Raw genomic sequence first — 72,089 nt, forward strand, 5'->3', positions numbered from 1 at the left:
AATGTACCATTATTCTTTTTTTCCGCACATGTACCCTAAAATATCGAACAGTACCATGTGAGATCATTATGTGTGACTCTGAAGGTACATTATGTGTATTTTGATCTTTTTGTACCCCCGGGAACAATACCGCAGCGTTAATTCTAAGAGTGTATGTTGAAATTTGGTTACCATAATGACATAATCCTTTGGTTGAAATTTCACCCTCAAAACAACAGTTTACTTTGATTACTTTTTTCAAATCCAATGTATTTTCCACATAGATTCCATGTCACAATACATTGACAAATGATGCTGAAACAACATTGATTCAACCAGTTTGTGCCCAGTGGGTCCTTACTTTTGTTTCTGTCTAAAGTAACTAGACCATTAGTAGGTATCATCCCACTAAGCACGGACAGACGCTGGTGTCTTTAGGACGTCTTTGTTTTGGCCCTATCTGGACCGGCTGTCTTATTTTTGTGCGATCCGCACCGGCCTTGATTTCAACATCCACAGAAGGACCAAATCTGAACCAAACACAGACGTCTATGTTTCACAAGTTTGGACAGCTCACACAGCACAGTACAGTAGAGCACAGCAGCGTACAGTACATTACAGTAAAGAACAGCAATGTATAGTACAGTAAAATACTGAACTGTATTGAACTCTACTGTACTGTACTGAACTGTACATCAATGATTCGTTTAGATTTGGTCTGGTCCGTACCAACCAAATTTGTACTTGTTCGAGAGACAAGCTCATTAGAATCATGCCCAGCATGCTTTGCAAGTGTTTGTTTTTACATTTACATTTTGGTCATGCAGCACACTCTTATCCAGAGCGACTTACGGTCAGTGCATTCAACTAAGGTAGATAAACAGCAACACATTACAGTCATAGCAACAAAACTTTTCTGTTACTGTTACTGAGAATTTTATTGGCGCCCCCCCCCTTGGGTTGTGCCATGGCGGAGATCGTTGTGGGCTATACTCGGCCTTGTCTTAGGACGGTAAGTTGGTGGTTGGAGACATCCCTCTAGTGGTGTGGGGGCTGTGCTTTGGCAAAGTGGGTGGGGTTATATCCTGCCTGTTTGGCCCTGTCCGGGGGTATCATCGGATGGGGCCACAGTGTCTTCTGATCCCTCCTGTCTCAGCCTCCAGTATTTATGCTGCAGTAGTTTATGTGTCGGGGGGCTAGGGTCAGTCTGTTACATCTGGAGTATTTCTCTTGTCTTATCCGGTGTCCTGTGTGAATTTAAATATGCTCTCTCTAATTCTCTCTTTCTCTCTTTCTGTCTTTCTCTCGGAGGACCTGAGCCCTAGGACCATGCCTCAGGACTAACTGGTATGATGACTCCTTGCTGTCCCCAGTCCACCTGGCCGTGCTGCTGCTCCAGTTTCAACTGTTCTGCCTGCGGCTATGGAACCCTGACCTGTTTCACCGGACGTGCTTGTTGCACCCTCGACAACTACTATGATTATTATTATTTGACCATGCTGGTCATTTATGAACATTTTAACATTTTAACATCTTGACCATGTTCTGTTATAATATCCACCCTGCACAGCCAGAAGAGAACTGGCCACCCCTCATAGCCTGGTTCCTCTCTAGGTTTCTTCCTAGGTTTTTGGCCTTTCTAGGGAGTTTTTCCTAGGGAGTTTTTCCTAGCCACCGTGCTTCTTTCACATGCTTTGCTTGCTGTTTGGGGTTTTAGGCTGGGTTTCTGTACAGCACTTTGAGATATCAGCTGATGTACCAAGGGCTATATAAAAATAAATTTGATATGATTTGAATTTGATTGTAGTTGAAGTGGTGTGTTGGTCTATTGTATAGGTTGGACTACTTTCAACATCATCGCTGACAGTTTTAAAGCTTTTGAAAAAGCTAACATAAACGCATGTGACAGATGGAACAATAATATATATTCTGCAGTATGGGGCAATCTTCAGTTGGCTCCTCTTTCCTATATTAAGATACAAATATATGATGCTTACTTCATTGAGAATGTATGTGCAGTTCAAATTTGGCCATAGAATCAATGACCAAAAAGACGTAAAACAAACCTTACTTCAACGTCTGGAAAATACGTCTTATAGACATCTTTTTAAATTGATTTTGCTTACTGGGATACGTCATGGAGGTGCTCAGAATACGTATAGTATGTTTCATATGACTCTGAGGGCTGATTCTACTCTCCCATATAATTATAACTATTACAACAACAAACATAACTTCTCTCTTTATTTTCTCCATGAATTGTTTGTTTCAGTGGGTTTAGTGCTATGTCATCACTTTAGTGAGGAAAGAGCTGAGGAGTCCTGATCTCCCAGAATGCTTTGAGACTCAGAGAGATGATAATGGAGCATTTCGCTTCTAGTTGCAATAACATCTGCTAAACAGGTGTATGTGACCAATACAATTTGATTTGGACGCTGAAGGTGAGAAGCAGGAGAGCAGTGCCAGAGAGGGGGCGCTGAAGATCACACTGCACACCCTGAGAAACATAAATCAGAAGGAGCTTACTGACACACTGGAAAAAATTTCCAGTCCAATATTCATGGATGGTTATTAACACTTAGAAATAAGGACACAGTTCTAAACATGGTTGAAAAGAGGGGAAATTCTAGTTTTGGGACTGTCTCCACAGAGAAAAAGTGCTTTTACAAATTCATATGAATACCAATATTTTGTGCAATGTTGGTTATTTAGATGAGCTTGCTGTGGTGTTCCAACGTAAACTCAAATCCAATCTGAAGAAGTTTCAGTGTGTGTTTGAGGGAATACCTGAGCAAGAAAACACTTCTCAATAAGATCCACACGGAGCTATACATCACAGAGGGTGGAAGTAGAGAGATCAATAATGAACATGAGGTGAGACAGATCGAGACAGCATCCAGGAGACAAGAAACTCAAGACAGACCAATCAAATGCAACAACATCTTCAAACCTTTACCTGGACAAGACCAACCTATCCAAATTGTGCTGACAAAGGGAGTTGCTGACATTGGAAAAACAGTCTCTGTGCAGAAGTTAATTCTGGAATGGGCTGAAGAAAAAGCCAATCAGAATATCCAATTCATATTTACTCTCCCTTTTTGGGAGCTGACTTTGATTCAAGGAAAAGAGTACAGCTTGATTGAATTTCTTAATCACAAAGAATCAAGAATCTCCAACTATGACAAGTACAAAGTTCTGTTTGTCTTTGATGGTCTGGATGAGTGCCGACTTCCTCTAGACTTCAAGAACAATGACAGCTGATGTGATGTCACAAAGTCAACCTCAGTGGACATGTCGCTGACAAACAGGGGGAATCTGCTTCCCTCTGCTCTCGTCTGGATAACCTCCTGACCTGCAGCAGCCAATCAGATCCCTTCTGAATGTGTTGACCAGGTGAAAGAGGTACGAGGGTTCAATGGCCCACAGAAAGAAGAGTACTTTGGGAAAATAATCTGATGAGAACCTGGCCAAAATAATCATAACACACATAAAGATGTCAAAGAGTCTCCACAACATGTGCCACATACCAGTGTTCTGTTGGATTTCAGCCACTGTTCTAGAGACACTGTTGAGTGAAGCAGAGTGGAGAGATGTCCAAAACTGACTCAAATGTTCACTCACTTTATGGTATTTCAGAGCCAACAGAGGAATCAGAAGTACCTTAGAACCTCTAAAGTTCTACACAATGATGAAGAGATGATTATGTAAAAATCATCGGAAAACTGGCCTTCAAACAGCTGGATAAAGGCAATCTGATCTTCTATGAGGATGAGAAGCTTCAGTGTACTCAGGAGTGTGTACACAGTCCTTCAGAAAAGAAAGTAGGCTGATCCAGGGCAAGGTGTGCTGCTTTGTTCATCTGAGCATTCAGGAGTTTCTGGCTGCTTTATATGTTTTTCACATTCATCAACAGTGGAAAAAATCCACTCATCAAAAATAAATCCTGGAAATTTTCCTCATCATCCAGCCACAAATAAATTATCGACTTACACAAGAGAGCTGTGGACAACGCCTTAAAGAGCAAGAATGGATACCTGAACCTGTTCCTCCGCTTCCTTCTGGACCTCTCACTGGAGTCCAATCAGACTCTTCTAGGAGGTTTATGGACTCAGAAAGGAAACAGCTCACAGACCAATGAGGAAACAGTTGAGTATATCAAGGAGAAATCAGAGAGAATCCCTCTCCCGAGAGTTGCATCACTCTGTCCCACTGTCTGAAGGAGCTGAATGACCATTCTCTAGTGGAGGAGATCCAAAGCTTCCTGAGCTCAGGAAGTCTCTCAGAATTCAAACTCTCCCCTGCACAGTGGTCAGCTCTGGTCTTTGTTTTACTGACTTCAGAAAAGTTATATTTGACCTGAAGAAATACTCCAGATCAGAGGAAGAATTTCTGAGGCTGCTGCCAGTGGTCAAAGGCTCCAGAAGAGCTCTGTGAGTACTTAGTATTAGAACACAATAACAACAAATGCCCATAATCAATCATATTATGCTTGATTTACACACATATGGATTGGTGACAAGTAAGTAACTTTCAACTGTTTTGCAATCTTATTTTTTGTTTAGGCTGAATCAATGTAAACTCACAAGGAGATGGTTTGGCCTCAGCTCTTAACTCAAACTCCTGACACCTAAGAGAACTGGAGCTGAGTGACAATGACCTGCAGGATTCAGGACTGGGGAGTCCACACTGTAAACTAGAGACACTGAAGGGAGAAATACTATAATGTTGTTATAATGAACTAATAAAGTGTACTACAGATGAAGTCGGAAGTTTACATACACTTAGGTTGGAGTCATTAAAACTTGTTTTTCAACCGCTGTTGGATGTACAGATATTCCCTCTCCTCTATGTTGTGTAAGTCCCACTCTAACCACTAGAGATCAGCATATACCTGTTCAAAAGTAAACACTGATATTCTCCTTATTGGTCTAATTATCACGACCTTTTCCCGCTCTCTGTATCCTGTTAACTTACAATAAAGATGATTGATTATTGTACAGCGTGTGTTGATGTCATTCTTGACATAGTAGTCCTACTCAGCCAGTCCCAACCTGGCTTTTAGAATTGTGTTCAGGAGGAGTATTTTGTATTGTCTTTTAAGGTCTTACTGGTCAAATTAGATAACTGAGGTTGATGTGCGTTGGAGATAGTGGTGCCGTCAGTGGTCAAGTTGTCAATCCTGCCACGCCCTTCCAGCACCCGGATTGGAGCCCACCTTAGGCTCGTTGGCTTCTCAAGGCAGTGATTGGCTGGGCAATATGCCCGGCAGTTCTTTGATTGGCTGCTGCCCCAACACAGGGGGAGAGGAGTGAAGAGAGGACGTATGTCGATGCATTTATTAATGAAGCTGGTGACTGATGTGGTAAACTCCTCAATGCCATCAGATGAATCCCAGAACGTATTCTAGTCTGTACTAGCGAAACAGTCCTGTAGCTTAGCATCAACTTAATCGGACCACTTCCATATTGAGCACGTCACTGGTACTATCTGTTTGAAAGTATGCTTGTAAGCAGGAATCAGGAGGATAGAGTTATAGTCAGATTAGCCAAATGGAGGGCGAGGGAGAGCTTTGTACGCATCTCTGTGTGGAGTAAAGGTGATCTATAGGTTTTTTTCTTCTATTTGCACATGTGACATACTGGTAGAAATGAAGTAGAACGGATTTTAGTCTTCCTGCATTAAAGTCCTCAGCCACTAGGAGTGCCGCCTCTTGATGAGCATTTTCTTGTTCGCTTACGGCCTTATACAGCTCGTTGAGTGCAGTCTTAGTGCCAGTATCAGTTTGTGGTGGTAAATAGACAGCTACAAAGAATATAGATGAAAACTATTTTGGTAAATAGTATGGTCTACAGCTTATCATGAGGTACTCCAACTCAGGTGAGCAAAACCTTGAGACTTTCTTCGTATTAGAGATCGCGCCCCAGATGTTGTTAATAAAGTCACACAGACCCTCCCCCCTGATCTTACCGGAGGCTGCTGTTCGGTCTTCTTGATGCACTGAAAACCCAGCTAACTGTATATTATCCATTTCCTTGTTCAGCCACAACTCGGTGAAACACAGGATATTACAGTACATGCACACACACACACACACACACACACACACACACACACACACACACACACACACACACACACACACACACACACACACACACACACACACACACACACACACACACACACACACACACACACACACACACACTACTGGTCAGCTCTCTTCTAGTGTTACCACTTTGCGATAGGGCAGCACTAGATAGGTAAGGTCGCCCGGGTCTGATTCAGCTCTGGGCGCTTGTCTTCAGAACAACGACACACACACACACACACAACACAGCAGGTCCTGCTACTCTCCTTGGCGTCGCATGTCTGACGTTGTCACAGTGATAAATAGTGAGAGAGCCCCTGGCTGAGTTTGTTGCCGTGGTCCCTGTCAACACACTCACACGCTGGATACGGTGTAGTCTGATCTAAGCAAACAGCGTAATGAGTTATTGAACATAATTAATGTAGTCAGAGTAGCTGTAGATCTGTCTGAGAGGTCACAGCTCTCAGCTGGGTGTGTGTCTGTGCGTGTAGGTTAAGGACCCATGGACATGCAGTCTGTCAAGAAGCCTAATGAGTCTTATCTTGGTTAGTTACTGTAACTAACCAAGGTTAGTGTTGCCCCTGGTTACAGTGTGTCTGTAGTAGCAGATAGTGACAGATCAACAGGGTTAACTAAGTACTCTGGTTACTGTGTTAACCCTGTCTGTAGTATCAGATAGTGACAGATCAACAGGGTTAACTAAGTACTCTGGTTACTGTGTTAACCCTGTCTGTAGTAACAGATAGTGAGACATGTCTGTGAATAGGGTTAGCTATAAGTGAGATTTCAGAGGACCCTTTTTAAGCAGCACTTTGATTTAATGCTCAATTAGCATGCACGCACGCACACACACTTGGCATGCGAGATCAATATCTTGTACTCCCACAGACAATAGTCCCCTTAGCAGAGAGCATGTCTCCTCTAATTCAATATCAGAATGGATTCCTGACAGCTATGTGTGTGTGTGTGTGTGTGTGTGTGTGTGTGTGTGTGTGTGTGTGTGTGTGTGTGTGTGTGTGTGTGTGTGTGTGTGTGTGTGTGTGTCTGGAACTGGTTATGAAATCTACAACACCATCTAACATTTCCATAGTTTTATGTGTGTTTTATAGAAGCCTAAAGAAACATATTGTCACTCCATAGATAATTGTTTTCCATATATACAAGCATGAATATACAGCAGGGTTAGCCAACCCACCTCCTTGAGACCTTCTTGGTGTTCAGTCTCCAGGATCTTGATTAGTTTAATTATGTGTGTTAGAGCAGGGCTGGAGCAAAAGCCTGCAAACCCAGTAGCTCTCCAGGAGGATGGTTGGTCACCACTGATATTCAGTTTGCATAGTTGGTTGCATATGTAATATTTTAAAGCATTCCATATTCTGCGCTACATCAGATAGCTATAGCATTTTTCCTTCAAACACAGTATACCTGCATTCACATAGCCAGAGAGAGAGAGAGAGAGACAGAGAGAGAGATTACAAATTGATTGCATGCTTCTTTTGTTCTCATTAGTTTGAAGCGGCTGGCCTCCCGGTCTGTGAGGTCAGAGGTCATGTGACTGTCTGTTAGGACTATCAGAACTAGTAACAACTTGTCCAAGAAGAGCATTCATTTCAGTTTTCCTTTGGGAAACAACTTCTTCCATCTGTGCTGAAGTTCTCCACACACAACTGTGTAATAGTGCTGCTCAGCTCTGTTGGATGATATCACTCCATTGTCAGCGGAACGAGGTGTGTCCGTTGTCAGGGCAACAAGGTGTGTCCATTGTCAGGGCAACAAGGTGTGTCTGTTGTCAGGGCAACAAGCTGTGTCTGTTGTCAGGGCAACAATGTGTGTCTGTTGTCAAAGAGAGGTGGTGTTGCTGTTGTAGGAGATCTGGGGAATCCCGTTGCTGGAGTTGTCCAGGATCTCCTGTTAGAAACACACTCATGCATGCATGCACGCATGAAAGCACACACACACACACACACACAAATTAGGAGAAATCAGTAGCAGTGTGTGAGCACGCATGCATGTGAGTGTGTGTTTGTTTCTTACAAAAGATCCGTGTGTGTATGGTTCCTTCTCAGCCATCTCGTGTGAGTGGTGCAGTGAGTGTTCTCTCTCTAGAAACATCCTCTGTTGTTCTGAACTGGCCAGACGACAGGTCAACCAGGTAGAGAGGGTACAGGAAGAGATACCTACAGGAGAGAGGGAGAAGGGGGAGAGAGACCTATTGAATTGAATGGTGACAGAACTTAGTTGAATGTTACTGTACCACAGTTCATATTTTATAGCAGGTATTCAATAATAACCCTTTCATATACAGACAAAGATAGGTTTCATGCAGATTAGAGGTGTTGGGTCAGCATCGCCCTACTTCAACTACCTGGAGTAGGAATGAGTTGATTTGCCTGTAGTGTAACGTAATATAATGTTTAACTGTGTTTTGTAGCCTTTCGTAGCGTTGCATACCCAGGCAGGCAATGGTCATGGCCGCCAGGTGTAGTGAGCGGAGAGAGTCTGGTCGTCGTGACAACGCCCGAACGAACTGGAAGTTGAGAATCCCTCCAATCAGACCACAGATACAGCAGGCTGAGAACAGAATCATCTAGAGAGAGAGAGAGAGAGAGAGAGAGAGAGAGAGAGAGAGAGAGAGAAGAGAGAGATACACAAAGGTTTAAATTACTGCACCTCCTCATACAGTAGCTACCTTGTCAGCAGTAAACAATACATGCTGAGATGGGAGGGAACGAGATGGAACACACCGTTTATAGTTTCCTACTGTATCACTGTAAATATTGTGCTGTTGTTGAATATTTCTTACAGCGCAAAATGTATTATTTACTGCATAGTTATCCTCTCTCACTCTCTCTCACACACACACATTTCTGAGTTTTCCTGGTAGCTCAGTTACAGTGAACTGACCACTAAGAATCCCCACACACTTTATTACTGTGTGTGTGTGTGTGTGTGTGTGTGTGTGTGTGTGTGTGTGTGTGTGTGTGTGTGTGTGTGTGTGTGTGTGTGTGTGTGTGTGTGTGTGTGTGTGTGTGTGTGTGTGTGTGTGTGTGTGTGTGTGTGTGTGTGTGTGTGTGTGTGTGTGTGTGTGTGTGTGTGTGTGTGTGTGTGTGTGCGTGCGTGTGGTGTGTGTGTGGATACACACACGTCGGGATCCTAATGTTACAAATCAGAGCTCCTTTTTCAGTCATTAGCCATCGTTTGGAAACACATCAGACTCCAGAGATACACTAACCTACCATAACCTAATCATCACACAGAGAGAAGAGAAGAGGAGAGGAGAAAGGGGGAGGAGAGGAGAGGATGGCTTTTACTAAAGTGAGATCGAATGACAGTGAGATAGAGAGCATGTGAAAGGATGAGAAAGAAGGTGTGATGGAGGGAGACAGAGGGTGATGCATAAGCCAGAAGATGGAAAGTGTAAAGGGAGAGGAAAGAGTGAATAACACAGAGTGAGGAAGGAGCAATTACTTTGGTATGGATCAGTCATTTACACCTCTGTGACTTCTGAGAGGAGGATAGGAGAGAGACCATTGGGATGCATGAGGAGCTACTGCTGGACCTTTTGGAAGGGCTTCGTTCCCTGACGGAACGCCACGACCAAGGGTTCAAGGCTATTATGGAGCAAATCAGGGAGTTGGCTCAAAGGCAGCCCGCCACCTCTGAGACCCCCACCAATCACTCAGTAACCTTTTCACTATTAGTGGTGGGTTTGTACAGCCTACCCCGGCTCCCCGAGAACCACGCTTACCACCTGCGGAGCAATATTTTGGGGATCCTGGAACCTGCTGGGGTTTTCTTTCTCAGTGCTCCCTAATTTTTGAGCTGCAGCCATCTTTATTCCCTTTGGATCAGTCAAAGATAGCGTATATTATTACGCTAATGTCGGGAAGGGCGCTCTCCTAGGCTATGGCAGTTTGGGAGCAACAATCCACTATTTGTCGTGATCTGGAAGACTTCATGGCAGAGGTGAGGAAGGTTTTCGATTCTCTGGTATCTGGGAGAGGTGGCCCGAAAACTACTTGAATTACATCAAGACTCCCGTAGTGTGGCAGACTACGCTGTAGACTTTCGCACGGTGGCCTCCGAGAGTGCCTGGAATCCGGAGTCCCTATTCGATACCTTCCTTCACGGATTATCAGAGGTGATAAAAGATGAGCTAGCTGCTCGGGAGTTACCGGTGGACCTCGATTCCCTCACCATTAGGATTTATGGACGTCTATGAGAACGCAGGAGTGAGAGGAGGTCTGGCCTAGGTCACACTCGTCCATCCGCTGTGGCTCGCTCACCTCCGAAGGAATCCGGAAGTCCCCGAAGGCTGTTTTTCAGAGAGGATCCGAGGCCACCCGACCTCCCTCGAGAATCATCGATGACGGGTGAGTTGGATACACCGGAACTTATGCAACTGGGAAGAGCTAGATTATTGCCTAGGGAACGTTTGGGGAAGCTCCAATAGTTGTCTGTTTTGTGGTGCTGTAGGGCATTACATAGCCACCTGCCCAGTGAAGAGACCTGAATCCTTAGTAGGTACAAGTACACTGGTGAGCCTGACTGGGAACCCTCTAATTCCCATTACCCAAACTCCTTTTTATGTGATCTTGCTGTGGGGAGACCAGTCTAAGTCTCTCCGGGTGCTCATTGACTCTGGGGCAGATGAGACTTTCATGGACACTACCCTGGTATCGGAACTAAGTATCCCTACTCAACTCCTCTCCGTTCCCATGGATGCCAGGGCACTGGATGTCTGCTCCATTGGAAGAGTCATGCACAGCACAGTTCCTATTAATATGTGGGTATCTGGAAACCAAAGTGAGTCAATACAGCTTCTCCTCATTGAGTCTCCCCACATACCTATTGTTTTGGGATTTTTTGGGCTCCAGAAGCACAACCCCGATATTGACTGGACCACGGGTTCAATCCTGGGTTGGAGCCCGTTCTGCCATTCACATTGCCTGAAGGCGGCGCAGGCTTCCCCAGAACGTCTGCCTTCAGGATTGAATACGGCCTTGGATCTCTCTGCCATTCCCGCAGAGTACCATGTACCCTCCCTCCACATTGTTCTTACGATTGTGCTATTGACCTCCTCCCAGGCACCACACCGCCTCGAGGCTGGCTATATTCCCTGTCTGGTCCTGAGACCATGACCATGTACATCGAGGACTCTCTGGCTGTTGGGAGCGTTCGCCCTTCTGCCTCTCCTGCTGGCACAGGATTCTTCTTTGTGGGGAAGAAGGACAAGACCCTGCATCCATGCATTGATTACTGGGGCCTCAATGACATTACGATCACAAATCGGTACCCTCTACCACTCCTCTCCTCAGCTTTCGAACCTCTCCAGGGGGCTACCATCTTTTCCAAACTGGACCTTCGGAATGGCCACCATCTTGTGTGTATACACGTGGAAGACGGCTTTCAACACTGCCAGTGGACACTATGAGTACCTGGTCATGCCGTTTGGGCACACCAACGCGCCCGCTGTCTTCCAGGCCCTGGTCAACGATGTGCTCTGGGACATGTTAAATCATTTTGTTTTTGTCTACTTCGACGACATCCTAGTTTTCTCTCGTTCTGCCCAGGAATACATTCTCCATGTTTGACATGTCCTTCAGCGCCTCCTGGAAAATCAGTTGTTTGTAAAAGCTGAGAAGTGCGAGTTCCACCGCTCCAATATCTCCTTTCTGGGATACATCATCGCTGAAGGGAATGTTCAGATGGATCCGGAAAAGGTGAGAGCGGTGGTGGATTGGCCCCAGCCCACGTCCAGGGTGCAGCTACAATGTTTCTGGGGTTTGCTCATTTCTACCACCGTTTAATTCGGGGCTACAGCGCCCTGGCGCCCCCCCTCTCTGCACTCACCTCTCCCAAGGTAACATTCACATGGTCTCCAGCAGTGGACAAGGCATTTGGGGACCTAAAGCAGTGATTCACTACTGCCCTCATCCGTCTAGACCCGACTCGTCAGTTTGTGGTTGAGGTTGACGCTTCCGACGTGGGAGTAGGGGCCGTCCTTTCCCAGCGATCCGTCCAGGACCAAAAGAATCATCCCTGTGCCTTCATGTCCCATCATCTCAACCCTGCGGAGAGGAACTATGACATTGGGAACCGGAAACTCCTAGCAGTTAAGATGGCCCTGGAGGAGTGGCGGCACTGGCTGGAAGGGGCGGAAGATCCATTTTTGGTGTGGACTGACCATAAGAATTTAGAATACCTCCGCACTGCCAAGCACCTTAACTCAAGGCAAGCTCGTTGGGCCCTGTTATTTACCAGGTTCAGTTTCACCATCTCCTACCGCCCAGGGTCCAAAAACGTGAAGCTGGACGCTCTCTCCCATCTGTACAGTTCACTGCCACTCCCTCTGAATCTGAGACCATCCTCCCTGCCTCATGTTTGGAGGCTTCGGTTGTTTGGGGTATTGAGGCTCTGGTCCGCAAGGCACCCTGGGGGGGGGGGGCTAACCGGATGTTCATTCCTGATCCGGGCCGGCCTCAGGTCCTGGAATGGGCTCACTCCTCCAGGCTTACCTGTCATCCTGGGGCTCATCGTACCGTGGCTTTCCTCCGACAATGCTTCTGGTGGCCCACCATGGCTCCTGATGTCTCGGCCTTTGTTGTCGCATGCATGGTGTGTGCTCAAAGCAAGACTCGGCGGCAAGCTCCGTCTGGCCTCCTTTAGCCACTCCCTGTCTCTCATCGTCCCTGGTCCCATATTTCCCCGGATTTCGTCACTGGGCTTCCTCCGTCAGACGGAACACCACCATTCTGACAGTGGTGGATAGGTTTTCCAAAGCCGCCCATTTCATCCCTCTTCCCAAGTTACCTTCAGCCAAGGAGATGGCCCAGCTCATGGTGCAGCACGTCTTCCGAATCCATGGACTCCCGGTCGACATGGTTTCGGATCGGGGTCCTCAGTTCTCGTCCTGATTCTGGAAGGCGTTCTGCATCCATATCGGGTCGTCGGCACTGTCACACCCTGATCTGTTTCACCTGTCTTTGTGATTGTCTCCACCCACCTCCAGGTGTCACACGTTTTCCCCATTAGTCCCTGGGTATTTATTCCGGTGTTACCTGTGTCTGTTGCCAGTTCGTATTGTCTTGTCAAGTCAACCAGCGTGTTTTGCCGTGCTCCTGCTTTCTCTTATCTCTCTTTTGCTAGTCCTCCTGGTTTTGGCTCTTGCCTGCCTTGACAATGAACCCACCTGCCTGACCATACTGCCTGCTCTGACCTCAAGCCTGCCTGCCACTCTGTACTTCCTGGACACTGACCTTGTTTATGATCTTTTGCCTGTCCATGACCATTCTCTTGCCTGCCCCTTGGATTATAATAAATATCAGAGACTCAAACCATCTGCCTCACGTGTCTGTGTCTGGGTTTCGCCCTGTGCCCTTATATAAACAGAGAGTACACAGTGGCAGAATACCTGACCACTGTGACTGACCCAAATCTAAAATCACAAAGTCGTCAGTCCGCAAGAAGAGACATGACAGGAATTTGTGGGGATAAACTGAATAGCCAGGACCAGTGTGAGAGAGGTCACCGTAGGCAGACCTGGCTCTCAAGAGAAGACCGGCTATGTGCACACCGCCCACAAAATTAGGTGGAAACTGAGCTGCACTTCCTAACCTCCTGCCAAATGTATTACCATATTAGAGACACATATTTCCCTCAGACTCACAAAGAATTGGAAAACAAATCAAATATTGATAAACTGCCATATCTACTGGGTGAAATACAACAGTGTGCCATCACAACAGCAAGATTTGTGACCTGTTGCCACAAAAGGGTGTCATGACGTTGGCCTGTGGGTAAGGTTTATGACCCCCCATAAATACCTTTCTCCCTTCCCTCTCTCTCTGACTCTACTGAAGGACTCTCGAATAGCCTTTGTTAAACATAGAGAGTCTGGGAACATCAAACAAGTGGGGGAAAGGAACCATATTTCGGTAATAGAACCAGTTGAAAATATGCGTTGGAACTTAATGAATATGATGTCAGTTCGGTTGTCATCTGAGACATGATTACTGATGACAGGACGACATAAACTGTATCTGGGAAAGTCTACACATTCTAGTTATCAGATTCACATGGAATCGTTGTTCAATTTAAATTCCCAGTACGGGAAAAATAAAAAATAAATAAAAAATGAAATGAATTGAAATGTATGCATTCACTACTGTAAGTCGCTCTGGATAAGAGCATCTGCTAAATGACTAAAATGTAAATGTAAAAATGCAATTTAAATGAAACTATTTGTGAAAAGATTAAACGTCATTTTAGCTTCCAAATGAGAGAATTGGGTTTTCATAAGGTTAGAGCCCTGCTCAATCAGTGGCCCGCCCCTGTGATGAGACATGGGTTATAAACTATGAAACACACCCTTCTCTCCCTCCACTATATAAGCCCTTGATGAAAATGTAACCTGTTCCGAGTACGATAGGACGACGGTCCATACGTTAAAAAGGACTAACATGTCAACTATAGAACTAAGCCAACCTCAGCGTGAGCTTTGGTTGTGAATGGTATAACTCTTATTCACTAAAGAAGTGAGCCATCCTAGCCGTTGAGTTAGCAACAGCAGCTGTAAACGTGGGCTAGGAAAGGATGGATGACGTATCCAGTCTAACACACAACGAAGATACTACAATGTATCCAATTTACCACCAGAGACATTCTTCTGAGGACAGGAAGATCTCTGTTGGCCAACACGGCCAGCATCTACAACCAACCTACCAAAGCGCAGCTCAGAGTAAGTATTTATTGCATTTTCCTTTTCCAAATGGGCGGTAATTTAGAATGCATAAGATACTGTATTTACGAAAGCTTAGCTTCTCCCTTTGTTCCTCAGTCTTCCTGCTATTTCATTCAAGCCCAACCCCCTCTCTTTGTGTAACAAGCCATCATACAGGTTCCGTCCACCAGGGACGTTTTCTGTATGACATAATTTGCATTCTGTGTATATGTAATTCTGTGTGATTAGTTAGGTATTTAGGAAATAAATAATTAAACCCAATTTTGTATTGCTGATTCAACTTGTTAGCCAGGGTTCGTGAAGATAACCAAGAATTTACAACTTTCAGATGAGACTGAAATAAGGTGACGATTAATATTGACTGCTATTGATGTAAAATATTACTAGTTCTTTCAGAGTTTATTCGGAAGATACCAGCTCTATAAACACTCTTTCGTGGTGCCCCGACTTTCTAGTTAATTACATTTACATGATTAGCTGAATCAGTTAATATTAATTACAGAGAAAGGATTTTATAGAATAGCATGTCATATCACTTAATCCGGCATAGCCAAAGACACAACAAGGGCAATGAGTGAAGAACAAACACCATTGTAAATACAACCCTTATTTATTTTCCCTTTTGCACTTCAACAATTTACACATCATTAACACTATAGACATATGACATTTGAAATGTCTATTCCTTTGCAACTTTTGTGAGTGTAATGTGTTACTGTTGATTTTCATTGTTATTTCACTTTTGTTTATCTATTCCACTTGCTTTGGCGATGTAAACATAAGTTTCCCATGCCAATTAAGCCCTTTGAATTGAATTGAGAGAGATGGGGAGAAAAGGAGGGGTTACTGCTGAGAAGAGACAGGGAAAGAGAGACAGAAAGAGAGAGCGAGCAAGCGAGAGAGAGATGGGGTTGAAAGGGAGAGGCGACTGAGAGACGAGGAGGGAGAGACAGAGAGAGGCGGGGGGGAGTGGGGGGGGGTGAGAAAGAGGTGACTCCTGTCTCTGTCTCCTCTAGTCTCGCTTTCTGAAGGACCTGAGTAACTCTTACCTCCTGTCCTGGATATATTTCTGCACGTGCTCACGCCCTCATACAGAGGACAACAGTGCTACACTCCCTAACTCACTGACCTGCAGTCCTGTGTCTGTGTACTCTGGTGTATGGTGGGTGTGTGCATAAGTGTGTGTGTGTGCTTTGGTTTTTACATGTGTGTGTTTGTGTGTGTTTGCGTGTGTGCGTGCGTGCATGCATGTGTACTTACGATGAGTCCAGTCCTCTTCCTAGCACACAGGACTCCACACATCCCACAGATGAGAAACTGAGAGAGAGAGACAGAGAGAGGAATCAGATCAAAACTGGTTTATGACATGAGCAGAACCTAATCTGAACCTGTTCAGAACTGGATCATAACTCGATCAGAAGAGAAGAGAAAACAACTTCAGATGTCCAAGTTCAAAAGGGACAAAATTGTGAAATTATGACAGCATAGAAACTATTGAATAATTTAATAAACCTTCAGTAAAATGATGAGAAACTATAGCTCCTCCCTAGCTCATCTGGCGAACATCAATGGGACAGACCTCCATGGAACCTTTCACAGACCTCCATGGAACCTTTCACAGACCTCCATGGAACATTTCACAGACCTCCATGGAACCTTTCACAGACCTCCATGGAACATTTCACAGACCTCCATGGAACATTTCACAGACCTCCATGGAACCTTTCACAGACCTCCATGGAACCTTTCACAGACCTCCATGGAACCTTTCACAGACCTCCATGGAACCTTTCACAGACCTCCATGGAACCTTTCACAGACCTCCATGGAACATTTCACAGACCTCCATGGAACCTTTCACAGACCTCCATGGAACCTTTCACAGACCTCCATGGAACATTTCACAGACCTCCATGGAACCTTTCACAGACCTCCATGGAACCTTTCACAGACCTCCATGGAACATTTCACAGACCTCCATGGAACATTTCACAGACCTCCATGGAATGTTTCACAGACCTCCATGGAACCTTTCACAGACCTCCATGGAATGTTTCACAGACCTCCATGGAACGTTTCACAGACCTCCATGGAATGTTTCACAGACCTCCATGGAACCTTTCACAGACCTCCATGGAACCTTTCACAGACCTCCATGGAATGTTTCACAGACCTCCATGGAATGTTTCACAGACCTCCATGGAACATTTCACAGACCTCCATGGAACCTTTCACAGACCTCCATGGAATGTTTCAAAGACCTCCATGGAACCTTTCACAGACCTCCATGGAATGTTTCACAGACCTCCATGGAATGTTTGAAAGACCGCCATGGAACGTTTCACAGACCTCCATGGAATGTTTCACAGACCTCCATGGAATGTTTCACAGACCTCCATGGAATGTTTCAAAGACCTCCATGGAACCTTTCACAGACCTCCATGGAATGTTTCACAGACCTCCATGGAACCTTTCACAGACCTCCATGGAATGTTTCACAGACCTCCATGGAACCTTTCACAGACCTCCATGGAATGTTTCAAAGACCTCCATGGAACCTTTCACAGACCTCCATGGAATGTTTCAAAGACCTCCATGGAATGTTTCACAGACCTCCATGGAACCTTTCACAGACCTCCATGGAATGTTTCAAAGACCTCCATGGAACATTTCACAGACCTCCATGGAATGTTTCACAGACCTCCATGGAATGTTTCACAGACCTCCATGGAACCTTTCACAGACCTCCATGGAATGTTTCAAAAACCTCCATGGAACCTTTCACAGACCTCCATGGAATGTTTCAAAGACCTCCATGGAACCTTTCACAGACCTCCATGGAATGTTTCACAGTTCTCCATGGAATGTTTCAAAGACCTCCATGGAACGTTTCACAGACCTCCATGGAATGTTTCACAGACCTCCATGGAATGTTTCACAGACCTCCATGGAATGTTTCACAGACCTCCATGGAACGTTTCACAGACCTCCATGGAATGTTTCACAGACCTCCATGGAATGTTTCACAGACCTCCATGGAATGTTTCACAGACCTCCATGGAATGTTTCACAGACCTCCATGGAATGTTTCACAGACCTCCATGGAATGTTTCACAGACCTCCATGGAACGTTTCACAGACCTCCATGGAATGTTTCACAGACCTCCATGGAACCTTTCACAGACCTCCATGGAATGTTTCACAGACCTCCATGGAATGTTTCACAGACCTCCATGGAACCTTTCACAGACCTCCATGGAATGTTTCACAGACCTCCATGGAATGTTTCACAGACCTCCATGGAATGTTTCACAGACCTCCATGGAATGTTTCACAGACCTCCATGGAATGTTTCACAGATCTCCATGGAATGTTTCACAGACCTCCATGGAACGTTTCACAGACCTCCATGGAATGTTTCACAGACCTCCATGGAACCTTTCACAGACCTCCATGGAACCTTTCACAGACCTCCATGGAACCTTTCACAGACCTCCATGGAACATTTCACAGACCTCCATGGAATGTTTCACAGACCTCCATGGAACCTTTCACAGACCTCCATGGAATGTTTCACAGACCTCCATGGAATGTTTCACAGACCTCCATGGAACGTTTCACCGGGAGAAGTGAAATCGAGACAATGAGCCTGTCTTCTGTAAACGAGCGCGAGGCGCTCACTGTATGAGCATAAAATGAAACAAACACATTAACTATTTCACTTGCATTGGTAATGTAAACATATGTTTCCCATGCCAATAAAGCCCTTTGAATTGAATTGGGAGAGAGAGAGAGAGAGAGAGAGAGAGAGAGGAGCGAGAGTGGAGAGAGGAGAGAGAGTGAGGGAGAGTGAGGGAAAGTGAGAGAGAGAGAGAGAGAGAGAGAGCAGGGAGAGAGAGAGAGAGAGAGGAGGGAGAGTGGAGAGAGGAGAGCGAGAGAGGGAGTGAGAGAGAGAGAGAGAGAGAGAGAGAGAGAGAGAGAGAGAGAGGAGAGAGAGGAGAGAGAGTGAGGGAGAGTGAGGGAGAGTGAGAGAGAGAGAGAGAGAGAGAGAGAGAGAGAGAGAGAGAGAGAGAGAGAGAGAGAGAGAGAGAGAGAGAGTGTGAGAGAGAGAGAGAGAGAGAGAGAGAGAGAGAGTGAGAGAGAGAGAGAGGAGCGAGAGTGGAGAGAGGAGAGAGAGTGAGGGAGAGTGAGGGAGAGTGAGAGAGAGAGAGAGAGAGAGAGAGAGAGAGAGAGAGAGAGAGAGGGGAGTGAGAGAGAGAGAGAGAGAGAGAGAGAGGAGAGAGCAGGGAGAGAGAGAGGGAGAGAGAGAGAGAGAGAGAGAGAGAGAGCAGGGAGAGAGAGAGGGAGAGAGAGAGAGAGGAGAGAGAGAGAGCAGGGAGAGAGAGAGGGAGATATGGTAAACTAAAGTCTCTACATACACACAGGCCGCTCCAGATAGGTGAAGCGTCTCCTTGCTGTGGTTTGTGTTCCTCCCTGACCCGGCTGAGCCCAACGGCTCCCAGGACGATACTGGAGACCCCCAGCCCCACCTCCAACACTGACAGCAGCAGCAGGCTCCACAGAATTTTTCGGCTGGAACACATCCTGCCCGGGCATCCTCATGGAGACCAGTCCGCCTGTCTGCCCTCCTAAGTCGGCTTCAGTCAGGAGGACACACGGGTTGGCAGCAAAACTTTTTTAAACGGAAAAACAAAAATAAGCGTTTCGTCGGCTGCTCCCTGGAAAACAGTCACGGTTGTTGATAAGTGTTCTGTCCTGGTTAAATATAGATGACCTGGATAAGTTCAGGTACCTTCTGGTTTCACCCCATTTCAAAACATGTATATTGTACTTGTGCCAACTAGCAACCCGACCCTGGAGGATCCAACGCTGGCGGACAGAGGAGAGGGCTTGATGTGCATATCCCTGATGAGGAAAGTTCTGGGCAGGAGATCAGGTAAATCCGTTTGAAACGTAAAGAAGTTGCCTTCCACGGACATCTCTGTCATTTCGAGCAGATGTTATACTTGTTTTATTTAGCCTACCTATTTTTATCAATGCGACTAACCTGCATGAATAAAGGCTGGATCAAATCCAAAAGTGAGTCGTCTGGTTGCTCTCGCTGATAACGGGAGCTCCTCCGGTCAATAATGAGAGGAGAGCATTCTGCTCTGAACGGTCGCTAACGAGACTGGCACGCGGTTGCTGTCCATGGGGCTTAAACGGTTGCGCAGACACACTCAACACCCTTCTGCGACCCGACCCAAGTGCCCTCCAGTTCTCTCTCTCCCTCTCTCCCTCCTCTCTCTCTCTCCCTCCTCTCCCCCTCTCTCCCTCGCTCCCTCCTCTCTCTCTCTCCCTCCTCTCTCTCTCTCTCTCTCTCTCTCCCTCTCTCTCACACACACACACTCACACAGAGAGAGAGACTCCCCCCGGACAGTGTGGCACCTCCTCCTCCGGTCTTTCAGTTTAAATTAGACTCTCGAGACTCTCCGGTCCCGGTTTGACCCCCGGGCAGTTTCACAGACACAAGCCGGTGTCATTAGCACAACCCCTGTAAATACAATAACAGTGAGATGATCTATCTCATAAAGACACACACACACTGGATCATGATTCAACTTTTTCATGTTTCTAAATCAAACCCCTTTTTTCAGTTTGTGTTGGCTAAAGCATTGTGTCCGTGTTGACGCTAACATATATATAGAACAGTTTCATATCTATCTGTCTAGCATCTTCTGCTGACTCTGGTCCATTGTTCTACCCTGTTACATAACGGTCTGTTCGAAAGAGCCTCTCTCACCTGTGTGCAGTTACAGTGTAATGAATGGAATGATGCAATCTAAGAAGCATAGATTTCTAAACTGAACTGTTTTTTACTGTTCTAGCCTACTGTTATAAATTAATATTCAGTAGAAATGAGAATGCCTGGATGGGGAACTCAACAGACATCTTCTTTATTCTCTCTCTCCCTCTTTCACGCTCTCCCTCTTTCTCTCTCTCTCCCTCTTTCTCTCTCTCCCTTTTTCACTCTCTCCCTCTTTCTCTCTCTCCCTGTTTCTCTCTCTCTCTCTCTCTCTCTCTTTCTCTCTCTCCCCCTTTCTCTCTCTTTCTCCCTCTTTCTCTCTCTCTATTTCTCTCTCTCTTTCTGTCTCTCCCTCTTTCTCTCTCTCCCTCTCTCTCTCTCTCTCTTTCTCCCTCTTTCTCTCTCTCTCTATTTCTCTCTCTCTCTTTCTGTCTCTCCCTCTTTCTCTCTCTCCCTCTTCTCTTCTCTCTCTCTCCCTCTTTCTCTCTCTCCCTCTTTCTCTTTCTCTCTCTCTCCCTCTTCTCTTTCTCTCTCTCTCTCGCCCTCTTTTCTCTCTCTCCCTCTTTCTCTCTCTCCCTTTTTCTCTCTCTCTCCCTCTTTCTCTCTCTCTCTCTCTCTCTTTCTCTCTCTCCCTCTTTCTTTCTCTCTCTCTCTCTCAATTCAATTTCAAATTCAATTTAAGGGGCTTTATTCGCATGGGAAACATATGTTTACATTGTCAAAGCAAGTGAAATAGATAATAAACAAAAGTGAAATAAACAATAACAAATGAACAGTAAACATTACACAGTTCCAAAAGAATAAAGACATTTCAAATATCATATTATGTCTATATACAGTGTTGTAATGATGTGCAAGTAGTTAAAGTACAAAAGGGAAAATAAATAAACATAAATATGGGTTGTATTTACAATGGTGTTTGTTCTTCGCTGGTTTCCATTTCCTTGTAGCAACAGGTCACAAATCTTGCTGCTGTGATGGCACACTGTGGTATTTCACCCAATACATATGGGAGTTTATCAAAATTGGATTTGTTTTGGAATTATTTGTGGGTCTGTGTAATGTGAGTGAAATATTTGTCTCTAATATGGTCATACATTTGGCAGGAGCTTAGGAAGTGCTGCTCAGTTTCCACCTCGTTTTGTGGGCAGTGTGCAGATAGCCTGTCTTCTCGTGAGAGCCAGGTCTGCCTATGGAGGCCTTTCTCAATAGCAAGGCAATGTTTACTGAGTCTGTACATAGTCAAAGCTTTCCTTAATTTTGGGTCAGTCACAGTGGTCAGATATTCTGCCACTGTGTACCGTAATTTCCGGACTATTGAGCGCACCTGAATATAAGCCGCACCCACTGAATTAAAAAATATATATATATTTTGAACATTAATAAGCCGCACATGTCTATAAGCCGCAGGTGCCTACCGGTACATTGAAACAAATGAACTTTACACAGGCTTTAACGAAACACGGCTTGTAACAAAAATAAATAGGCTTTAACGAAACACGGCTTGTAACAAAAATAAATAGGCTTTAACGAAACACGGCTTGTAACAAAAATAAATAGGCTTTAATGAAACACGGCTTGTAGCAAAAATAAATAGGCTTTAACGAAGCACGGCTTGTAACCAAAAATACAAAATTAGCAGTAAACAGTAGCCTACCAAGAAAGTCATTGCTCCAGACCAAGCTCCCGTGCAGCAGCTCTATTTCCTTTTCCAACAGCCAGATCAATCGCCTTCAACTTGAAAGCTGCATCATATGCATTTCTCCGTGTCTTTGCCATGATGAGGGTGACAAAATGACTACCGTAATCAGAATGATGGGAAGTTTGAGAGCGCTCGATTTAATCTAAACAGTAAACAAAAAAGCTGTTTGACCTTAACCCGTTCGGCTATTTCATTGGTCTAATGAAAGCTTCATGCCGCCAAAAAACTGAGCACGTCACAGAATGTGTTTTTTTGGAGAAAAAAAAATTGAAAGCGGGAGAAATCCATATATTAGCTGCGTCATTGTTTAAGCCGCGAGGTTCAAAGCCTGGGAAAAAAGTTGCGGCTTATAGTCCGGAATTTACGGTACTCTCTGTTTAGGGCCAAATAGCATTCTAGTTTGCTCAGATTTTTTGTAAATTCTTTCGTATGTGTCAAGTAATTATCTTTTTGTTTTCTCATGATTTGGTTGGCTCTAATCGTGCTGCTGTCCTGGGGCTCTGTGGGGTCAGTTTGTGGTGTGATCAGAGCCCCAGGACCAGCTTGGATGAGGGGGCTCTTCTCCATGTTAATTTCTCTGTAGGTGATGGCTTTCTCTCTCTCTCCCTCTCTTTCTCTCGCTCCCCCTTACTCTCTCTCTCTCTTTCTCTCGCCCCACCCTCTCTCTCGCTCTCTTTCTCCTTCTTTCTCACTCCCCCTCTCTTTCTCGCTCCCCCTCTCTCTCTCGCTCTCTTTCTCGGTCTCTCTCTCTCGCTCCCCATCTCTCTCTCACACTCCTTCTCTCTCTCGCTCCCCCATCTCTCTCTATTTCTCTCTCTCGCTCCCCCTCGCTATCTCCCTCTTTCTTTCTTTCTTTCTTTCTCTTCTCTCCCTCTCTCTCGCCCCCTCTCTCTCTCTCTCGCTCCCAGCCTCTCTCTATCTCCACTCTCTCTCTCTCACTCACTCTATTTCTCTTTCTCTCTCGCTCCCCCTCTCTTTCTCTCTCTCTCCACTCTCCCCTCTCTCTCGCTCCCCCTCTCTCTCTCTCGATCTCTCTCACTCTCTCTCTTGCTCCCCCCGTTTCTCTCTCTCATTCTCCCTCTCTCTCGCTCCCTCTCTTTCTTTCTCTCGCCCCCTCTCTCTCTCTCTCTCTCTCTTTCTCCTTCTTCTCTCTCTCTCTCTCCCCCTCTCTCTCCCCTCCCCTCTCTCTCACCCCTCTTTCTCGCTCTCTCTCTTGCTCCCACTCTCTCTCTCTTGTTTTCTCTCTCTCACTCTTTCTTGCTCTCTCTTGCTCCCCCTCTCTCTCTCGATCTCTCTCTCTCGATCTCTCTCTCGCTCTCCCGCTCTCTCTCTCTTTCTTACTCTCTCTTTCTCTCTCTTTCTCCCCCTCTCTTGCTCTTTCTCGCTCCCCCTCTCTCTCTCTCTCGCTCCCCCCTCTCTCTCTCTCTTTCTCCTTCTTCTCTCTCTCTCTCCCCCTCTTTCTCTCTCCCCCTCTCTCTCCCCCTCCCCTCTCTCTCTCTCTCTCTCTCTCACCCCTCTCTCTCGCTCTCTCTCTTGCTCCCACTCTCTCTCTCGTTTTCTCTCTCGCTCTTTCTTGCTCTCTCTCGCTCCCCCTCTCTCTCTCTCTTTCTCCTTCTTCTCTCTCTCTCTCCCCCTCTTTCTCTTTCCCCCCTCTCTCTCTCTCTCCCCTCCCCCTCTCTCTCTCTCACCCCTCTCTCTCGCTCTCTTTCTTGCTCCAACTCTCTCGTTTTCTCTCTCTCGCTCTTTCTTGCCCTCTCTCGCTCCCCCTCTATCTCTCTCTCACTCTCTCTTTCTCCCCCTCTCTCTTGCTCTTTCTCACTCCCCCTCTCTCTCTCTCTCTCGCTCCCAGCCTCTCTCTCTCCCCTCTCTCTCGCACTCTCTATTTTTCTCTCTCTCTCGCTCCCCCCTCTCCCCCACCTCTCTATCCCTCTTTCTCGTTCTCTCTCTCTCCCCCCTCTCTTGCTCTCTCTCGCACTCGTACTCTCTCTCTCATTTTCTCTCTCTTTCTTTTTCTTGCTCTCCCTCGCTCCCCCCTCTCTCTCTCGATCTCACTCTCTCTCGCTCCCTCTCTCTCTCTCTTTCTCTCTCTTTCTCCCCCCTCTCTCTTGCTCTTTCTCGCTCACCCCTCTCTCTCTCGCTCCCAGCCTCTCTCTCTCTCCTCTCTTGCTCTCTCTATTTCTCTCTCTCTCTCGCTCCCCCTCCCAACTCTCTCTTTTTCTCCCCCATCTCGCTCTCTCTCTTTCTCCCCCCTCTCTCTCTCGCTCCTCCCTCTCTTTCTCTCCCCCCCTCTCTCTCTCGCTCCCCCCCTCTCTCTCGCTCACTCTCTCTCTCTTTCTCGCTCTCTCTCTCGCTCCCCATCTCTCTCACACTCCCAGGCTCTCTCTCGCTCCCCCCTCTCTCTCTTTCTTTCTCGCTCCCTCTCTCTCAATTCAATTCAATTGGCTTTATTAGCATGATGTAACAATGTACAGTTGAAGTCGGAAGTTATAGTTGGCTTCAGTTATCTCTGTCTCCCCAGCAGGTTATCTTTAGTTCTCTCTGTCTCCCCAGCAGGGTTATCTTTAGTTCTCTCTGTCTCCCCAGCAGGGTTATCTTTAGTTCTCTCTGTCTCCCCAGCAGAGTTATCTTTAGTTCTCTCTGTCTCCCCAGCAGGGTTATCTTTAGTTCTCTCTGTCTCCCCAGCAGGGTTATCTTTAGTTCTCTCTGTCTCCCCAGCAGGGTTATCTTTAGTTCTCTCTGTCTCCCCAGCAGAGTTATCTTTAGTTCTCTCTGTCTCCCCAGCAGGGTTATCTTTAGTTCTCTCTGTCTCCCCAGCAGGGTTATCTTTAGTTCTCTCTGTCTCCCCAGCAGGGTTATCTTTAGTTCTCTCTGTCTCCCCAGCAGGGTTATCTTTAGTTCTCTCTGTCTCCCCAGCAGGGTTATCTTTAGTTCTCTCTGTCTCCCCAGCAGGGTTATCTTTAGTTCTCTCTGTCTCCCCAGCAGGGTTATCTTTAGTTCTCTCTGTCTCCCCAGCAGGGTTATCTTTAGTTCTCTCTGTCTCCCCAGCAGGGTTATCTTTAGTTCTCTCTGTCTCCCCAGCAGGGTTATCTTTAGTTCTCTCTGTCTCCCCAGCAGGGTTATCTTTAGTTCTCTCTGTCTCCCCAGCAGGGTTATCTTTAGTTCTCTCTGTCTCCCCAGCAGGGTTATCTTTAGTTCTCTCTGTCTCCCCAGCAGGGTTATCTTTAGTTCTCTCTGTCTCCCCAGCAGGGTTATCTTTAGTTCTCTCTGTCTCCCCAGCAGGGTTATCTTTAGTTCTCTCTGTCTCCCCAGCAGGGTTATCTTTAGTTCTCTCTGTCTCCCCAGCAGGGTTATCTTTAGTTCTCTCTGTCTCCCCAGCAGGGTTATCTTTAGTTCTCTCTGTCTCCCCAGCAGGGTTATCTTTAGTTCTCTCTGTCTCCCCAGCAGGGTTATCTTTAGTTCTCTCTGTCTCCCCAGCAGGGTTATCTTTAGTTCTCTCTGTCTCCCCAGCAGGGTTATCTTTAGTTCTCTCTGTCTCCCCAGCAGGGTTATCTTTAGTTCTCTCTGTCTCCCCAGCAGGGTTATCTTTAGTTCTCTCTGTCTCCCCAGCAGGGTTATCTTTAGTTCTCTCTGTCTCCCCAGCAGGGTTATCTTTAGTTCTCTCTGTCTCCCCAGCAGGGTTATCTTTAGTTCTCTCTGTCTCCCCAGCAGGGTTATCTTTAGTTCTCTCTGTCTCCCCAGCAGGGTTATCTTTAGTTCTCTCTGTCTCCCCAGCAGGGTTATCTTTAGTTCTCTCTGTCTCCCCAGCAGGGTTATCTTTAGTTCTCTCTGTCTCCCCAGCAGGGTTATCTTTAGTTCTCTCTGTCTCCCCAGCAGGGTTATCTTTAGTTCTCTCTGTCTCCCCAGCAGGGTTATCTTTAGTTCTCTCTGTCTCCCCAGCAGGGTTATCTTTAGTTCTCTCTGTCTCCCCAGCAGGGTTATCTTTAGTTCTCTCTGTCTCCCCAGCAGGGTTATCTTTAGTTCTCTCTGTCTCCCCAGCAGGGTTATCTTTAGTTCTCTCTGTCTCCCCAGCAGGGTTATCTTTAGTTCTCTCTGTCTCCCCAGCAGGGTTATCTTTAGTTCTCTCTGTCTCCCCAGCAGGGTTATCTTTAGTTCTCTCTGTCTCCCCAGCAGGGTTATCTTTAGTTCTCTCTGTCTCCCCAGCAGGGTTATCTTTAGTTCTCTCTGTCTCCCCAGCAGGGTTATCTTTAGTTCTCTCTGTCTCCCCAGCAGGGTTATCTTTAGTTCTCTCTGTCTCCCCAGCAGGGTTATCTTTAGTTCTCTCTGTCTCCCCAGCAGGGTTATCTTTAGTTCTCTCTGTCTCCCCAGCAGGGTTATCTTTAGTTCTCTCTGTCTCCCCAGCAGGGTTATCTTTAGTTCTCTCTGTCTCCCCAGCAGGGTTATCTTTAGTTCTCTCTGTCTCCCCAGCAGGGTTATCTTTAGTTCTCTCTGTCTCCCCAGCAGGGTTATCTTTAGTTCTCTCTGTCTCCCCAGCAGGGTTATCTTTAGTTCTCTCTGTCTCCCCAGCAGGGTTATCTTTAGTTCTCTCTGTCTCCCCAGCAGGGTTATCTTTAGTTCTCTCTGTCTCCCCAGCAGGGTTATCTTTAGTTCTCTCTGTCTCCCCAGCAGGGTTATCTTTAGTTCTCTCTGTCTCCCCAGCAGGGTTATCTTTAGTTCTCTCTGTCTCCCCAGCAGGGTTATCTTTAGTTCTCTCTTTCTTGTTAACAAACTATAGTTTTGGCAAGTCGGTTAGGACATCTACTTTGTCCACGACACAAGTCATTTTTCCAACAATTGTTTACAGACAGATTTCATTTATAATTCACTGTATCACCATTCCAGTGGATCAGAAGTTTACATACACTGAGTTGACTGTGCCTTTAAACAGCTTGTAAAATTCCAGAAAATGATGCCATGGCTTTAGAAGCTTCTGATAGGCTAATTGACATAATTTGAGTCAATTGGAGGTGTACCTGTGGATGTATTTCAAGGCCTACCTTCAAACTCAGTGCCTCTTTGCTTGACATCATGGGAAAATCAAAAGAAATCAGCCAAGACCTCAGAAAAAAATTGTAGACCACAAGTCTGGTTCATCCTTGTGAGCAATTTCCAAACACTTGAAGGTACCACGTTCATCTGTACAAACAATAGCACGCAAGTATAAACACCATGGGACCACGTAGCCGTCATATCGCTCAGGAAGGAGACGCGTTCTGTCTTGGAGTATTGGAGTGGCCATCACAAAGCCCTGACATATAGAAAATGTGTGGGCAGAACTGAAAAGGCGTGTGCGAGCAAGGAGGCCTACAAACCTGACTCAGTTACATCAGCTCTGTAAGGAGGAATGGGCCAAAATTCACCCAACTTATTGTGGGAAGCTTGTGGAAGGCTACCCAAAATGTTTCACCCAAGTTAAACAATTTAAAGGCAATGCTACCAAATACTAATTGAGTGTATGTAAACTTCTGACCCACTGAGAATGTGATAAAAGAAATAAAAGCTGAAATAAATCATTCTCTTTACTATTATTCTGACATTTCACATTCTTAAAATAAAGTGGTGAGCCTAACTGACCTAAAACAGGGAATGTTTGCTAGGATTAAATGTCAGGAATTGTGAAAAACTGAGTTTAAATGTATTTATTTGAGCTGTACGTAAACTTCCGACTTCAACTGTACATATTGCCAAACCATACTTGAGATTAAGTGATACATTTACAATGTTCATATAATTAAAATAATATTATTAGAATAATAATTATCAATCATTAACAACAATAATCAAGGGTACAAATAACCATACAATGGACAATAACAATGGCATAGAGGACATGTGCAGTTTGGTTGGTCTGTCATACACTGTCCTTCTTCTTATGGCAGGCAGCAATGTAGTGCGCTGTCAACCCACAGCTCTCTGCGTCCTCCCCCAACAGGAAGGGTAGCCTATTCTCATCAGAGAGGTCTTTGAAACCTTAAATAAGGGTTTCAAATTTGGGAAAATGACACTCTCTGTTTTATATTTTTGTACATTTTGTCAGGAAATGCAGCTCTGTCTCTGTTTCTGCTGTGGTGCAGTGGTTGCACAGCCTTTCCTCTACAGGGAGCCAGGTTTTCCTGTGTCTACCCTTCTCAATGGCAAGGCTGTGCTCACTGAGCCTGTACTTTGTCAAGGTTTTTCTAAGGTTTTGATCAGTAACTATAGTCAAATAGTAAGCCATGTTGTACTGTCAATTTAGGGCCAGATAGCACTGCATTTTGCTTTGTGCTTGTGTTTCCCAATAAGTAATGTAGTTTTGTTTTGACTGTGTTGTAATTTGGTTTATTCTGATTGATTGGATGTTCTGGTCCTGAGGCTTCAGTGTGTTAGTAGAACAGGTTTGTGAACTCAGCCCCAGGACCAGCTGGATGAGGGGACTCTTTTCTTTGCTCAGCTCTTGGCATTGCAGGGCTTGGTAATGATATGAGAAGGGGGTCACTGTATTTCCAAAACTGAATTGCTCTTTTTTGAGTTGTTATTATTAGTGGATATTGGCCTAATTCTGCCCTGCATGCATTGTTTGTTGTTTTCCTCTGGACATGTAGGAGAATCTTGATTTAATTATGTAATGTGTCTTACCCCCTACACGATTTTCAATAACTTTGTAGGACATTCCTGTATGCCAAATAGAATCAAATGCTTCTTGGAAGTCGATAAAGCAAGCGTACATTTTGGTATTATTTTGGTGGACGTGTTTATCTATCTGGGTGTGTAGGGTGTAAATATGATCGGTCGTGCGATGTTTTGGTATAAATCCAATTTGGATTTTACTCATGACAATGTGCTTATTAAGAAAGTTTAGAACTCTTACATTTATAATACTACAGAAAACCAACCCCAGGTTACTGTTCACACAAATGCCTCTGTAATTGTTTGGGTCAAATTTGTCACCGTTCTTAAAGATTGAAGTTATGAGTCCTTGATTCCAGATGTCAGGGAAATATCCTACACTTAGGATCAAATTAAACAGTTTTAATATAGCCAATAAAAATGTTGCACAAGTGATTTTGAGCATCTCATTTAGGTTTGGCATCAGGTCCTCATGCTTTTTTTAATTGGAGGGCCTGAAGTTTCTTATAGAGCTCCTGGTCAGTAATTGGGGAGTCCAATGGATTTTGTATCACTAATTCCCCTAGTTTATTTTTATTTTTACAAAACTTTTGCCAGAAGTTGTCTGTGTTTATGGACTCCTCAATTACTGTTAGCTGCTTGCTGTTGTACTGTGCTTTATGGAGGGGGGTCAGGGCCCAGATACACAAAACCTTCTTATGAAGAAATGTATTCTTAACTGCCATTTGTTCCTTAAAACTAAAGACTTATGAAGAAAGTTAAGCAAAGTTGCTATTCCTCAAAAAGGTTCTTGGAAATGTTATTGCACTATTTATTATGTTTCTCCTAAAGCAAAAAGTAAAGAAGAAATTTGAATCTTGAAAATAAAGTTATTGGATTTGTTCTTAATTCCAAGATAGCTAAACCCTTGTCTTAAACCCAGGGCAGTGAGAGAATAAGCTCATGAAAGCAATTGAAAGTTTCAGTATTGATTATTTTAAACCCAAGAGCATGTTTTAGAACAGTAATCTAAGTACGAAATATGCTAACATGATTACCATTGTAAGCTAGTTAGCTAGCTAAATTGGTTGCCTAGCAACACACATTTTAACTAGATTAATAAGATATTTGAAAAGTTTGTAAGAAAATGACAAAATCTTAAGATATTGTTGAGGAATTGCACTTACGAACTATCTTATCAAAAAATCTTGAGTTTTTGCGTAAGAAGTGTTTTGTTAATCTGGGCCCAGGTCTGGGATGGGGGGCTGCCTCTCTGGTCTGGTGGAGGTGGTGGTCTGGTGTGGGGTAGTAGGCTGGGCCCGGTCCAGTCTGGCTACGCCGATGGAGGTGGTGATGCTCTGGTGGTGGGTGGAGCCTGTGGGGTGCGCTGGATACACGTTTACCATCAGAAACCTGTTTTTCCTTTTCACTGTCCTCAAAAATGTGTATTTGCCATCCCTTGCAGATGCCTTTCTTTGTTGTATATCTGAAATGCCTACTTACAGCCGTATGCCAGGCAGTAGTATGTTCTGTGTAAAATAACAGGTTTGTAACAGTCCTGTTGTGTGAGCAGTTGGCAAACAAATTTTCCAGGTTCTCCCTCTGAATTCTGTGTTTAAAATTGATTCTTCCCTTCTCTGATTTCTGCTGGAAATCAAAAAAGAGGGGGGTTCTCAGTCTCTACTGCTGCTGGTGCTGCTGCTCTACTGTCTATGTTGCTATAGTTACCACCAGTAAACAGTTGGAGCTAGCCAGTAAGCTAACTAAAATTAATTTAGCTAGCTAGCACAATTAAGATCGCTCTCACCCTGTCAATCTTTTCATCCTGTGTTGATCTTCAGTTGTACAATTTGATTACCTATATTTTTGGGTTAATTGAATCTTGTTAATTTCACTCTTAACAACCTAAAAGTTGTAGAAAGTCAGGAGCTGTTCATCTGCATGACTGTCTCTCGCCTCTCTTTCTCTCTCTCCTCTTTCTCTCTCTCTCTTTTGCAGTGCATGCTGGGAGTTTTTTGGAGTTTGAGCGTTTGGTGTGGAGGGCTCTGTCCTAACTAACTTTCTTGATTCTGTTCTTGGTCTTTTCTTTCAATTTAATTTTCTATGGTGGAGGGTTAATGCACTATTTGTTTTAGCAGTATCCACCGTTTTTTTCAAAGTTTGGGGTGGAAGAGGACAGAGTTAGTTTCCTGGGGTTTGGAAGGTGTGATGTGCGCGATGGCTTCTCAGCCTAGCGCGGAGGAGACACTGTCGATACGGCATGGATTCAGGTGTGTTCCTGAGAATGGAGTTAAGGTGGAGGAGGTTCTGCTCGCGGTCGGTGAACAGGTAGGAGCTGAATTTATACATTCCGCTTCTAGAATGAACAAAGCTGTGGTTGTGTTCATGATAAGAGCAAATTTGGTTGGTAGGCTAATTGCTAGTGGAATAATTGTAAGGGGTGTGTTAGTGCCAATTTCACCTCTTTCTACCCCTTCGACAAGGGTGGTAGTTGCAAATTTCCCTCCGTTTATTACGGATGATCAAATCAGGAAAGAGCTGAGTCGTTTTGGTAAGTTTGCTAGCAGTTTTCGTGTACTGTCGGCAGGTTTTCAGGCAGATGCCGTTAAGCACGTTGTTTCGTTCCGGAGGCAAGTGTTCATGTTTCTGAATAACAGTGAGCAACAGCTAAATGTGCATTTTAAAGTGAGGCATGGGGAGGGGCTCTACGCAGGGTTTGCCAGCACAGATAATCTACGGTGTTTTGAGTGTGGGGATTTGGGGCATAAGAGCTTTGCGTGCCCACATAAAGGCCGTAGACAAGGTGAGGGCACAAGCGCCAGTGGGGGAAATCGAGGTCAACGTGCAGGGGGCAATGAGATGCAGACAGCAGAGGCTGGGCCTAGTCATGCCAGGGATGGTGGTGTAGATGAGGCTGGGCCTAGTCATGCAAGAGATGGTGGTGTAGATGAAGCTGGGCCTAGTCAGGCTAGAGATGGTGGGGTAGCTGAGGCTGGGTCTAGTCATGCTATGGATGGTGGTGTAACTGAGGCTGGGTCTAGTTATGCTATGGATGGTGGGGTAGCTGAGGCTGGGCCTAGTCATGCTATGGATGGTGGTGTAGATGAGGCTGGGTCTAGTCATGTTATGGAGGGTGGTGTAGATGAGGCTGGGTCTAGTCAGGTTATGCTAGTGGATGAGGAGAGTATAGTGGGGAAGTGTAAGAGACTGGGGGGGAGTAGGAGGGTGTCAAGCGGAAAAGGAAAAAGGGTGTGGTCAAAGGCACCATGGAACCTTTGCCTGGTGCTGGGGGGAGGCCCTGACCAGAGAGGAAGGGCAGGTGGTCAGGATGGGAGATGGAGATGAGGAGGAAAGTGAGTCTGAGGAAGAGGACGATGAGGAGTTATTTTTTTCAGACTCCTCATCAATAGGCCCGGAGCTGACAGCCAGTCAATCAGAAGGGTCAAAGTACACGTTGAGGGAACTGACAAGGTTCCTGAATGAGACCAAAGGGAAAAAGTTCATCTTGAGGCCTTTTTTCTGATCCGAGAAAGTTTGTAAGATCAGCACAACATGCTATGAAAAATGAGGGGCATGGTGTCCTCTCACCCAGGAAACGGTTTAGGTTGAGGAAGTGGGTCACAACAGTGCATAAGTGTCTACCTTCAGACACTGTTTAGATGTATAGTTTCTTTCTGGCACTGGGGCTTTTTGAGCTTTGCTATTGGTCTCTTTCTTTGCTGGCTTTTCTCCCACTTCTTATGGAGACTCTTTGGATAGGCTCGCTCAATATAAGTGGCGCCAGAGATGCGGGAAAGAGGGGTGTGTTGGGTGAATATGTAAAACAAAAAAAGTACAGGTGTTGTTTCTGCAGGAGACACATAGTGATGTGTTGAATGAAGTCGATAGGGGGCTCTGGTGGAAAGGGGAAAGTGTGTTGAGCCATGGGACAAATGTTTGTTTAGGGGTGGCAGGGTCTGTCTGTAAAAATGTGTTCCTCAAAGGAGGTGTGTAGAGGTAGGCTGCTTGTTGTAAAAGCAGAAATTAACAACATGGGTTTTGTCATTATAAATGTGTATGCGCCTAACACAGGGAGAGAAAGAGGGGTTCTATTTGGGTGTCTTAAACAGGAACTCTCACAGGTAGCGCCTGAGGAGACGCTGGTGGTCGGAGGGGACTGGAACTGCACAATGGATTTTACGAAAGACAGAAATGGGGAAGAGCCTCATTCAGTGTCAGTGGTAGTGTTAAGGGACATCATTAATCAGTTCGACCTAGTGGATGTTTGGAGAACTAAACATCCCAACACAAGACAGTATACATGGGTGAAGGTTTTTGGGGCTAGGGTGAGTGCAGCCCGACTTGATCGGTTTTACATGTCCAAGAATCGGAGCAATAGGCTGTTGGGCGCTACCATTCTCCCGGTGGGCTTTTCAGATCACCACATAACCATGGCTCGGCTGTTTATTTCACCAGGGCCCCGGCAGGCATCCTATTGGAAGTTTAATGTAAAGCTCTTACAAGATGCCACTTTTTGCACAGGTTTCCAGACCTTTTGGGAAAGGTGGAGGCAGCGAATAGAGGAGTATGAGTCTCTGAGTCAATGGTGGGATGTGGGGAAAGTCCAAATTTGGCTTTTCTGTCAACAGTATACAGCTCTCTCATCCTCAGAGGCTAGGAGAGTATTGGGGGAACTCAAGTGTAGTATCAGTGAGGAGGAAGTAGAGATGGTGGGGCAAGGCAATATAGGCCTCCAGGCTAATTTAGCTGAATTACGTAGGGACCTGGGCAGTATTTTCCAGGTTAAAGCAAAGGGAGCACTTGTAAGAGCTAGGTTCTCCATGCTCAAGGAGATGGATGCTCCCAGCTCCTTCTTCTTTGGTTTGGAAAGACAGAGCGGTGATAGGGTATGCATTGTCTATGGCTGTCTGATGGACGGGTGACCTCTGTGGTGGGGGAGATGCGGGAGCGGACTGTGGAGTTTTATACTGAGTTGTATAGGGCAGAAATGTGTGATCCTATGTGTGCTCAGGTCTTGTTCGTAGGACTCCCTAAGCTCTCTCTGGCACAGAGGGATGAAATGAACATTCCTCTGTTGTCCCATGAACTGGCAGAGGCCGTAACCCAGATGTCCCCCGGTAGTGCACCGGTGGTCGATGGACTCCCAGTTGAGTTTTATAAAAAAATCTGGGGAATAATTGGACTGGACTTCTTTTGCGTGTTGCGTGAATGTGTCGGGGTAGGAGAGTTGCCGATGAGCTGCTGTCGGGCGGCTCTGACTCTCCTGCCAAAAAAGGGGGACTTGTGTGAACTTAAGAACTGGAGGCCTGTGGCATTACTCTGTGCGTACTACAAGATATTTGCCAAGGTCCTCTCTAACAGACTGAAGTCCCATCTGGACTCGATAGTACATAATGACCAAACATATTGTGTACCGGGACGCTCAATCACAGACAACTTGTTCTTAATCAGGGACATGTTGAATTTGTTGAAAGGTTCTAATGTGAACTTTGGAATGGTCTCTTTAGATCAAGAGAAGGCTTTTGATAGTGGACCATGAGTATCTGTTTAATGTGATGTTTGGGTTTGGGAAGAGTTTTTGACCTGTGTGAAGCTTTTGTATGCTGGGGCTTCATGTATGGTCAAGGTGGGAGGGGGGCTCAGTAGGCCAGTCTGGGTGAGACGGGGCATTAGACAAGGATGCCCTCTCTCTGGGCAATTATATACACTAGCCATTGAGCCTTTTTTGGGACTGCAATGCAGGAGACTGCAGGGAGTGTGCTGAACAGGCATGGGTGTGGTGACAGGCATAGCAGTGTCAGCATATGCAGATGATGTTTCTGTGAAGGTCAGAATATGCAGGCACTAGAGACCAGTCTGAAGGTGTACGAGGGAGCTTCATCAGCTAAGGTAAACTGGGGCAAGAGCAAAGCTCTGTTATGTGGGGCATGGGGGGATAGGGCCCCTCTGCTTCCAGGGGGTTTGCAGTGGGGTTGTGAAGGGCTTAAAGTGTTGGTGGTGTACCTGGGATCGGAGAGGTGGGTCAGGAAGAACTGGGAGGGGCTTTCACAGGCAGTGGTGTCAAGACTGGCCAGGTGGAGGTGGCTCCTGTCCCAAGTGTCATATAGGAGGGTGCTGATAATCAACAACCTGGTGGCATCTTCCCTGTGGCATAAACTTGCTGTCCTCAACCCCCCCCCCCACGCAGACCTGCAACGCAAGCTGGTGGACTTTTTCTGGCCGGGCCATCACTGGCTGAGGGCGGCAGTGTTGTACATGACCGTTCACGAAGGAGGACAGGGCCTGGTGGAACTTGAGAGCAGGGTGGCTGCTTTCCGACTAAAGGCGGCGCAGAGACTGCTGTACCATACTGATGTCGGCTGGAGGGAACCAGCATGCGCACTGCTGAGGAGAGCTGGCGGATTAGGGTTGGACCGGCAGCTGTTCCTCGTGAAGCTGGAGAGGCTGAGTACAGCAGGTCTCTCTGATTTTTACTCTGCAGTGCTGAGGGCCTGGCAGCTGCTAAGGCCCACACGAGAAGGGGGTGTGGAGCCTGGGCTGTGGGTGTGGGAGGAGCCTATCTTCAACAACCCAGCCATCCCTTTGAGATCGGTCCAGTCGGCCACCCTGCAGAGGCAACTGATGGCAGCGGGTTTACAAAGGCTGGGTGACCTGCGACTGCTGGGAGAGGAGGGGTGGAAAACCCCGGAAGTCCTGGCACAACAAACAGGAATAATGTCTCTTAGGCTGCTGGAGAGATTCCTGGAGGAGGTCCAGGAGGCACTGTCTGAGCCGGTAAGGGGGGTGTTTGAGTGGCCAAAGGGTGAGGGGCCACCAATGTTTCCGCCCCTGCAGGTGAAGGCAGAGACTGGAGACTGGCAAGGGGGTCTGGAGGACTTGTTAGATTTTAACACTCCGAGCCTGGGAGAGTTTGAAGGGGTGAGAGGTAAAGCCCTCTACAACCTCTGTGTCAAGGTAAGGAACATTAGGAGCCTAACAGGAGTGAGGGCACATCAGTGGCAGAGGGTATGTGGGGCGGAGAGTATGGTGGGTTTTAGATGGAGGGGGTTCTACAAACCCCCAGCACCAAAGAGGTCAGGGGACCTCCAGTGGAGGGTTCTTCATGGAGCCCTGGCCACTAACAGCTGGTTGGTACGTGTTGAACCGGGAATCAGACAGGGGTGTCCTTTATGTGTCATGAGTGAAACTGTGATTCATGTGTTTTCTGTGTGAGCCAGGTTAATGTCACTGATGTCTCTGTTGGAATGTCTGTGTGAGAGGTTGGGGGAGGTTTTTACTGTTGGGGTGTTTATAATGGGGTACCGGTATTCAAATAAGGAAAAGGCCAAATGTGTTTTGTTGAGTTTTCTGTTTGCTCAGGCGAAGTTGACTATTTGGCTAACAAGGAGAAACAGGGTCAAAGGTGGGGGGATAACAGACCCTTTACTCTTATTTAATGGGATGGTCTCTGCGCGCCTTAGGGTGGAGTTTGAGTGTGGAGATGTTTCAGGAGATATGGTGTGTTGGGGGGCTGTCTGTATAGCTGGGGAAGATGTTTCAGGAGATATGGTGTGTTGGGGGGCTGTCTGTATAGCTGGGGAAGATGTTTCAGGAGATATGGTGTGTTGGGGGGCTGTCTGTATAGCTGGGGAAGATGTTTCAGGAGATATGGTGTGTTGGGGGGCTGTCTGTATAGCTGGGGAAGATGTTTCAGGAGATATGGTGTGTTGGGGGGCTGTCTGTATAGCTGGGGAAGATGTTTCAGGAGATATGGTGTGTTGGGGGGCTGTCTGTATAGCTGGGGAAGATGTTTCAGGAGATATGGTGTGTTGGGGGGCTGTCTGTATTGCTGGGGAAGATGTTTTGGATACACGGTTATAGAAGTGGTAAGGTTTTTTGGTATTTGATGTGTGGTGTTGTTTTGTATCGTGTGGTAGAGGGAAAGGTGAGTATGGTACATGTATGCAGTACAGGATATATTTTGTTTTTTTTATTTTTAAGATGGGGGGGTGGGGAGTTTTTAATGAAATGAGAATGTTTCATTAAAGAAATACAAAAAGTCAAAAGTCTCTCTTTCTCTCTCTCTCACACACACTCTCGCTCTTTCACTCTCAATTCAATTCAAGGGCTGTATTGGCATGGGAAACATTGAAATAGATAATAAACAACATTTGTTTTTACAGTAGACATTACACTCTGAAAAGTTCAAAAATAATAAATACATTTCAAATGTCATATTATGTACAAATAGTTCAAGTACAAAAGGGAGAAGAAAAAAAACATAAATATTGGTTGTATTTACAATGGTGTTTGTTCTTCACTGGTTGCCCTTGTGGCAACAGGTCACAAACCTTTGCTTTTGTAATGGCACACTGTGGTATTTCACCCAATAGATATGGGAGTTTATCAAAATTGGATTTGTTTTCAAATTATTTGTGGGTCTGTGTAATCTGAGGGAAATGTGTGTCTCTAATATGGTCATACATTTGGCATGAGGTTAGGAAGTGCAGCTCAGATTCCACCTAATTTTGTGGGCAGTGTGCACATAGCCTGTCTTCTCTTGAGAGCCAGGTCTGCCTACGGCGGCCTTTCTCAATAGCAATGCTATGCTCACTGAGTCTGTACAAAGTCAAAGCTTTCCTTAATTTTGGGCCAGTCACAGTGGTCAGGAATTCTGCCACTATGTACTCTCTGTTTATGGCCAAATAGCCCTAAACAGTCTTCTCTTGAGACCTGGCTCTCAAGAGAAGACGGAAGAGAAGACAGGCTATGTGCACACTACCGACAAAATTAGGTGGACACTGAGCTGCACTTTCTAACCTCCTGCCAAATGTATGACCATATTAGAGACACATATTTCCTTCAGATTACACAGACCCACAAACATTTCGAAAAAACAAATCCAATTTTGATAAACTCCCATATCTATTGGGTGAAAAACCACAGTGTGCAATCACAGCAGCAAGATTTGTGACCTGTTGCCACATGAAAAGGGCTCTGTTTTTTTGTTAATTCTTTCCAATGTGTCAAGTAATTAGCTTTTTGTTTTCTCATGATTTGGTTGGGTCTAATTGTGTTGCTGTCCTGGGGCTGTGTGGGGTCTGTTTGTGTTTGTGAACAGAGCCCCAGGACCAGTTGCATAGGGGACTCTTCTCCGGGTTCATCTCTCTGTAGGAATGGCTTTGTTATGGAAAGTTTGGGAATCGCTTCCTTTTAGGTGGTTGTAGAATTTAACGGCTATTTTATTTATTTTTTTGCAGAATTCTGCATGCAGAGTCTTAATTTGGTGTTTGTCCCATTTTGTGAATCCTTGGTTGGTGAGCGGACCCCAGACCTCACATCCATAAAGTGCAATGGGTTCTATAACTGATTCAATTATTTTTAGCCAGACTCTAATTGGTATGTGACATTTTTTGTTCCTATTGATGGCATAGAAGGCCCTTCTTGCCTTGTCTCTCAGATCATTCACAGCTTTGTGAAAGTTACCTGTGGCGCTGATGTTTAGGCTGAGGTATGTATAGTTTTTTGTTAGCTCTAGGGCAGGTATTCCCAAACTGGGGACGGGGTACGCACAACGCCGTCGGGGGTACGCCAAATAAAAATGTGATTCACATTTTACATTTTTTCTTCACATTTTCAAACAGTACATTTATATTTTCCAACGGGGCTAAACATTTGGGTGAGGTTTTTTTCTCGCCTGAGTAGCCTCGTTTCACTGCCAAAAATCAAATTAAACCATCTAGTGTTCAGCGAAATAACAACACAATGTCAAATACAGGTAGCCTAATCAAATAATTAACATCCAATCACATTAACCGTTACTCTCTCGTGGGAAAACCACTAACGGTCCGTATGTAGCCAAACGTAGCTGCTGCTCATGTTGATATCTGATGGCGCAAAAGCCATGACAGGGAGATATAGAGGAGTGGTAACGCGCGTGCAAGCAGTTGCTCCCAACGCCACTTGGGTACACTGCAGCATCCACCAAGAGGCTCTTGCTGCCAAGGGAATGCCTGACAGCTTGAAAGATGTTTTGGACACTACAGTGAAAATGGTTAACTTTGTTAAAGCAAGGCCCCTGAAATCTCGTGTATTTTCTGCACTACGCAATGATATGGGCAGTGACCATGTAACGCTTTTACAACATACAGAAGTGCGCTGGTTATCAAGGGGAAAAGTATTGACACGTTTTTTTGAATTGAGAGACAAGCTTAAAGTTTTCTTTACTGACTATCATTTTCACTTGTCTGACCGCTTGCATGATGACGAGTTTCTCACACGACTGGGCTATCTGGGGGATGTTTTTTCTCACCTGAATGATCTGAATCTAGGATTACAGCTACTCTCCACAACTATATTCAATGTGCGGGACAAAATTGAGGCTATGATTAAGTTGGAACTCTTCTCAGTCTGCATTAACAAGGACAACACACAGGTCTTTCCATCATTGAATGATTTTTTCTGTGCAAATGAACTCAAGCTTACAGACAATGTGATATAGCGAAGCACCTGAGTGAGTTGGGTGCGCAATTATGCAAGTACTTTACCGAATCGGATGACACAAACAACTGTATTCGTTATCCCTTTTATGTCCTGCCTCCAGTCCACTTACCGATATCTGTACAAGAGAGCCTCATTGAAATTGCAACAAGCGGTTCTGTGAAAATTGAATTTAATCAGAAGCCACTGTCAAATTTCTGGATTGGGCTGCGCTCAGAGTATCCTGCCTTGGCAAATCGCTCTGTTAAGACACTGATGCCCTTTGTAACCACGTACTGTACCTACAGTGGTTCCTCCTTTAAAAGTTGTGTCATACTGCAGCACACCTGAAGGGCTGTTGCAGCATTCAGTGGCACGTTATTTAACTGTCCGCCATTTCTTACGTTAATGCAAGTTAGTGCAAGTTTGACCACCAGAGGGCATCTTTGAGCATTTGATAGTCTCCCATATTGGCATTACTAGAGAATTTAAAACCTTTTTTGTAATAACATAGTACATTGTATTGATTAAGAAATTTTAGCTTAATTCATTTGATTAATATTATGGTGTTTCTATTCTGAGAAATGAAAACGAAACACTCAGGGTTTCTGTTAGGATGGAATGGAAAATATTGTGCTGTACAATGTGACGTTCTGGAGTAGGCTACAGCATAAGAGGATTGGAGGATTCTAAATTAATATCTAAGGGGCATTTTCCGTTAGGATCTGTGAGAATATCTGAGAATATCTAAGAGGCTTTTATATCTTTCGAAATTACTTCATAATAATAATCACTTTGTTTAAAAAGTAACAATATTTTGGAGATTTCGTTTTCATTTAACCTAGAGTGAGCGAGAAAAAGGCAATTCTTGAACATGGGGTGAGACATTCTCACTAATTTGTAAATCAAGCCAGTTTGTTATTTAGAATAATTTATTTCTGGAGAAACCTAACTTGATTATTTAGCAGACATCACTTGCTTATATTCAGTCAACACATATATTTTAAGAATATCATGAAATTTAATTGAACATTTTCGTTTCTCCATGCTTGTTTCAGAGCAACGCGAAACAGTGCTAAAACAGGGAATTTTTATTAGGATTAAATGTCAGGAATGGTGAAGAACTGAGTTTAAATGGATTTGGATTTGGTAAACTTCTGACTTCAACTGTGTGTATATATATATATATATATATATATATATATATATATATATTTTTCAGAACATTAACCGTGTGTAGGTAGATACAAATGATTTGTTGCAAGTTGGGGAGGGGGGTTGGTTTTCTCACCTAGCTCAAGTTGGTGGGGGGGGGGTTCACACCTAGCTCGGCAATTAGACAATTCTTTAGTAAAGGTTGAATAGTCTATTGTTCAGCTAATAGCCCATCCTGCTACGCTAGTGAAAAACTAATAATAATACTTTTTCCCCCTTTCCACTTGTTAAAACCTCTTACATCTAGGCGTTCCGCTAGCGGAACCCCGTTCCACCAGCGGAACCCCTAGCCAACAGCCAATGGCGCGAAATACAAAAAACCTCAAATCTAATAATTTCAATTTTTCAAACATACGACTATTTTACACCATTTGAAAGATAAACCTCTCCTGAGTCCAACCACGTTATCCGATTTCAAAAAGGCTTTACAGCGAAAGCAAAACATTACATTATGTTAGGAGAGTACATAGACCAAAATAACCACACAGCCATTTTCCAAGCAAGCATATATGTCAATAAAACCCAAAACACAGCTAAATAAAGCACTAACCTTTGATGGTCTTCATCAGATGACACTCCTAGGACATTATGTTATACAATACATGTATGTTTCGTTCAATCAAGTTCATATTTATATCCAAAAACAGCTTTTTACATTGGCGCGTGATGTTAAGAAAATGTATTCACACCAAAAAGCTTCCGGTGAATTTACAAAATACTCATCACAAACGTTGACAAAATACATAACAATTATTTTAAGAATTATAGATACAGAACTCCTTTATGCAATCGCTGTGTCAGATTTTAAAATAGCTTTTCGGCGAAAGCACATTTTTCAATATTCTGAGTACATAGCTCGCCATCACGAGCTATGAGACACAAAAAGTAAAAATGTTCCATTACCGTAGTTAGAAGCGTGCTCGCGGGAACGCGCATATCCAATCTCTTTGTCCTCAGGCAGACCACTCAGTAACTGAGCTCCTATACTCTGCCCAGAGACAGGAGAAGGCTCAATCCACTTTCTGAAGGCTTTAGACAGCCAATGGAAGCCTTAAAAAGTGCAACGTAACAGCACAGATACTGTAGTTTCGAAAGGGACTAGAAAGAAGAACTACATTTCTCAGATCCTACACTTCCTGGTTGACTTTTTCTCAGGTTTTTGCCTGCCATATGAGTTCTGTTATACTCACAGACACCATTCAAACAGTTTTAGAAACTTCAGTGTTTTCTATCCAAATATACAAGAGTAGTAACCAGTTTAAATCGGGTACGTTTTTTCATCCGGCCGTGAAAATACTGCCCCCTATCCATATCAGGTTAACCTGTTATGAATGGGGGGCAGTATTTTCACGGCCGGATAAAAAACGTACCCGATTTAATCTGGTTATTAATCCTGCCCAGAAACTAGAATATGCATATCATTAGTAGCTTTGGATAGAAAACACTCAAGTTTCTAAAACTGTTTGAATGGTGTCTGTGAGTATAACAGAACTCAAATGGCAGGCCAAAACCTGAGAAGATTCTGTACAGGAAGTACCCTGTCTGACCATTTCTTGGCCTTCTTTGTCATCTCTATCCAAAACAAAGGATCTCTGCTGTAACGTGACATTTTCTAAGGCTTCCATAGGCTCTCAGAAGGCGCCAGAACGTTGAATGATGACTTTGCAGCCCATGGCTGAAAAACAGTAGCGCATTTGGTAATTGGTCGATCTGAGAACAATGAGACGGGCGTGCGTGTGCACGTGAAGAGTCCATTTTAGATTTTGAGTCTTTGAACAGAAAGGACGTCTCCCGGTCGGAATATTATCGCTTTTTTACGAGAAAAATCGCATAAAAATTTATTTTAAACAGCGTTTGACATGCTTCGAAGTACGGTAATGGAATATTTTGACATTTTTTGTCACGATACGCGTCCGCGCGTCGCCCTTCGTCACCCTTCGGATAGTGTCTTGAACGCACAAACAAAACGCCGCTATTTGGATATAACTATGGATTATTTGGAACCAAACCAACATTTGTTGTTTAAGTAGAAGTCCTGGGAGTGCATTCTGACGAAGAACAGCAAAGGTAATCCAATTTGTCTTATAGTAAATCTGAGTTTGTTGAGTACCAAACTTGGTGGGTGTCAAAATAGCTAGCCCGTGATGGCGAGCTATCTACTCAGAATATTGCAAAATGTGCTTTCACCGAAAAGATATTTTAAAATCTGACACCGCGATTGCATAAAGGAGTTCTGTATCTATAATTCTTAAAATAATTATGTTTTTTGTGAACGTTTATCGTGAGTAATTTAGTAAATTCACCGGAAGTGTTCGGTGGGAATGCTAGTTCTGAACGTCACATGCTAATGTAAAAAGCTGTTTTTTTATATAAATATGAACTTGATTGAACAAAACATGCATGTATTGTATAACATAATGTCCTAGGAGTGTCATCTGATGAAGATCATCAAAGGTTAGTGCTGCATTTAGCTGTGGTTTTGGTTTTTGTGACATTATATGCTAGCTTGAAAAATGGGTGTCTGATTATTTATGGCTGGGTACTCTCCTGACATAATCTAATGTTTTGCTTTCGTTGTAAAGCCTTTTTGAAATCGGACAGTGTGGTTAGATAAAGGAGAGTCTTGTCTTTAAAATGGTGTAAAATAGTCATATGTTTGAAAAATGGAAGTTTTCGGATTTTCGAGGAGTTTGTATTTCGCGCCACGCCCATCATTGGCTATTGGAGCAGGTGTTCCGCTAGCGGAACGTCTAGATGTAAGAAGTTAAAGATTCCAATTGATAAAGTGTTTTCAGCCACAATCAGCCCCAACCTCAATTAATACATTTGGGCACAGTCGATAGCATGCTGGACTTCAGGCTAGAATGTTGAGGGTTTGAAACCTGCTCCCTGCTTGTTTCATTACATTATTACGCCGGTCTCAGGGAAAATAGCCTGGATTGTTACTCCAATCTCGTTCCTCGCCCTCTTCCACGTGTCATTTTCCGCCCTGGGAGCCTCGCTTGTGGTCGTGCTGGTAAGACATGGTAGCGCCTTCGGTTGTGCGTCAAGAATTCAGCATAGCAAGTTTGTATGAAGGTCTGGTTATTCACAGGCAAATAGTAATATGCTCTAAACCGCTCTGATGACAAACAAACTTTGCTGCCCTGTTTTCAATCGTCCACATGACTGGGAGAACCTCCTCAGATTAATGCAGATGAAGGGAGTTAGGTATGCATAGGAAGTGTAGTGGACTGTTTTTTTTCTGTATATATGAATTACAAAATCAGCCTTTACTTAAATCATGTTTCTAGTCTATTGCATAGTTACAATGAGTAATCATTGATGTTCCAGGAGCAGGAGTGGTAAACACTGTTGAAGTGTATAATTGTAATACATACATGCAGACACAGCATCATTCAACGAATGGTGTTTGACACACCTGGTATTGGATATGACTGAAAATAAACTTGCTAAATAGCGATTTTCGTAAACTAACTTTATGACCAAAAAATATGCACAATCGTTGGTCTCATTAACTAACATAGTCCTCTTAATTGTACATTTTTTGCTTGACTCGTTATGACGTTATAATTACTTACATTTGCTTCCACCGTAATGTTTTTGTCAGACATCTTTTCTGAAGAAATTCACCAGCGACGGGTGGCATGAAGTCAAATTCGTCATTGGAACCACTCGATATGATTGGACATATAAAAACCTTGGGACCCAAATGCAAAATGAGTGCTCTAACTCCCCCCTGCGGTTTTCTGGAGCAATGAAGCCGTGACGCTGGGTATCTCTAAGTCATGTGGCTTAAGCTCACAACTTTTAAAGAAGGAGCCCTCACCAGCATGAAAACTCAATTCAGAAACAGACTGTGTGTGGAAAATTATTTAAGACTGAGACTCTCTCCAATACAACCCAACATTGCAGAGTTATGTGCATCCTTTCAAGCACACCATTCTCATTAACCTGTGGTGAGTTATTCATCCTTTTTGATGAACAAATAAGGTTTTATATCTAAGATGGTTAAATAAAGAGCAAAATTATTGATTATTATTGTATTATTATTTGTGCCCTGGTCCTACAAGAGCTCTTTGTCACTTCCCATGAGTCGGGTTGTGACAAAAACTCACACTCATTCTTATGTTTAATACATGTATGGTGTGGGTGTGTGTGGCAGGCTTACAATGATGGCAAAAACAACATTTGAGAGTGCGCTGACCCTGGTGCTAGAGCGGTTGAATGTTTGGGGGTACGGGACTATAAAAAGTTTGGGAACCACTGCTCTAGGACAACGGTGTCTAGATGAAATTTGTATTTGTGGTCCTGGCAAATTGACTTTTTTGGAACCCCATTATTTTTGTCTACCTGAGATTTACCGTCAGGGCCCAGGTCTGGCAGAATCTGTGCTGAAGATCTAGGTGCTGCTGTAGGCCATCCTTGGTTGGGGACAGAAGCACCAGATCATCAGTAGACATTTGACTTCAGATTCTAGTAGGGTGAGGCCAGATGCTGCAGACTGTTCTAGTGCCCTCGCCAATTCGTTGATATATATGTTGAAAAGGGTGGGGCTTAAGCTGCATCCCTGTCTCACCCCACGGCCTTGTGGAAAGAAATGTATGGTTTTTTTTTAAAAGAAATGTGTGTGTTTTTTGCCAATTTTAATCACACACTTGTTGTTTGTGTACATGCAGTTTATAATGTTATGTTTACACAACTTTACATCAATTTGAATAGCAGACCCTCATGCCAAATTGAGTCAAAAGCTTTTTTAACGTCAACAAAGCATGAGAAGACTTTGCCTTTGTTTTGGTTTGTTTGTCAGTTAGGGTGTACAGGGTAAATAGGTGGTCTGCCGTACGGTAATTTGGTAGAAAGCCAATTTGATATTTGCTCTATACATTGATTTCACTGAGGAAATGTACGAGTCTGCTGTTAATGATAATACAGAGGATTTTCCAATGGTTGCTGTTAACGCATATTCCATGGTAGTTATTGGTCAAACTTGTCTACACTTTTATAGATTGGGGTGATCAGTCCTTGGTTCCAAATGTTGGGGAAGATGCCAGAGCTGATTCTGATGTTAAAGAGTTTAAGTATAGCCAATTGGAATTTGTGGTCTGTATATTTGATCAGTTTATGTAGGATACCATCGACACCACAGGTCTTTTTGAGTTGGAGGGTTTGTATTTTGTCCTGTAATTCATTCAATGCAATTGGAGAATCCAGTGGGTTCTGGTAGTCTTTAATAGCTGATTCTAAGATTTGTACTTGATCATGTACATGTTTTTGCTGTTTGTGCTTTGTTATAGAGCCAAAAGATTTGGAGAAGTGGTTTATCCACACATCTCCGTTTTGGATAGATAACTCTTTGTGTTGTTGTTTGTTTAGTGTGTTCCAGTTTTCCCAGAAGTGGTTATAGTCTATGGATTCTTCAATTACCATGAGATGATTTCTGACGTGCTGTTCCTTCTTTTTCCGTACTTTATTTCTGTATTGTTTTAGTGATTCACCATAGTGAAGACGTAGACTCAGGTTTTCCGGGTCTCTATGTTTTCGGTTGGACAGGTTTCTCAAATTCTTTCTTAGGTTTTTACATTCTTCATCAAACCATTTGTCATTGTTGTTAATGTTCTTAGGTTGTCTGCTTGAAATTTTTAGATTTGATAGGGAAGCTGAAGGGTCAAATATACTGTTTAGGCTTTCTGCCAAGTTTACACCTTCACTATTACAGTGAAATGTTCTGTCCAGGAAGTTGTGTAAAGGGGATTGAATTTGTTGTTGCCTAATTGTTTTTTGGTAGGTTTCTACATTACTTTCCTTCCGTCTATAGCATTTCTTAATATTGTGCAGTTCCTTTGGCTTTGATGCTTCAGGTAGACTGTGATTTTGCTGTGATCTGATAAGGGTGTTAGTGGGCTGACTGTGAATGCTCTGAGACACTCTGGGTTGAGGTCAGTGATAAAGTAATCTACAGTACTACTGCCAAGAGATGAGCTGTAGGTGTACCTACCCTAGGAGTATCCTCGAAGCCTACCATTGATTATGTACAGACCCAGTGTGCGACAGAGCTGCAGGAGTTGTGACCCATTTATGTTGGTTGTTTTGTCATAGTTGTGTCTATAGGGGCATATTTGGGAGGGAATACTGTCACCTCCAGGTAGGTGTTTGTCCCCCTGTGTGCTGAGAGTGTCAGGATGCTGTCTAGTTCTGGCATTTAGGTCGCCACAGACTAGTACATGGGCCTGGAAATGGTTCATCTCCCCCTCTAGGATGGAGAATCTGTCATCGTTAAAGTATGGTGATTCTAGTGGGGGGATATAGGTAGCACACAAGGACATTTTTCTCTGTTGAGATCAGTTCCTCATTCATTTCTAGCCAGATGTAAAATGTTCCTTTTTTGACCATTTTAATAGAGTGGGTTAAGTCTGCTCATTGGGGGGGCAGAAGGGGTATAGGTCTGCTCATTGGGGGGGGGGCAGAAGGGGTATAGGTCTGCTCATTGGGGGGGGCAGAAGGGGTATAGGTCTGCTCATTGGGGGGGGCAGAAGGGGTATAGGTCTGCTCATTGGGGGGGGGCCGAAGGGGTATAGGTCTGCTCATTGGGGCGGCAGAAGGGGTATAGGTCTGATCTGGTGGGGCCTATATAGGGAGGGTGTGGCCAGTGTTTGTTTGGGGTGGTCTCAGATGGTTGGGGTATGGCTGGTGAAGCTGTGGTCTGGGTGTAGGTCCTCTTGGCGTGGGTTCTCTCGGTGCAGGTCCTTCGGGAGGGGGTCTTGCAGGTCTGGGAGGGTGTCTCGCTGGTCTGGGCAGGGTGTCCATTGCTCTGTTGCTCCTGTGTGAGGTGCTGGGGCTGCGGTTGAGGGTGACATCCTTCAGGGTCCTGGCAAACGTTGGGATTGCTGCCTTGTAGAGGTGGACCTGGTCATAAAGGCTGTTCAAGTCAAGGGTGGAGTGGTGGGCCAGGTAGACATTAGGTTTTGAGGCACAGTTCCGGGAAATGCTTGCGTTCACCTGCTCCATGGTGGCAAGGTGAATGTATTTTCGTGGTAGCAGGGTGGAGATAAACACTTGTGCATTGGAGAAAGTGGAAGAAGCTTTTTCAATCTCTCCCTTAAGTGCTGTGGCCATCCTTTCCTGCTGGGCCATCAGGTTGTTTGTGCCCGTGTGAATTATGATGTGGTTGGTGGACCCTAGTCTGTCCTCTGACAACACTCCAGGGCATGCCAACTGTTTGGACACCAGAATTTAGCCACTTGGTGTTTGGGAAAACATTTATTGTCTTGAATGTATTTACCATTTGAGTCAATGAGGAGCACAATTTCCTCAGTGCATGTGTGGGGGTTGTCAGGAGAGCTATCGGGGAAGCTGAGAGGGGGGCTGGTAGGAGGGGGTGGGGTCTGTTAGGTTGGTGGGTCCTGTATACTCTGAGGTGGGCTGTTCAGCTGGCTTCTCTGGGAGAGTGTCCTGCTCTCTGTCACACCTCAACTTTCTCACCTTCTCCTTCACTGCTGTTAGCTGTGCCATGTGTCCCTCTCCCTCCTCCTTCACTGCTGTTAGCTGTGCCATGTGTCCCTCTCCTCCTCCTTCACTGCTGTTAGCTGTGCCATGTGTCCCTCTTCCTCCTCCTTCACTGCTGTTAGCTGTGCCATGTGTACCTCTCCCTCCTCCTTCACTGCTGTTAGCTGTGCCATGTGTCCCTCTCCCTCCTCCTTCACTGCTGTTAGCTGTAACATGTGTTCCTCTCCCTCCTCCTTCACTGCTGTTAGCTGTAACATGTGTTCCTCTCCCTCCTCCTTCAGTGCTGTTAGCTGTAACATGTGTTCCTCTCCCTCCTCCTTCACTGCTGTTAGCTGTAACATGTGTTCCTCTCCCTCCTCCTTCACTGCTGTTAGCTGTAACATGTGTTCCTCTCCCTCCTCCTTCAGTGCTGTTAGCTGTAACATGTGTTCCTCTCCCTCCTCCTTCACTGCTGTTAGCTGTGCCATGTGTCCCTCTCCCTCCTCCTTCACTGCTGTTAGCTGTGCAGTGTGTTCCTCTCCCTCCTCCTTCACTGCTGTTAGCTGTGCCGTGTGTTCCTCTCCCTCCTCCTTCACTGCTGTTAGCTGTGCCGTGTGTTCCTCTCCCTCCTCCTTCACTGCTGTTAGCTGTAACATGTGTTCCTCTCCCTCCTCCTTCACTGCTGTTAGCTGTAACATGTGTTCCTCTCCCTCCTCCTTCAGTGCTGTTAGCTGTAACATGTGTTCCTCTCCCTCCTCCTTCAGTGCTGTTAGCTGTAACATGTGTTCCTCTCCCTCCTCCTTCACTGCTGTTAGCTGTGCCATGTGTCCCTCTCCCTCCTCCTTCACTGCTGTTAGCTGTGCAATGTGTTCCTCTCCCTCCTCCTTCACTGCTGTTAGCTGTGCCATGTGTCCCTCTCCCTCCTCCTTCACTGCTGTTAGCTGTGCCATGTGTTCCTCTCTCTCCTCCTTCACTGCTGTTAGCTGTGCCATGTGTTCCTCTCCCTCTTCCTTCACTGCTGTTAGCTGTGCCATGTGTCCCTCTCCCTCCTCCTTCACTGCTATTAGCTGTGCCATGTGTCCCGCTCTCTCCTCAAGTTCGCTCACCTCAGTCCGGAGTGCAGCCAGCTCTCTCAGATAGCCGTCCATCTCCACCTTCCGCACTCCGGGTGTTGTTGTGCTTGTCTGTTCTCTCTGAGCTCCACCATGTCTCTCTCCAGCTCTGTGAATTTATCCCTCAATGATAGAGGAGCAGTGCAGTTTTGGGACCTGGGTGTGTTCAGTGCTGGGGGGGGGGTGACTATCCTCGTCTGCAGGACAGTTTGAAGAGGTGTGATCAGACTCACTCAGGATGGGTGAGTTGTCACAGAGAGAGAGAGCTTTTCCTGCTGTGTTCTCTCTTTGATCCCGTAAAAGTCCTGCTGAAACTGCTTAAGGGTGTCCTGCACCATTACTGTCACAGACTTGTACATGTTGACAGAGGTTGTTTCAATGTCCTCAATGTCTAGTATTCTGAGTTTCCACCCTGGGCCAATACCCTCTCTCTTGACATGGGGTAGTGTGCTCTTATAGCACTGTGCCATGCCAGAGGATGGTCGGTACTTATTCCGTGCAGTGTCATTTTCTATATCCTAGGGGTACTGTACTGTGATGACATCTGCACAGGGATACGCCATGGCTGGTGGATGGAAATACCATTGGATGGTATTTCCAGTTTTCCGCTATGTTTCTTCTGTAATTTTTGTTTTGCTATAAATGTTTTCTTGATAGTCCTTGGTAGTAAGAATACATTCAGGCGATTTTGTCCAAAATCAAGGTTTTAGGTATGGAATTTTGATTTGGTTTGAAGGTTTTGATGTAGAGGGTAGTATACTGTATAAGTCATTGCAAAGATAATCCAAGTTTATCTACATTTATTTAACTATAATTACTCTCTCTCGTCGTAAATTTGAGCTGTAGAACTCTTGAGATCTTTGACATATATTCAAGAAGACCATTACTGCACTAGAACCCCTCTTGAATTCTCCATTCTCCAGTGAGACACCTACCAGGTGCTTTCAAAGACAATGTACAGGTTTGTCCAGTGTTAATGAGTAATTTAGTTTGTTAATAGTTTATTATTTACCTAGAAGCTTGGCTGTTTTGACTCAGCATCCAGGGAAGCTGTAATTGTGTGACAGTGTGAGTTGGCATTTAGAGTCTGTTGGAGCGTTTAAAAGCTTTATACCTAAAGCACACAAAATACCCCAGAGGCACGTCTAGGCTGCGTCCGAATGGCACCACATTCCCTATGTAGTGCACTACCTTTTCTATGACACAGCCATAGAAACCAGCTGAACCAGCAGTTCTCTACTGAATTCTCAGAGATGTATTTTTAGTAGCTGCATTATGCATGTTTCATGACTATTACTCCTATATGGTTAATAATAACAATAATTTATTTTAAAGGGCTGGTTGCATGTTGTTATTGCTGTGCAAAGACCTTTATGGGTGAAGCACGCATGCATACACATACACTACAACAAAGCTTTCTTAGTGTCCAACAAGCGTTCTCTGCCCTTAACCTTGTTCTGAACACCACCCTAAACAAAGGTCATGTGGTTTGGTAAGAATGCCTCTCTCCCCATAGGTGTGATTACTACGTCTGAGGGTTTAGAACTTGAGGTAGTCACCTCATACAAGTACTTGAGAGTATGGCTAAATGGTACACTGTCCTTCTCTCAGCACATATCAAAGCTGCAGGCTAAGGTTAAATCTAGACTTGGTTTACTCTATCGTAATCGCTCCACTTTCACCCCAGCTGCCAACCTAACCCTGATTCAGATGAACATCCTACCCATGCTAGATTACAGAGACATTATTTATAGATCGGCAGGTAAGGGTGCTCTCGAGCGGCTAGATGTTCTTTATCATTCGGCCATCAGATTTGCCACCAATGCTCCTTATAGGACACATCACTGCACTCTATACTCCTCTGTAAACTGGTCATCTCTGTATACCCGTCGCAAGACCCACTGGTTGATGCTTATTTATAAAACCCTCTTAGGCCTCACTCCTCCCTATCTGAGATATATCTACTGCAGCCCTCATCCTCCAGATACAACACCCATTCTGCCAGTCACATTCTGTTAAAGGTCCCCAAAGCACACACATCCCTGGGTCGCTCCTCTTTTCAGTTCGCTGCAGCTAGTGACTGGAACGAGCTGCAACAAACACTCAAACTGGACAGTTTTATCTCAATCTCTTCATTCAAAGACTAAATCATGGACACTCTTACTGACAGTTGTGGCTGCTTTGCGTGATGTATTGTTGTCTCTACCTCTTGCCCTTTGTGCTGTCTGTGCCCAATAATGTTCGTACCATGTTGTGCTGCTGCCATGTTGTGTCACTACCATGTTGTTGTCATGTTGTGTTGCTACCATGCTGTGTTGTCATGTGTTGCTGCCTTGCTATGTTGTTGTCTTAGGTCTATCTTTATGTAGTGTTGTGTTTAGAGGTCGACCAATTAATCGGCACGGCCGATTAGTTAGGGCCGATTTCAAGTTTTCATAACAATCGGTAATTGGCATTTTTGGACGCCGATTATGGCCGATTACATTGCAATCCACGAGGAGACTGCATGGCAGGCTGACCACCTGTTACGCGAGTGCAGCAAGGAGCCAAGGTAAGTTGCAAGCTAGCATTAAACTTGTCTTTTCAAAAAACAATCAATCTTAACATAATCACTAGTTAACAACACATGGTTGATGATATTACTAGTTTAACTAGCTTGTCCTGCGTTGCATATTGTCACGGCTTTCTTCGTCAGAGGACGATATAGCGAAATCGTCGTCTGAAAAGGTGGACCAATATGCAGCAGAGTTGGTGTTCATTTTCTTAATTTATTAACGAACGTTGAACACGAAAAAAACAAGAAAACAATAAGCACGACAAATGACAGTTTTGCAGGCTCACAAAAACACGCAATGCAAAAACAATCTCCCACAAATACAAGACAAACACACCCAACTAATATAGGACTTCCAATCAAAGGCAACACCAAACAGCTGCCTTCAATTGGAAGTCCACCCCAATTAACTCAACATAGAAACACACTCATAACTCAAAACCCGGAAATAATAAATCAAACGCCCTCCTAACTAACACACCACCCTGAAGCACATAAAACAAATACCCTCTGCCACGTCCTGACCAAACAACAATAACAATTAACCCTTATACTGGCCAGGACGTGACACATATAATCAATGCGGTGCCTGTTAATTTATCATCGAATCACAGCCTACTTCGCCAAACGGGTGATGATTTAACAAAAGCGCATTCGCGAAAAAGCACAATCGTAGCACCAATGTACCTAACCATAAACATCAATGCCTTTCTAAAAAATCAATACACAAGTATATATTTGTTAACCTGCATACCATAATTTCCGGACTATTAAGCGCACCTGAATATAAGCCGCACCCACTGAATTTAAAAAAAACAATTATTTTGAACATAAATAAGCCGCACATGTCTATAAGCCGCAGGTGCCTACTGGTACATTGAAACAAATGAACTTTACACAAATAGGCTTTAACGAAGCACGGCTTGTAACAAAAATAAATAGGCTTTAACGAAACACGGCTTGTAACAAAAAATACAAAATTAGCAGTAAACAGTAGCCTACCTAGAAAGTCATTGGTCACCATCTTCCTTCTCCTGTGCACTGAAACCACTGAAGTCCTCTCCTTCGGTGTCGGAGTTGAATAGCCTCTGAATTGCTTCACCAGATATTGGATCGTTTTCATTGTCGCTCTCGTCACTTTCATCTGGAGGCAAATCCCCCGCTGAGCCCTCTTCAACACGCAGCAGTCCAGCCTTTCGAAACCCGTTGATGATAGTGGATTTTTTGACAATGCTCCACGCTGTCAGGACCCACTGGCAGACTTGACCATAAGTTGTTCTTCGCATGCGGCCCATTTTAGTGAAGGATTTCTCCCCACTTGTCATCCAAGCCTCCCGCTGAACATGGAGCGCCACCTTCAATGCACAATTTACACTGATGTCGAGTGGCTGCAAATACTTTGTTGTGCCCCCAGGAATCAGGGTGACAAAATGACTCCCGTAATCAGAATGATGAAGTTTGAGAGCGCTCGATTGAATCTAAACAGTAAACAAAAATAGTTGTTTGACCTTAACCCGTTCGGCAATTTCATTGGTCTAATGAAAGCTTCATGCCGCCAAAAAACTGAGCACGTCACAGAATGTGTTTTTTTTGTAGAAAAAAATTTGAAAGCGGGAAAAATCCATATATTAGCCGCGTCATTGTTTAAGCCGCGACGTTCAAAGCCTGGGAAAAAAGTTGCGGCTTATAGTCCGGAAATTACGGTATTTAGTTAAAAGAAATTCATGTTAGCAGGCAATATTAACTAGGGAAATTGTCACTTCTCTTGCGTTCCGTGTAAGCAGAGTCAGGGTATTGTAAGGCTCGGGCGCCGTGGGTGAGGAATCAAAACGCAGGAAGAAGCGAGCACAGGGTAGTGGCTTTTTAATGGGTCAAGAGGCGAACACACACAAGCCACCCCAAACACAGGGGAAAACACATGCGGTGCAAAACTAACGCACAAGCGTAAACACAAGCACACAAACAGGAATGACAATCCCGCACAATGAGAAGGCGGACCAGCTAATAATTATAGCCCCGCTAATCACCCCCACTATGAACAGGTGCAAACAATCACAAAAGGGGGGCAAACAAAAAAGGGAATCAGTGGCAGCTAATAGGCCGGTGACGACGACCGCCGAGCGCCACCCGAGCAGGAGGGGGCGCCACCGTCGGTGGGAATCGTGACAGGTATATGCAGCAGTTTGGGCCGCCTGGCTCGTTGCGAACTGTGTGAAGACCATTTCTTCCTAACAAAGACCGTAATTAATTTGCCAGAATTTTATATAATTATGACATACCACTGAAGGTTGTGCAATGTAACAGCAATATTTAGACTTAGGGTTGCCACACGTTCGATAAAATCCGGAACGGTTCCGTATTTCACTGAAAGAATAAACGTTTTGTTTTCGAAATGATGGTTTCCAGAATTGACCATATTAATGACATAAGGCTCGTATTTCTGTGTGTTTATTATATTATAATTAAGTCTATGATTTGATATTTGATAGAGCAATCTGACTGACTGGTGTTAGGCAGCAGCAGGCTTGTAAGCATTCATTCAAACAGCACTTTCCTGCATTTGCCAGCAGCTCTTCGCAATGCTTGAAGCACAGTGCTGTTTATGACTTCAAGCCTATCAGCTCCCGAGATTAGGCTGGCAATACTATAGTGCCTATAAGAACATCCAATAGTCAAAGGTATATGAAATACAAATGGTATAGAGAGAAATAGTCCTATAAATTCCTATAATAACTACAACCTAAAAGTTCTTAACTGGGAATATTGAAGACTCATGTTTAAAGAAACCACCAGCTTTCATTTGTTCTGAGAAAGGAACTTAAACGTTAGCTTTTTTACATGGCACATTCGTGCCTGGTCATATCACACTTAGAGTACTGTCCGGTTATATGGTCATCTGCAGCAAAGAAAGATATAAAAAAGCTCCAAATGGCTCAAAACAGGGCTGCCAGATTACCTCTTCATTGATCTAACCGTATGAATATTATCCAAATGCATCAGAATCTCTCATGGCTTCACGTTAAAAACAAATGACTAACTAGTCTTCTGATTTTCTTTAGGAATGTTCTATTTTTAAAAAAACCACTGTATTTTTGAGTCCAGTTAGTACATACTAGCAACACGCATAACCACTAAACCAGACAGGCAAATTCAGGGCAGCTAAAACAACCCAAGCCAAGGACAAATCGCCTTAAACCTACAGTTTTATATAGAGCCATAGCTAAATGGAACTCTTTACCAATCCATATTTCTCAGGAAAAAAAGTAAATCCACCTTCAAGAAAAAAATAAAATAACATCTAATGTGATAGACCTTATGACTGGACAGGAGACAGAAAACATCAACTGAGTGTTAAATGTGTTTCCTGTCAGGTATTTTAATTGTCTATTGTCTACTTCTTGAATGTTTGAAGTCTTGATTGTGGTTGTTTGTAATGTCTTGTTAATTGGTGTTGGACCCCAGGAAGATTAGCTAGAGTTACGGCGTTAGCTAATGGGGATCCTAATAAAAAATAAAAAATATCATCCTGGAATATCCAAGGCCTGAAGTCATCTACCATTGGCCTAAAGAGCAGGAACCTGGACTTCAAATACAGACATTGTCATCCTACAAGAAACATGGTATAGAGGAGATGGACCTACTGGTTGCCCTCTAGGTCACAGAGAGCTGGTAGTCCCATCCACCAAACTACCAGGTGTGAAACAGGGAAGGAACTCAGGGGGTATGCTAATTTGGTTTAGAGCAGACCTAACTCACTCTATAAAATTAATCAAAACACGAACATTTTACATCTGGATAGAAATTCAAAAGGAAATTATCTCAACAGAGAAAAATGTCCTCCTGTGTGCTACCTATATCCCCCCTCTAGAATCACCATACTTCAATAAAGACAGCTTCTCCATCCTGGAGGGGGAAATCAATCATGTCCAGGCCCAAGGACATGTACTAGTCTGTGGCGACCTAAATGCCAGAACCTGACAAAAACCTCACACCCTCAGCACACATGGAGACAAACATCTGCCTGGAGGTGACAGCATTCCCTCCCCCATATGCCCCCCTAGGCACAACTACGACAAAATAACCAACAAAGACAGGTCACAACTTCTGCAGCTCTGTCGCATGCTGGGTATGTACATAGTCAATGATAGGCTTCGAGGGGACTCCTATGGTAGGTACACCTATAGCTCATCCCTTGGCAGTAGTAATGTAGACTACTTTATCACTGACCTCAACCCAGAGTCACTCAGAGCATTCACAGTCAGCACACTGACACCTCTATCAGATCTTGGCAAAATCAGAATCTACTTGAAGAGAGCAATACTCAAACATGAGGCATCAAAGCCAAAATAACGGAATAATATTAAGAAATGCTGTAGATGGAAGAAAAGCACTGTAGAAACCTACCAAAAAACAATTAGGCAACAACAAATTCAATCCCTTTTAGGCAACTTCCTGGATTTGACCTCTCAGCTTTCCTGTCAAATCAAAAAATTTCTGACAGAAAACTGAAGAAAATTAATAACAATGACAAATGGTTTGATGAAGAAGGTAAAAACTTAACAAAGAAATTGAGAAACCTATCCAACCGAAAACAGAGACCCAGAAAACCTGAGTCTACGTCTTCACTATGGTGAATCACTAAAACAATACAGAAATACACTACGGAAAAAGAAGGAACAGCACATCAGAAATCAGCTCAATGTAATTGAAGAATCCATAGACTCTAAACACTTCTGGGAAAATTTGAAAACACTAAACAAACAACAACATGAAGAGTTATCTATCCAAAACGGAGATGTGTGGATAAACCACTTCTCCAATCTTTTTGGCCCAATAACAAAGGACAAACAGCAAAAACATATACATGATCAAATACAAATCTTAGAATCAACTATTAAAGACTACCAGAACCAACTGGATTCTCCAATTACATTGAATGAATTACAAGACAAAATACAAACCCATCAACCCAAAAAGGCCTGTGGTGTTGATGGTATCCTCAATGAAATGATCAAATATACAGACAACAAATTCCACTTGGCTATACTTAAACTCTTTAACATCATCCTCAGCTCTGGCATCTTCCCCAACATTTGGAACCAAGGACTGATCACCCCAATCCACAAAAGTGGAGACAAATTTGACCCCAATAACTACTGTGGCATATGCATCAACAGCAACCTTGGGAAAATCCTCTGCATTATCATTAACAGCAGACTCGTACATTTCCTCAGTGAAAACAATGTACTGAGCAAATGTCAAATTGGCTTTAAAAAAAAATTACCATACGACAGACCACGTATTCACCCTGCACACCCTAATTGACAAACAAACAAACCAAAACAAAGGCAAAGTCTTCTCATGCTTTGTTGATTTAAAAAAAGCTTTGACTCAATTTGGCATGAGAGTCTGCTATTCAAATTGATGTAAAGTTGTGTTGGGGGAAAAACATACAACATTATAAAATCCATGTATACAAAAAACAAGTGTGCGGTTAAAATTGGCAAAAAACACACACATTTCTTGTTTTTACACTGCTGCTACTCTCTATTTATTATCTATGAATAGTCACTTTACAAATAACCTCAACTAACCTGTAGCCCTGCACATTGACTCGGTACCGATACCCCCTGTATATAGCCTCGTTATTGTTTACATTACATTTACATTTACGTCATTTAGCAGACGCTCATATCCAGAGCGACTTGGTGCATTCACCTTATGATATCCAGTGGAACAACCACTTTACAATAGTACATCTATATCTTTTGGGGGGGGGAGGGTAGGGGGGGGGAGGGTTAGAAGGATTACTTAATCCTATCCCAGGTATTCCTTAAAGAGGTGGGGTTTCAGGTGTCTCCGGAAGGTGGTGATTGACTCCACTGTCCTGGCGTCGTGAGGGAGCTTGTTCCACCATTGGGGTGCCAGAGCAGCGAACAGTTTTGACTGGGCTGAGCGGGAACTGTGCTTCCGCAGAGGTAGGGAGGTGAGCAGGCCAGAGGTGGATGAACGCAGTGCCCTTCTTTGGGTGTAGGGACTGAACAGAGCCTGAAGGTACGGAGGTGCCGTTCCCCTCACAGCTCCGTAGGTAAGCACCATGGTCTTGTAGCAGAGAATGTTCTATTGTTATGTACATTTGTGTTACTTTTTATTTGATTGATTAGATTATAATTATTATTTTTTACTTAATTTAGTAAATAATTTATTACCTCTTTATTGAACTGTATTGTTGTTTAAGGGCTGTTGTATTCGACACATGTGACAAATACAATTTACAATGGGGGCCTACAGCAACACCTAGATCTTCTGCACAGATTCTGTCAGACCTGGGCCCTGACAGTAAATCTCAGTAAGACAAAAATAATGGTGTTCCAAAAAAGGTCCAGTTGCCAGGACCACAAATACAAATTCCATCTAGACACCGTTGCCCTAAAGCACACAAAAAACCGATGCATACCTTGGCCTAAACAGCGCCACAGGTAACTTCCACAAAGCTGTGAACGATCTGAGAGACAGGCAATAAGGGCATTCTATGCCATCAAAAGGAACATAAAATTCGACATACCAATTAGTATCTGGCTAAAAATACTTGAATCAGTTATATAACCCATTGCCCTTTATGGTTGTGAGGTCTGGGGTCTGTTCACCAACCAAGATCTCACAAAATTGACCAAACACCAAATTGAGACTCTGCATGCAGAATTCTGCAAAAATATCCTCAGTGTACAACGCAAAACACCAAATAATGCATGTAGAGCAGAATTAGGCCGATACCCGCTAATTATCAAAATCCAGAAAAGAGCTGTTAAATTCCACAACCACCTAAAAGGAAGCGATTCCCAAACCTTCCATAATCATAGCCATCACCTACAGAGAGATGAACCTGGAGAAGAGTCCCCTAAGCAAGCTGGTCCTGGGGCTCTGTTCACAAACAGACCCCACCGAGCCCCAGGACAGCAACACAATTAGACTCAACCAAATCATGAGGAAACAAAAAGATAATTACTAGAATGCTATTTGGCCCTGAACAGAGACTACACAGTGTCAGAATTCCTGATCACTGTGACTGAACCAAACTTAAGGAAAGCTTTGACTATGTACAGACTCAGTGAGAGTCTGTACATAGTCAAAGAACCCACAAAGAATTCGAAAACAAACCCAATTTTTAAAAACTCCCATATCTATTGGGTGAAATACCAGTGTGCCATCACAGCAGCAATATTTGTGACCTGTTGCCACAAGAAAAGGGCAACCAGTGAAGAACAAACACCATTGTAAATACAACCCATATTTATGTTCATTTATTTTCCCTTTTGTACTTTAACTATTTGCACATAATGACATTTAAAATGTCTTTATTCTTTGTAATGTTTACTGTTAATTTGTATTGTTTATTTCACTTTTGTTTATTATCTACTTCACTTGCTTTTGCAATGTAATCATATGTTTCCCATTCCAATACAGCCCTTAAATTGAAATTGAGAGAGAGAGAGAGAGACCTGTGTCACATCGCTAGGTCTGTATGTCCTTGCATCTATCTGACTCAGAACTAGCTCTCACAGTCTCACGTCAGAATTAAACATTCATCCATGTTTCTCAAACATCAAATTTCGAGGTTGTTGCAAATATCAAATTTTGAGGTGTCTAAGATTAAGTTTAGGCATTAACTCCACATTTTTAAGATAAGGTTTAAGTTTAGGCATTAACACCGAAATCTTAAGGTTAGGCATTAACTCTGAATGGTTACGGTAACGGTTGTGGTTTGGGATAGGCTTAAAACAAACATCTCAAAAACAACTTTCCATCACTGGATTTGAACTTGCAACCTTAAGAATCAGAGGCATCCCCATCCACAACGCCCTACCAAACCGAAACCTACTTGAAGGTAACAGCGCCCACTGTTGCTCCTAGTGGCTTGTTTCCACGTCATCTCCTGACATCCTCAGACATGGATGGACGTTGAATACTGACCTGTATCATGGGTGGCCTGTCAGTCTTTCTGTTTCAGAACAGTACATTCTGTGTTATATCAGTGTGCCTATAGGCATCAGTCATGATCAGACCTGGAAGGCCAGAAGATCTGGTTAACTCAACCGTGTTCTAAAGTACTGGACCACAACAATTTCCCTGGTGTAGGGTTTGAAAAGAATAAAGCAAAGTCTGAATTGGAAACATAACTAGCTCAAACAGATTCCCTCAATGGCTGAATGAGAATAATTGTTTTCCTCCTCAACCTGAGCTTCAGCATTCAGCTTTTATTGAACAGGGCTGTTAGACCGCTTGTGATCTACTAATCAATCTCAGATCTGCTGACACACACACACACACACACACACACACGCACGCTCACACACAAGCCACACACACGCTCATTTCCACTCTGTGTAGTCTTGTTAAGGTTTTCTTTAAACTGCTGTGAAAAGTGCTGATGTGACTCAGAATGCAGGGACTGGAATTGTACTGTGTGTTTGTGTGTGTGTGTGTGCATGCGTGAATGTGTGATTGTCGGATAGGAACCCTTGTTCCGATCACAGCAAACGTGAATAGAAGTGGGGCCACTATTCTTAGCCACTTGCCAGTCACAGTTATATAATGAGGAGGAGTGTGTATGTGTTTTATGAGGTGAACGGAGGGGCGATCCCTCACATTGCACATCAGCAGGAAAGCAAATGTCCACCTCTGTTTCCTCACAAGCCAGAGAAAGACAGAGGAAAGGAAGAGAGACAGATAAAGAAAAAAATCAAATTAAGTCAAATTTTATTGGTCAAATACACATATTTAGCAGATGTTATTGAGGGTGTAGCGAAATGCTTGTGTTCCTTGCTCCAACAGTGCAGTAATATTTAACAATTCACATCAATACTGTCACGACTTCTGCCGAAGTCGATGCCCCTCCTTGTTCGGGTGGTGCTCGGCGATCGACGTCACCGGTCTTCTAGCCATCATTGATCAGTTTTTCATTTTCCATTGGTTTTGTCTTGTCTTCCTACACACCTGGTTCCAATCCCATTCATTACATGTTGTATATTTAACCCTCTGTTTCCCCTCATGTCCTTGTCAGTGATTGTAAGTTATGTACTCGTGTATGTTGTATCGGTGTGCGACGGGTTATTTTTTACCCATGTTATTTTTGTACATTGGTTTTGGAGGTTGTTTTTTGTTAATAAAACTACTTCAGTTTAACCAAGTTGGTTTCTCCTGCGCCTGACTTCCCTGCCACCTACACACACGACTATGACAAATACACACAAATCTAAAAGTAAAATAATGGAATTAAGAAATATATACATTTTAGATTGAGCAATGGCGGAGTGGCATTAACTAAAATACGGTAGAATTGAATACTTTATATACTTACGAGATGAGTAAAGCAGTATGTAAACATTATTTAAACATTATTAAAGTGACTAGTGTTCCATTATTAAAGTGGCCAGTGATTCCAAGTCTATGTATACAGGACAGCAGCCTCTAAGGTGCAGGGTTGAGTAACTGATTGGAAGCTGGCTAGCGATGGCTATTTAACAGTCTGATGGCCATGAGATAGAAGCTGTTTTTCAGTCTCTCGGTCCCAGATTTTATGCACCTGTACTGACCTCGCCTTCTGGATGATAGCGGGGTGAACAAGCCGTGGCTCGGGTAGTTGATGTCCTTGATTATCTTTTTGGCCTTCCTGTGACATTGGATGCTGTAGGTCTCCTGGAGGGCAGGTAGTTTTCCCCCGGTGATGCGTTGGGCAGACTGCACCACCCTCTGGAGACCCTGCAGTTGCGGGCGGTGCAGTTGCCGTACCAGGCGGTGATACAGCCCAACAGGACACTCTCAACTGTGCATCTGTAAAAGTTTGTAAGGGTTTTAGGGGCAAAGCCAAATTTCTTCAGCCTCCTAAGGTTGAAGAGGCACTGTTGCGCCTTCTTCACCACACTGTCTGTGTGGGTGGACCATTTCAGATCATTGATGCTTTCCAGCTTCTCCACTGCGGTCCCGTCGATGTGGGTAGGGGCGTGCTCCCTCTGAGAGAGAGTCTATATACAACACTGTATATAGACATAATATTACATTTGAAATGTCTTTATTCTTTCGCAAATTTTTTTGTGTAATGTTTACTGTTAATTTGTATTGTTTATTTCACTTTTGTTTATTATCTATTTCACTTGCTTTGGCAATGTAAACATATGTTTCCCATGCCAATAAAGCCCCTTAAATTGAAATTGAATTGAAAGATTGAGAGAGAGAGGAGAGCAAGAGAGAGAGATGCAAGGAAGAGAGAGACCAAAATATGTGTTCGCTTGAATTAGTCGCAGTATCAGACCTGCAGAGATCTGTCAGTGTGTGTGTGTGTGTGTGTGTGTGTGTGTGTGTGTGTGTGTGTGTGTGTGTGTGTGTGTGTGTGTGTGTGTGTGTGTGTGTGTGTGTGTGTGTGTGTGTGTGTGTGTGTGTGTGTGTTCCCGCTGCATCAGTGTTGTCTCCCAGCTCTGCTCTCTCCTATTAGAATCACCCTAACGGAACAGTGTTCATGTGTGTGTCTCACAGGACAGAGTGGTTCATTCCCCAATGAGCATCAGGATATTTTTAGACCCACGGTGCCCTCTGTTCTGTTGAACTCATTGTTGTTTGTTGATTTCTCTTAGTGAACTCCGGGATACGAAGACAGAGGTCACCATCAGCAGTTTGGGAATCCTGTTGTCCCCGTTGTTAAAATGTTGTAGGATCGTTGTGAGATGTAGGATTGTCGTGAGATGTTGTAGGATCGTTGTGAGATGTAGGATTGTCGTGAGATGTTGTAGGATCGTTGTGAGATGTAGGATTGTCGTGAGATGTTGTAGGATCGTTGTGAGATGTAGGATTGTCATGAGATGTTGTAGGATTATTTATGAAATCCAGTTTTCCAATGAAACAAAGCAGAATTTAATTAAATAAAAAGTATATCTAGCCTCCTTAGTGGCGCAGTGGTCTAAGGCAGTGCTAGAGGCGTCACTACAGACCTAGGTTCAATCCCAGGCTGTGTCGCAGCTGGCCACGACAGGGAGACCCATGAGGCGGTGCATAATTGGCCCAGTGTCGTCCAGGTTAGGGAAGGGTTTGGCCGGCCGGGATGTCCTTGTCCCATTGCGGCCTAGCAACTCCTTGTGGCAGGCCGGATGCATGCACGCTGAATTCAGTCGCCTGTTGTACAGTGTTTTCTCCGACACATTGGTGCAGCTAACTGCCGGGTTAAGCGAGCTGTGTGTCAAGAAGCAGTGCGGCTTGGCAGGTTTGTGTTTTGTAGGACGCATGGCTCTCGAACTTCACCTCTCCCAAGTCCGTATGGGAGTTTCATGGATGGGCAAGACTGTAAGTTCCAATTGGATATCACAAAGTTGGGGTCAAAAAGTAGTATTGTTTTTTTACAATTTAAAAATATGTATGTCTATAGCTGCGAGACGTTGTGTCAGTCCCAGACTGCGTCCGTGTGAACACAACATCTGACTATCGTTCCTAGAGAGGTAAACTGACTTAGTTCTTCCCTAGCAACACCCTTGCAACACCCTAGAAACAGACAAGACTCCCCTGAGCCATAGCCTCTCCCTTTAGGAGAGCTGTCTCTGCCCTGTGGGCACACACACAAACAGATGAGTGTACATACACAGCCACTTGCATACGCACATGCACATGTACAGTGCCTTGCAAAAGTATTCACCCCCCGTGGCGTTTTTCCTATTTTGTTGCATTACAATCTGTAAATTAAAATGATTTTTATTTGGATTTCATGTAATGGACATACACAAAATAGTCCAAATTGGTGAAGTGAAATAAAAAATAATACTTGTTTAAAATTTTTTTAACAAAATTTAAAACAGTTAAGTGGTGCATGCATATGTATTCACCCCCTTTGCTATGAAGCCCCTAAATAAGATCTGGTGCAACCAATTACCTTCAGAAGTCACATAATTAGTTCAATAAAGTCCACCTTTGTGCAATCTAAGTGTCACATGATCTGTCACATGATCTCAGTATATATACACCTGTTCTGAAAGGCCCCCGAGTCTGCAACACCACTAAGCAAGGGGCACCACCAAGCAAGCGGCACTATGAAGACCAAGGAGCTCTCCAAATAGGTCAGAGACAAAGTTGTGGAGAAGTACAGATTATGGTTGAGTTATAAAAAAATATCCAAAACTTTGAACATCCCACGGAGCACCATTAAATACATAATTAAAAAATGTAAAGAATATGGCACCACAACAAACCTGCCAAGAGAGGGCCACCCACCAAAACTCAGGGACCAGAGAAAGAGGGCATTAATCTGAGAGGCAACAAAGAGACCAAAGATAACCCTGAAGGAGCTGCAAAGCTCCACAGCGTAGATTGGAGTATCTGTCCATAGGACCACTTTAAGCCGTACACTCCACAGAGCTGGGCTTTACGGAAGAGTGGCCAGAAAAAATAAGCAAACATCCCACAAACAAAACGCATGTGGGAGACTCCCCAAACATATGGAAGAAGGTACTCTGGTCAGATGAGACTAAAATTGAGCTTTTTGGCCATCAAGGAAAACACTATGTCTGGCGCAAACCCAACACATCACCCCGAGAACACCATCCCCACAGTGAAGCATGGTGGTGGCAGCATCATGCTGTGGGGATGTTTTTCATCGGCAGGGACTGAGAAACTGGTCAGAATTGAAGGAATGATGGATGGTGCTAAATACAGGGAAATTCTTGAGGGAAACCTGTTTTCAGTCTTCCAGAGATTTGAGACTGGGGCGGAGGTTCACCTTCCAGCAGGACAATGACCCTAAGCATACTGCTAAAGCAGCGGCCCGCTAGCTGTCTAGAGCATATCGGACTGTTAGCTGAAGAGGTCCATCAGCCAATTATCTTGGGCTACAATACCTATTTTGCCAATTGGCCTGGACCCTTTTACAACACGGAGCTCTGTAGGTCCTTCACGGCTGCTGGTCTGCCCACATAAACACCCCAGGGGGCTACAACTGACTCTTCCATTGCGATGTCCCCCTAAGGCCCTTCTGCTAGCCTGCTAGCCCCAGCCCGCTAGCTGTCTGAATTGCCGTGTCTCCAGCCTGCCTAGCTACTCACTAGACCTATGATCAATCGGCTACGCATGCCTCTCCCTAATGTCAATATGCCTTGTCAATTACTGTTTTGGTTAGTGATTATTGTCTTATTTCACTGTAGAGATAGCCTGCATAGTTCTGTCATGCTATCCAGGTCTGTGCCCAAACAATTTGAAATTCTACTTTTAAAAATCCACTTTTCCAGAAACAAGTCTCTCACCATTGCCGCTTGCTATAGACCACCTTCTACCCCCAGCTGTGCCCTGGACACCATATGTGAATTGATTGCCCCCCATCTATCGTCAGATCTTGTACTGTTAGGTGACCTAAACTGGGACATGCTTAACACCCCGGCCATCCTACAATCTAAACCAGATGCCCTCAATCTCACACAAATTATCAATGAACCTACTAGGTACAGCCCCAAATCCGTAAGCTCGGGCACCCTCATAGATATCATCCTCACCAACCTGCCCTCCAAATACACCTCTGCTGTCTTCAACCAGGATCTCAGCAATCACTGCCTCATCGCCTGCGTCCGTAATGGGTCTGCGGTCAAACGACCACCCCTCATCACTGTCAAACATTCCTTAAAACACTTCAGTGAGCAGGCCTTTCTAAACGACCTGGCTCAGGTATCCTGGAAGGATATTGACCTCATTCCGTCAGTAGAGGATGCCTGGTTATTCTTTAAAAGTGCTTCCCTCACCATCTCAAATAAGCATGCCCCATTCAAAGAATTTAGAACCAGGAACAGATATAGCCCATGGTTCACTCCAGACCTGACTGCCCTTGACCAGCACAAAAACCTCCTGTGGCTTACTGCATTAGTATCGAATAGCCCCTGTGATTTGCAACGTTTCAGGGAAGTTCGGAACCAATATACACAGGCAGTTAGGAAAGCAAAGGCTAGCTTTTTCAAACAGAAATTTGCATCCTGAAGCACAAACTCCCAAAAATTCTGGGACACTGTAAAGTCCATGGAGAATAAGAGCACCTCCTCCCAGCTGCCCACTGTACTGAGGCTAGGAAACACTGTCACCACCGATAAATCCACGATAATTGAGAATTTCAATAAGCAGTTTTCTACGGCTGGCCATGCTTTCCACCTGGCTACCCCTACCCCGGTCAACAGCCCTGTAACCCCCTCAGCAACTTGCCTAAGCCTCCCCTATTTCTCCTTAACCCAAATCCAGACAGCTGATGTTCTGAAAGAGCTACAAAATCTGGACCCCTACAAATCAGCCGGGTTAGACAATCTGGACCCTCTCTTTCTAAAATTATCTGCTGAAATTGTTGCAATCCCTATTACTAGCCTGTTCAACTTCTCTTTCATATCGTCTGACATCCCCATAGATTGGAAAGCTGCAGGGGCCATCCCCCACTTCAAAGGGTGAGACACTGTAGACACAAACTGTTACAGACCTATATCTATCCTACCCTGCCTTTCTAAGGTCTTCAAAAGCCAAGTTAACAAACAGCTCACCGACCATTTCAAATCCCACCGTACCTTTTCCGCTCTGCAATCTGGTTTCCGAGCTGGTCATGGGTGCACCTCAGCCACGCTCAAGGTCCTAAACGATATCATAACCGCCATCGATAACAGACAATACTGTGCAGCTGTATTCATCGACCTGGCCAAGGCTTTCGACTCTGTTAATCCCCACATTCTTATCGGCAGACTCAACAGCATTCGTTTCTCAAATGATTGCCTACTTCTCAGACAGAGTTCAGTGTGTCAAATCGGAGGGCCTGTTGTCCGGACCTCTGGCAGTCTCTATGGGGGTGCTGCAGGGTTCAATTCTCGGGCTGACTCTTTTCTCTGTATACATCAATGATGTTGCTCTTGCTGCTGGTGATTCTCTGATCCGTCTCTACGCAGACGTCGTCATTCTGTATTCTTCTGGCCCTTCTTTGGACACTGTGTTAACTAACCTCCAGACGAGCTTCAATGCCATACAACTCTCCTTCTGTGGCCTCAAACTGCTCTTAAATACAAGTAAAACTAAATGCATGCTCTTCAACCGATCGCTGCCCGCACCTGTCCGCCCATCCAGCATCACGACTCTGGACAGTTCTGACTTAGAATATGTGGAAACTACAAATACCTAGGTGTCTGGTTAGACTGTAAACTCTCCTTCCAGACTGACATTAAGCATCTCCAATCCAAAATTAAATCTAGAATCAGCTTCCTATTTCGCAACAAAGCATCCTTCACTCATGCTGCCAAACATACCCTCGTAAAACTGACTATCCTACCGATCCTTGACTTCGGCGATGTCATTTACAAAATAGCCTCCAACACTCTACTCAGCAAATTGGATGCAGTCTATCACAGTGCCATCCGTTTTGTCTCCAAAGCCCCATATACTACCCACCACTGCGACCTGTATGCTTTCGTTGGCTGGCCCTCGCTTCATATTCGTCGCCAAACCCACTGGCTCCAGGTCATCTATAAGTCTTTGCTAAGTAAAGCCCCGCCTTATCTCAGCTCACTGGTCACCATAGCAGCACCCACCCGTAGCACGCGCTCCAGCAGGTATAGTTCACTGGTCACCCCCAAAGCCAATTCCTCCTTTTGCCGCCTTTCCTTCCAGTTCTCTGCTGCCAATGACTGAAACGAATTGCAAAAATCATTGAAGCTGGAGACTCATATCTCCCTCACTAACTTTAAGCACCAGCTGTCAGAGCAGCTCTCAGATCACTGCACCTGTACATTGCCCATCTGTAAATAGCCCATCCATCCAACCTACCTCATCCCCCATACTGTTATTTATTTTTTTGCTCCTTTGCACCCCAGTATCTCTACTTGCACAATCATCTTCTGCACATCTATCACTCCAGTGCTTAATTGCTAAATTGTAATTATTTCGCCACTATGGCCTATTTATTGCCTTACCTCCCTTATCTTGCCTCATTTGCACACACTGTATATAGACTTTTCTATTGTGTTTTTGACTGTATGTTTGTTTATTCCATGTGTAACTCTGTGTTGTTGTTTGTGTCGCACTGCTTTGCTTTATCTTGGCCAGGTCGCAGTTGTAAATGAGAACTTGTTCTCAACTGGCCTTCCTGGTTAAATAAAGGTGAAATATATATATTTTTAAAAACACTGCCTGATTCCCTATCCTATGGGACAGAAGCACATTGCTTGCTAAGGGACACAACAGCCTGCCGTCCCAGTGTGCATTGCAGCAGATTAGATGGCAGGTCATCTACCCAATGAGGTGAGAGGAGCATGTTACACACACCATTACTCTACACACACACACACACACACACACACACACACACACACACACACACACACACACACACACACACACACACACACACACACACACACACACACACCTCTTTGTCCTGTGAGGGTTGCTTGAGTACAGGAGAGGAGTTGTATTTCACCTCACACTGATGACTTAGAGAAGAACTGAACATGAAAGGAGAAACAGAGAGTGAGAGAGCGAGAGAGAGAGGGAGGGGGGTGAGAGAGGGGGGGGTGAAGAGCGAGAGAGAACAAGCGAGAGAGAGAGAGAGAGAGAGAGAGGAGTAAGGGAGGGACAGAGGTAGGGAGAGAGAGAAAGAGACAGAAAGGGGGAGGGGAGAGGGAGAGGGGAGAGAGACTAAGTGTGGGAGAAAGAAAATGATGGAGAGAGGAAGAGGAGTAGAGGAAGAGAGAACTTAAGCCTCACCCTCTTCAACAAATATAGCAACGAATTGGCGAGGGCACTAGAACAGTCTGCAGCACCTGGCCTCACCCTACTAGAATCTGAAGTCAAATGTCTACTGTTTGCTGATGACCTGATGTTTCTGTCCCCAACCAAGGAGGGCCTACAGCAGCACCTAGATCTTCTACACAGATTCTGTCAGACCTGGGCCCTGACAGTAAATCTCAGTAAGACAAAAATAATGGTGTTCCAAAAAAAGTCAATTTGCCAGGACCACAAATACAAATTCCATCTAGACACCGTTGCCCTAAAGCACACAAAAAACGATGCATACCTTGGCCTAAACATCAGCGCCAAAGGTAACTTCCACAAAGCTGTGAACGATCTGATAGACAAGGCAAGAAAGGGCCTTCTAAGCCATCAAAAGGATAATAAAATTCGACATACCAATTAGGATCTTCCTAAAAATACTTGAATCAGTTATATAACCCATTGCCCTTTATGGTTGTGAGGTCTGGGGTCTGTTCACCAACCAAGAATTTACAAAACGGGACAAACACCAAATTGATACTCTGCAATGCTGAATTCCTCTGCGTACAACATAAAACACCAAATAATGCATGCAGAGCAGATTTAGGACAATACCCGCTAATTATCAAAATCCAGAAAAGAGCCGTTAAATTCTACAACCACCTAAAAAGATGCGATTCCCAAACCTTCCATAGCAAAGCCATCACCTACAGAGAGATGAACCTGGAGAAGAGCCCCCTAAGCAAGCTGGTCCTGGGGCTCTGTTCACAAACACAAACACACCCCACAGAGAACCAGGAAAGCAACACAATTAGACCCAACCAAATCATGAAAAAACAAAAGGATAATTACTTGACACATTGCAAAGAATTTACAACAACAACAAAAAAATGAGCAAACTAGAATGCTATTTGGCCCTAAACAGAGAGTACACCGTGGAAGAATACCTGACCAGTGTGACTGACCCAAAATTAAGGAAATCTTTGACTATGTACAGACTCAGTGAGCATAGCCTTGCTATTGAGAAAGGCCACCTTAGGCAGACCTGGCTCTCAAGAGAAGACAGGCAATGTGCACACTGCCCACAAAATTAGGTGGCAACTGAGCTGCACTTCCTAACCTCCTGCCAAATGTATGACCATATTAGAGACACATATTTCCCTCAGATTGCACAGACCCACAAATAATTAAAAAACAAATCAAATTTTGATAAACTTCCATATCTACTGGGTGAAATACCACAGTGTGCCATCACAACAGCAATATTTGTGACCTGTTGCCACAAGAAAAGAACAAACACCATTGTAAATACAACCTATATTTATGTTTATTTATTTTCCCTTTTGTACTTTAACTATTTGCACATCATTGCAACACTGTGTATATACATGATATGACATTTGAAAAGTCTTTATTCTTTTGGAACTTTTGTGTAATATTTACTGTTCATTTTGTATTGTTTATTTCACTTTTGTTTATTATCTATTTCAATTGCTTTGGCAATGTAAACATGTGTTTCCCATGCCAATAAAGCCCCTTAAATTGAAATTGAATTGAATTGAGAAAGAGGGAGAGAGCGATTGATGAGGTCTTACAATGTGAACTGTAAGAGAGACAACTAGTTCTAAAATCAATCCCCTCTGCGATACCCAGTATTCTCCCTGTCAGCACTGACAGGTAACTACAGGAAGTGGCAATAGAGGTCAGAACTCTGTTGAACATTCTAACCATCCTAATCAGGTTCAATTGACCTCTGATTTTGTGAGTGTGTGTCTGTGTGTGTAAGTGCGTGTCTGTGTGCGTGTCTGTGTGCATGTAACTGCGTGTCTGTGTGTGTCTGTGCGTGTCTGTGTGTGTCTGTGCGTGTCTGTGCGTGTCTGTGCGTGTCTGTGCATGTCGGTGTGCGTGTCTGTGTGCGTGCATGTGACAGTCTGTCAGTCCAATGAGACTGTGATCTGACATGATCTTGTGACTTGTCAACAGAGGGTGGTGATGTAACGTGATTTGACACACACAGACACACACGATGGACGGAAGAGCTGCGCCCTTCACTCTCCCTCGCTGACACACACAGTCACCGGAGACCTGACAGGTTCTGTCCCTCTCTGATCCTGGGACAGGATGGCGCTGCAGGTTTCTGACACACACACACAAAGACAATGTCTGTCCCAAACACCGCTCTTAGTTAAAGGACATTCCCCGCCACTCTGGCACAGCCGTAGCTTCCCTCTCTCTATCTTTCTCTCCCTCTATCTCTCTTCTTTCTCTATTTAAGTCCCACTAAATGGAAATGTGTCTTCACACTGCATGCTCATCATTCCAGATACTGGCAGACTCAGCCGGACAGGCTGTGTTCCAGGCTGAAATCACATTGATCACAATATTGGTTAGTGTTTTTATTGATTATTTCAAAATAATATCTTCAGCACTTGGAGAAGCTCATCTAGGGGACTAGCTTACAAGGTACAGACCAACAGGCACTTGTCAACTGCTTGCTTGTTTGTGTGTGCGGAAGTATGCACGCACACACACACACACACACACACCACTATAGCAGCAGATAAAACACTCAAACACAAAAGCCATTAAAGAAACACTGAAACCGTTTTCATGTTCATATGTTTAGCCCCTAGATGCATATGAAACAGTTGTGTTGTGTTTAACACCTGCTATAGTGTGTGTGTTGTATAAAACCCTCTAGTAGCTGTGTTGAAAATACAGTATCAGCCAGGAGTTCCGATGGCTGTCAGGTTGTGTATTTCTAAATGTGTCTGGAATGGCTGTTCTGTCTTCAGTTTTTCTAATCTACCAACTAGAGGGAGAAACATTCCCCTCATCTTTTCATATTTTATTATATTTTCTTCCACTCTTTCTCTCTCTTTTGTTCTTTCCTCTTCCATCTTTCCTGTTTTCTCTTTTACCTTTCATCTTTCCGACTGGGTCTGAGCCAGAACCTTGCTGAGTTAGAGTCTTGGCCAAATGTAGAACTTGATCAAGAATTTGACGCAGTGCAGTCGACAGCTGCAGAATTCAAATATTGTTTGGTTCCATTTTTTCAAAATGTTACAGCTACTCTACTAAATGTTACAGTGTTTGTGTGTGTGTGTGTGTGTGTGTGTGTGTGTGTGTGTGTGTGTGTGTGTGTGTGTGTGTGTGTGTGTGTGTGTGTGTGTGTGTGTGTGCCAGAGCAGATCAGAATGCGTATTGTTAGTGAGAAGCTGCTCATTGATTAACATAAACAGCTTCAGTCCTCAGAGAGAATAACGCCAGACCTGAACCCTAACACTGTGTGTGTGTGTGTGTGTGTGTGTGTGTCCACTTTCTCCAATTGAGACACCCACCACCATATCAATTTGGCCAATGTTAATGAGAGATATGACTGTGTTCGTTAGAACAGAGTCGATACAGCAGGCTGTCGTCCACTGCATTAGAATGTGACATTTGAAAGTCATTAGACCAGAGGAGAGGGCCTTGTTACTGAGCCTTGTTACTGTGTCCTACAGGTCAGAGGTCATAGGTTATCGCTAGCATTGGCTATGTTCCAAATGATACCCTATTCCCTAAATACAGATGTAGGATCTTAATTGTAACA

The 72,089-nt window shown here is 44.4% G+C and overlaps 1 protein-coding gene across 2 annotated transcripts; it reads right to left on the minus strand.

Annotated features, from left to right (window-relative positions):
• Nucleotides 1-6,955: 6,955 nt before the first annotated feature.
• LOC106588729 (transmembrane protein 196) lies at nt 6,956-20,106 on the minus strand. Of its 2 annotated transcripts, XM_014178006.2 has the most exons (5): nt 19,232-20,106; nt 16,074-16,130; nt 8,522-8,657; nt 8,105-8,247; nt 6,956-7,978 (listed from the first exon to the last, which is right to left on the minus strand). In XM_014178006.2, the coding sequence occupies exons 1-5, from the start codon at nt 19,394-19,396 to the stop codon at nt 7,910-7,912; spliced, it is 570 nt and encodes a 189-aa protein (XP_014033481.1). In that variant the 5' UTR covers nt 19,397-20,106; the 3' UTR covers nt 6,956-7,909. The 2 variants fall into 2 exon arrangements, with proteins under 2 accessions (XP_014033481.1, XP_014033480.1); XM_014178005.2 differs by having other exon boundaries at nt 6,956-8,247.
• Between the last annotated feature and the right edge of the window lie 51,983 nt (nt 20,107-72,089).

This window comes from Salmo salar, chromosome ssa27 (assembly GCF_905237065.1).
Source record: "Salmo salar chromosome ssa27, Ssal_v3.1, whole genome shotgun sequence".
In the NCBI taxonomy this organism is placed as follows: domain Eukaryota; kingdom Metazoa; phylum Chordata; class Actinopteri; order Salmoniformes; family Salmonidae; genus Salmo; species Salmo salar.

Coding starts and splice junctions, on each gene's coding strand:
- LOC106588729 (XM_014178005.2), bottom strand. CDS start 19,396: ATGTGTTCCAGCCGAAAAATTCTGTGGAGCCTGCTGCTGCTGTCAGTG. Junction 16,131..19,231: donor CTATCTGGAGCGGCCTGTGT/GTATGTAGAGAC, acceptor TCTCTCTCTCAG/TTTCTCATCTGTGGGATGTG. Junction 8,658..16,073: donor GGAAGAGGACTGGACTCATC/GTAAGTACACAT, acceptor CTCTCTCTCTAG/ATGATTCTGTTCTCAGCCTG.